At 44.3% G+C, this 60,948-nt stretch overlaps 1 protein-coding gene, 1 non-coding gene and 1 pseudogene across 2 annotated transcripts; 2 read left to right on the plus strand and 1 right to left on the minus strand.

The window, feature by feature from the left end:
- The first annotated feature begins 39,880 nt into the window (after positions 1-39,880).
- On the plus strand, positions 39,881-39,980 carry LOC119628233 (small nucleolar RNA U13). Its single transcript, XR_005244536.1, has one exon. It is a non-coding gene; the product is annotated as a small nucleolar RNA U13 (small nucleolar RNA).
- A 1,578-nt stretch (positions 39,981-41,558) lies between these two features.
- LOC103216372 (survival of motor neuron-related-splicing factor 30 pseudogene) lies at positions 41,559-42,712 on the plus strand (annotated as a pseudogene).
- A 7,196-nt stretch (positions 42,713-49,908) lies between these two features.
- SLC25A28 (solute carrier family 25 member 28) lies at positions 49,909-59,843 on the minus strand. Its single transcript, XM_007963813.3, has 4 exons — positions 59,448-59,843; positions 53,098-53,326; positions 51,959-52,015; positions 49,909-50,753 (listed from the first exon to the last, which is right to left on the minus strand). The coding sequence occupies exons 1-4, from the start codon at positions 59,736-59,738 to the stop codon at positions 50,236-50,238; spliced, it is 1,095 nt and encodes a 364-aa protein (XP_007962004.1). The 5' UTR covers positions 59,739-59,843; the 3' UTR covers positions 49,909-50,235.
- Positions 59,844-60,948: the final 1,105 nt, after the last annotated feature.

Genomic DNA, 60,948 nt, shown 5'->3' on the forward strand with positions numbered 1-60,948 from the left:
AGGGACTTTACAATCATGGCAGAAGGCAAGGAGGAAGCAAGGCACCAGGAAGAAGTGCTGAGTGAAGCAGGGGAAAGAGCCCCTTATAAAACCATCAGAGCTCATGAGAACTCACTGTCATGAGAACAGCACGGAGAAAAACAGCCCCATGATTCAATTACTTCCACCTGGTCTCTCCCTTGACACGTGGGGATTATGGGGATTACGATTCAGGATGAGATTTTGGGTGGGGGGACAGCCGAACCATATCACAGCTACTTCAGACGCTGAGGCAGGAGGATCACTTGAGCCCAGGAATTTAAGGTTGCAGTGAGCCATGATCATGCCACTATACTCCAGCCTAGGCAACAGAGCAAGACCCTGTCTTTAAAAAAATCAATTAAAACGACTGCTTGTTAATATTCTCAATGGCTGGTAAGCAGATGGTATTGGTTAACTAATTTAATGAAGCAGGATTAGGAGTTAGAGGCATCTCTGCTTCTGCAAAGGTTTCAGTGGTAAGGATCTTATCCCATGAGAAACAATGACATTCCTTAAGGTTTATGGGGGGAGCAGGTGCAGGGCGTTGTGAGGCATCTCATAGTGTTCTAATGGTTTTACTTTAAATTATTCATGTTTTGTTTTGTTTTGTTTTTAAAAAAAAAAAACCTTCTGGAAGAATTCACACTACGTTAATAGAGGAGTAGGATTTGTAGCAGAAGGTGAAAGGGGACTTTCATTTTTCACCCTGTGTCTTTCTGGGCTGTTTGTTTATTTTACAATGTGAGGTCCTATATTACTTTTGTAACTTAGAAAAAAAAAGTGTTTGTTTTTTCTAAATGTGACTGTTCCTGTCCATTCAGGACAGCACCAGCAGTTTAAACACAAATACCCACTCAAATTAATATCCTCACATAATATAGATGATGCCACCTTAGAAATTAGCAATGTACAAAGCATGCTCACAGCCATTATCTCGTGCAATCCATGGCGTGGTTTTGTGAGGCAGGAAGTGGTTTACACTTTTACAGCTGAGAAATGCATAAGAAATGTGCATCAGTGTTGTGTAAGCTATATCTTTCTTACCTCCTTATCCTTTGAGTGTTGACTTTGTTTACTTTGCTGTGGTATTTTGAGCACTTATTTTAGTTATATGATAAAATATATTTGCAATCTATTCAGTTGAGGATAAGCATCATTAGCTGCAACTGCCCAGAGTGAAAGAACTATTTGGACTTGAGATGGGCAGACCAAGGCAACCTTGGCCAGGTAGGAGGGAGCTAGGGCTGCTGTGTGTGTTTGCCTCCCAAAGTTATCATAACAGCCTTTCAAAAAGCAAAATATCTCATGTATATATGTTTTAATGGGAACGGGATTTTGTTTAGTCTAATTAGCAGGCAGGCAGAAACCACATAAGATTTTTTTTTTTTTTTTTCTTTTTTGAGACAGAGTCTCTCTCTGTTGTCCAGGCTGCAGTGCACTGGCACAATCTCGGCTCATGGCATCCTCTGCCTCCCAGGTTTAAGCCTTTCTTGTGCCTCAGCCACCCAAATAGCTGGGATTACAGGTGCACACTACCACACCTGGCTAATTTTTGCATTTTTTTTTTTTAAGTAGAGATGGGGTTTCATCATGTTGCCCAGGCTGGTCTGGAACTCCTGACCTCAGGTCATCTACCTGCCTTGGCCTCCCAAAGTGCTGGGATTACAGGATTGAGCCACTGCGCCCAGCCACCACATAAGATTTTTATTGTGCAGAGCTTCCTTTCATAGAAAGCTGAAATGTCAGGTAGTTTTTGGAGAATTATAAGTAGCTGTTGCAGTGTGGGCAGGGTACAACTCATCATTTGATATTCCTGCCAGCAAATGTGTAGCTTTTACTGATGAGGCAAATAGAGATGATTTTGCTTGCTTGCACTGCAATTGCAAATATTTACTTACTTATTTTTTTAATTGTAGTCATTAATGGCACAAGAAAATGAAAACGTGTTTGAGCTCCACAAGTGTCTCCTTTTAAATCAGGACAGCACCTATAAACCAAGGGTCTCTCTAGAACTGGCTAAATAATTTACAGGATCCAGTGCAAGATGAAAGTGAAAGATGCCTTGTTCAAAAGTCATTAAGAATTTCAAGATGGCAACATCAGAGCATTAAGCCCAGAGCAGGGCCCTTTGCAAGTGTGTAGGTTTCACGTCCACCATGCCAGTCCTGCATCTCACTTATATTTAAATGTTCTGTTTATTTGTTTGTTTATCAATTGTTTGATTAGAGTAGGGCATTAACATATTACAAATTTTAAAAGACACAAAAATAAGTCTGTAGCTCTCTTCCCTATAGGTACCACTGTTACTAGTTCGTGCATCTTTTTTCTTATTTTTTGAGACAGGGAATTGCTCTATCACCCAGGTTGGAGTGCAAAGGCACAATCATAGCTCACTGGAGCTTCAACCTCCCAGGCTCCAGTGATCCTCACACCTCAGCCTCCAGAGCACCTTCCTTCAAGACACACACACACAAATGGTATCATACATTACACATTGTTTTGTATTTTGTTTTCTTAACAATATATCTTGGAGATAATTCCCTATCCCAGCAGACAGTGTCTCCTCATTCTTTCCCATGGCTGCATAATACTCCACTCTACTATATAGACATAATACAATTTATTTAACCAGTTCCTTTTGATGGATGTATAGATTGCTTCCAATTACCAAAAATGCTGCAACAAAAGTTATTGTAGATCATTTTTCTACATGCCTGAGTGTTTCCGTGGGATTGTGAAGTCAAAGATTATAATTTGTTTTAAATTGTGATAGATATTGTCAATTACTCTCTAAAGAAATTGTACCAATAAAGAGTTATCAACTTTTTTTATCTTTGCCAATCTAATGGGTGGGACACTGATCTATTGTAGTCTTAATTTTCTTTCTTTCTTCCTTTTTCTTTTCTTTTTCTTTTTTTTTTTCTTTTTCTTTTTTTAGATGGGTTCTAACTCTGTCACCCAGGGTGGAGTACAATGGCATGATCATGGCTCATTGCAGCCTTGACCTCCCAGGCTCAAGTGATCCTTTCACCTCAGTCTCCCAAGTAGCTGGGACTACAGGCACACACCACCATGCCTGGTTAGGTGTTCTACTTTTTGTAGCAACAAGGTCTCACTGTTGCCCAGGCTGGTCTCCAAATCCTTAGCTCAAGCAATCCTCCCATCATGTCCTCCCAAAATGCTGGGATTACAGGCATGAGGCACCACACCCAGCCTTATAGTCTGAATTTTCATTTCTTTTATTATCAGTGGAGCTGGACATCTTTTCAAATGGCTAAGAGTCTCTTCTGTGAATTGACTGTTCACAAAGATGGTTATTTCTTTGTTGTGTTGTTAGACTTTTTATGATTAGTCTTTTTCTTATGATTTGTGTCAATGCTTAATCTATTAAGGAAATTCGTTCTTGGTTTGTGAGCTTTGAAAATATTTCCCCCAGTTTGTTTTATCTTTTTTTTTTTGTTTTGAGATGGAGTCTCACTCTGTTACCCAAGTTGGAATACAGTGGCACGATCTGCGCTCACCACAACCTCCGCCTCTCGGGTTCAAGCAATTATCTGCCTCAGCCTCCGGAGTAGCTGGGATTACAGGCACCTACCACCACACCCAGCTAATTTTTGTATTTTTGGTAGAGATGGGGTTTCCACCATCTTGGCCAGGCTGGTCTTGAACTCCTGACCTCATGATCCACCTGCCTTGGCCTCCCAAAGTGCTGGGATTACAGGTGTGGGCCACTAAGTCCAGCCTGTTTTGTCTTTTTAACTTTGTTGGTTTTGCCATGCAGATTATTTTTTAATGTAGTTGAATTTATCAGGTTTTTTTTTCTTTTTTTTTTATTATTATTATACTTTAAGTTCTAGGGTACATGTGCATAACGTGCAGGTTTGTTACATATGTATACTTGTGCCATGTTGGTGTGCTGCACCCTTCAACTTGTCAGCACCCATCAACTCCTCATTTACATCAGGTATAACTCCCAGTGCCATCCCTCCCCCCTCCCCCCTCCCCATGATAGGCCCCGGTGTGTGATGTTCCCCTTCCCAAGTCCAAGTGATCTCATTGTTCAATTCCCACCTATGAGTGAGAACATGCAGTGTTTGGTTTTCTGTTCTTGCGATAGTTTGCTGAGAATGATGGTTTCCCGCTGCATCCATGTTCCTACAAAGGACACAAACTCATCCTTTTTTATAAATTTATCAGTTTTTTAATGGATTCTGCATTTTGTATCATTCTCAGAAAGATCTTCTCCCATGCTTCCTTCTAGTATTAACCAGCTGTAAATTCTCAGAAATAAACCTTTGCTCCATTTGGAATTTATTTTAGTGTAAAATATAAATAGGCATCCAGCTTTATTTTTATTCCAGCTGACTAAATGTCCCAGTAACATTTATTGAATAATTCACCTTTTATTGAATAATTCACCTTTCCCCCACTTATTTGAAGTTCTGTTTTTATCAAATAGTAAAATTCCTACTTGTATTTGTGTCTATTTCTGAACATTCTATTTTATTTACAAGAATGATTGTGGGCCGGGCGCAGTGGCTCACGCCTGTAATCCTGGCCTCCCATCTCAGAGGCCGAGATGAGCGGATCACGAGGTCAGGAGATCGAGACCATCCTGGCTAACACGGTGAAACCCCATCTCTACTAAAAATACAAAAAATTAGCCCGGTGCGGTGGTGGGCACCTGTAGTCCCAGCTACTCGGGAGGCTGAGGCAGGAGAATGGCGGGAACCTGGAAGGCAGAGCTTGCAGTGAGCTGAGATTGCACCACTGCACTCCAGCCTAGGAGACAGAGCGAGACTCCTTCTCAAAAAAAAAAAAAGAATGATTATGCATGATGTGTAAACAAATAATAATAAAGAATTTTCTAAACCTCTTTTCAGTTTGGGGAGTGGTCATAGATATGGCTTGTCCAGAGTCACCCAATTCAATACAGCAATCATTGAGAGGCCAGTCCTACTATATGTTTGCTTTCATATGTATTTCAAGAAAAAGATTATCACGATGTTTAAAAACATGGATTGGGGTGTCAAACTGACCTGGATTGCACTCTCACCTCTACTCTCCAGGACTGTGTGACCTTGGGTGGGTTACTTGTCTTATCTGATCCTCAGGTTCCTCATTTATAAAACAGAAATAAATCTAGAACCTCTCTCGTTGAGTTGGTTAGGAAGTAAATGAATGTAAAATGCTTGAAACAGTGCCTAACACATAGTAAATTATTATTGTTGTTATTATGATTTACGCCTAGGGTGACCAGTTGATCCCCATTTTCTCAGACTTTCCCTATTTTATCACTGAAAGTCCCAAGTCCTGAGCAAATCAAGATGTTTAGTCACCGTAAACCCTATCGTCATGTGCAATGGTTAAGAATCTGTGTTTGTGGCCTGGCGTGGTGGTTCAAACCTCTAATCCCAGCACTTTGGGAGGCCGAGGAGTCAGATCACCTAAGGTCGAGAGTTCGAGACCAGCCTAACAAACATGGAGAAACCCCATCTCTACTAAAAACACAAAATTAGCTGGGTGTGGTGACGCATGCCTGTAATCCCAGCTACTGGAGAGGCTGAGGCAGAAGAATTACTTGAACCTGGGAGGTGGAGGTTGCAGCGAACCGAGATCACACTGTTGCACTCCAGCCTGGGCAACAAGAGTGAAACTCCGTCTCGGGGGAAAAAAAAGAATCTGTGTTTGTTTTCCTCTATCAAAATCATACTACTCAGTTCCTACATCAATTAACTCAACTTTTACAGAAATATCACAATATGTAAGTTTTTTCATAAATTTAAAATCCATGCTCTTATCTCATTCCAATTGTGTGCCCCTCCCCCCAAAATGGGAGACATTCTTTGGCCATCAGAGCCTAATCTAGGATTTCCTCTGGTTTCCACCTGAGCCAAGATCAAAGAGCCCCATCCCCAAGAAGTGGGGGGGCAGGAGGGGACGTTGGGAGAGGAGGAGTGGGGGTGGGGGTCAAAATAGGGCTAGACAAAAAAACAAGGCAGAGTGACTCCAGGACATTGGAGACTGAAACACTTTGCTTCTAGAGTTAAACACACACATACACACACACACAAAGCAGTCTCCCCAGGACTCACTTGCTGGAATGTAGAAGAGCAATTGTCTTCCTCACTCACTTCCTCACTCATGAATGATTGTAATCATGAATCATTTAGGCACTGTAATAGCCTAGTTGAGGACATATCGCTGGGGAGGTAGTGTGTTAGGCAAGTCTCAAATCCTACCACCGAAGCGGTGCCTACTCTGCCGAGGTATGTAGCAGACTCTGAATCCGCAAGGACAAAAGTGCCAGGTCCTGGCGGTTGGAGAAGTCAAGCCTTGGGCTTATAATTAGGTTTAATTTAATGATGCAACAGAGAGAGGCCTGGTCTGAAACTTAGAAAACAAAGTTCTCATCCCACCCTTTTCATGAACTAACTCTGTAACCCCAAGTCAGCCACTTCTCCCAAGGGACTTCCTGCATAACTTCAGGGAGCGCATGTCACTCACAGAGACATGTAGTGTTAGGGCCACATGTGGAAGCTGCTGGGGGTTGTGGCTGGGGCGCCGGAGAAGCAAGCGAGCCTGTTGGCCAAAAGGGAAGGTGTGAAGGTGCTGGGCAGGTTGCTGGGCAGAGCCAAAGAAAGGTTTCCCAGACCAGGACTGGGCTGTGGCAGTAAAAGCACCGAATCCTAACCCCTAGACCACCACTTGCCACCTTGTAGGTGGTAATACAGGGACCCCATATTGTCTCCAGTCCTCCATTTCTACTTCTCTGTAAAATAAAACACTAAATTTGATGATAGTCTTAATCATTTGGCTAACACTCTTTATAGGTCAATAGTCACCAAACCAGGAGAAATCAGGTCCTGGCATACAAGGCTCACTTAGTCTCAGTTGAAAGAGCACTGTATTCTAATGCTAGTACCAGCTGGGTTTCTTTGACTTCTTCCCTAGAGAATAAAGTGGTAGACAGAAACTAACAAGATGAGGAAGAAAGTCAGAAGACGATGTGGTAAATATCTATGTTTCAGCTTCACCTGCATCCATTCCCTCTTCTTCTGGTGACTATCCTTGATTTTGGTTTGGGAAAGCAAATCCTAGATTAGAGAAAATCTGGCCAGTCATGGGATCCCACCCTCCCCTGGCCAAAGAGTCGTTGAGCGACCCAAGTTCTTTCTGCCAATCAAATGCTCTCTCCCTTGATGGCAGGAATGTAAATTAGTACAACCACCATGGAGAACAGTTTGGAGGTTCCTCAAAAAACTAAAAATAGAGCTACCATGTGATCCAGCAATCCCACCACTTGGTATACACCCAAAACAAAGGAAATCGGTATATCTGCACTCCCAGGTTTCTTGCAGCACTGTTCACAACAGCTAAGATTTGGAAACAACCTAAATGTCCATCGACAGATGAATGGATAAGGCATATGTGGTATTTATACATAATGGAGTACTACTCAGCCATAAAAAAGAATGAGATTCAGTCATTTGCAACAACATGGATAGAACTGGAAATTATTATGTTTTTGTTTTTGTTTTGTTTGAGACAGAGTCTCTCTCGGTCACTGGAGTGAGAGAGCTGGAGTGCAGTGGCTGGATCTCAGCTTGCTGCAACCTCCACCTCCCAAGTTCAAGTGATTTTCCAGCCTCAGCATCCCAAGTAGCTGGAACAACAGGCTTGCGCCACTGCATCTGGCTAATTTTTGTATTTTTAGTAGAGACGAGTTTCAACATGTTGACCAGGCTGGTCTCTTGACCTCAGGTGATCTGCCCACCTCAGCCTCCCAAAGTGCTGGGATTACAGGCATGAGCCACTGCGCCCCCCGAGAAATTATTATGTTAAGTGAAATAAGCCAGACACAGAAAGACAAACATCACATATTCTCACTTATTTGTGGGATCTAAAAATCAAAACAGTTGAACCCATGGAGATAGAAAGTAGAAGGAAGGTTACCAGAGGCTGGGAAGGGTAATGGGGTGCTTGGGGGGAGGTGGGGATGGTTAATAGGTACAAAAAATAGCAAGAAAGAATGAATAAGGCCTATCTGATAGCACAACAGGGTGACTGTAGTCAATAATAATTTATTCGTACATTTTAAAATAACTAAAAGGATATAATTGGATTGTTTGTAACACAAAAGGTAAATGCTTGAGGGGATAGATACCCCATTTTTCATGATGTGATTTTTATGCATTGCGTGCCTGTACCAAAATATCACATGTGGCCGGGCTCCGTGGCTCACGCTAGTAATTCCAGCACTTTGGGAGGCCAAGGCGGGTGGATTACCTGAGGTCAAGAGTTTGAGACCAGCCTGGCCAACATGGTGAAACCCTGTCTGTACTAAAAATACAAAAATTAGCTGAGTGTGGTGGCGCATGCTTATAATCCAGCTACTGGAAGGCAGAGGTTGCAATGAGCCGAGATCACGCCATTGCACTCCAGCCTGGGTGACAGAGTGAGACACTGCCTCAAAACCAAACAAACAAGCAAACAAACAAAAAAATACCCCATAAATATCTATACCTATTATGTACCCACAGAAATTTTAAAAAACATTTAAGATATTTTTTAAAAATCACACACACACACACACACACACACACACACAAATGCTCTCTCCCTTGAGTTTGAATTGAGCCAAGTAATGTGAGGATTGAAAATAGAGAAAATCCATGCCAAAGGAAATACCCTAAAGTGAAGTGGTTGAACTATAGCTGTGGATGAACTCTGGCCCTCTGGCTCTTTTTGTAAATAAAGTTTTATCAGAACACAGTCACAATCATTTGTTTATGTATGGTCTATGACTGCTTTTGTGCTACAATGACAAAACTGAGTAATTATACGAGAGATCGTCTGTCATATAAAACCTAAAATATTTACTATCTGGACCTTTACAGATAAAGTTTATTCCTGCTACTTAGGTCCCAGGAGCTCTCCTGGTTCCTATCTATTTCAAAGCTTGCTTCTTCACATTTTCCTTGGATTCTGTGAGCTACTCCATATTTTTCTGAGAAATTCCAGTTTTGCTTAAGTTAGAGTGAGTTGATTTCTATTGCTTACAATTTTTTCGCACTTAAACGTATTTTTCCATAGTAATTCCATTGTAAATAATGGTTAGTTCCCCAAGCTACCTCAAAAAAGAAAAATACATTCAATTTATGTTTTCAATTTTTAAAATCATTTAGAGAAATAATAAATATTTTATTTTATTATGGTGTCTGGCTGAATGTGACAGGGGAGGACCCAAATATCTGTGGGGCAGCACAGATGTGACAAAGAAATCAACCCACGTTGGCGGGGCGCAGTGGCTCACGCCTGTTATCCCAGCACTTTGGAAGGCTGAGGCGGCTGGATCATGAGGTCAGGAGATCAAGACCATCCTGGCTAACACGGTGAAACCCCGTGTCTGCTAAAAATACAAAAAAATTAGCCAGGCGTGGTGGTGGGCACCTGTAGTCTCAGCTACTTGGGAGGCTGAGGCAGGAGAATGGCATGAACCTGGGAGGCAGAGCTTGCAGTGGGCCCAGATCGCACCACTGCACTCCAGCCTGGGTGACAGAGTGGACTCCATCTTGAAAAAAAAACAAAAACAAAAACGAAATCAACCCACGTTCTGTTCTTTGACCCTAAGCAGGATTTTAAAAAATTGTATCAATGAATCCAACTGGAAACTCACACTGACACCTAGTATGTCCAACCATCCCGCTTTACCCAGGACTGAGGGTTTGCCTAAGACTGATAGTTTTCTGGGACTGAGGAGTTTGTGGAATGCAGGATTTTAAGTTTTAAAATGGGAACAGTCCCAGGCAAATTGGCACAACTTGATCACTACAGGATATTATATGATTGAAGTTAAATATATGTCATTATCAAAAATCAAATAACTGGGCAGGGTGGCTCATGCTTGTAATCCCAGCACTTTGGGAGGCCGAGGTGGGTGGATCACTGAAGGCCAGGAGTTCGAGACCACCCTGGCCAACATGGTGAAACCCCATCTCTACTGAAAATACAAAAAATTAGCCAGGCGTTGTGGCACGCATCTGTAATCCGAGGTACTGAGGAGGCTGAGGGAGGAAAATTGCCTGAACCCGGCAAGCGGAGGTTGCAGTGAGCTGAGATTGCACCACTGCACTCAAGCCTGGGCAACAGAGTGAGACTCGGTCTAAAAAATTAAAAAAAAAAAAAAAAAATCAAATGAAGAGTTTTCTTTAAATCCCCATTGATCTAATTTGGTTTTAGCCACAATATTTTAAGTATTGTAAATACTCAAACAATATTAAAGGAGAGGATGAAATTTTTATGTTTAGCTAAAGGGAACATAAGTTTGCTACATTTAGGGAATCCTGTGTTGTAATGGAAATAGTAAAAAATGAGTCATGGCATCATGAAACACACATTGGAGCTCTGTATCCACATCCTGGCTCTGGGATAACTGTATTTTGTATGTGAACATTACTTCTGAGAAGCATAAGGTGCCACACAAATGCAATATGCTTATAATTATTGGGGGAAGGAAACGAGTACAATTTCAGATTTCTGATGCCTGGGCCAAGAACCAGAGCCTGATTGGTGCCGGTTATTTCAGAAACGAATCCAGGGCCGACGCTTGTGTGAAGGAAGAAGACTGATCCTCTGGATTTGCAGAGTCCTGGAAAATACCTTCGCTGATGAAAAACATCTATTTGGATTAGGCAGCCTCCAATAAGTAGGCGGATTATCCAGCTTCCTTCGTTTAGAACTGACTGGACTTGTTCAACGACTTCATAACTGTCAGGAAGGAAGGAGGGGTGTGCATGTTAAATCTAGTGCAAATATGAAGCATGCTGAGTTGGAAGTTGGCAAGATGAACTTCTTTCTACATATGTGCAGAGAATGACCAGGTGGTAGAAGTGGCTGGGGGCTGGGAAGATGGCTAGAGTTGGGAGAAACCCCAAAATTAACTCTGAATGATCCCATAGTCATGGAAGCTGAAGAAGAATCTAGTGGTTTGGGTAAAAGGAAATTTTTAAAAAATGAAAGGGGAAAAGAGATTTGGAAATAATTTTCTCCCTTCACCTTTCCCAGGATAATAATACATGTAGAAATTCTCTAGAGTGGGACTCTGTTGACCTAGAACCCACTGAACTTGGGTGGAGACAAAAATGACGTCTTCACTAACTTCAAATGAAATGTAGCATTTCCTTCAGTTACCAATGTTTGCAATGGACCACAGTTGTATGAATGAACCTGAGACTTCTCACTAAAAGAAATCACAGGTATTTTCAAATCACATTATTGTGTTGCAGGTATCATAAAATGTCACTACTGCCGTGGCTCGCGACTATAATCCCAGCATTTTGGGAGGCTGAAGTAGGCGGATCACCTGAGGTCAGGAGTTCGAGACCAGCCTGACCAACAAGGTGAAACCCTGTCTCTACTAAAAATACCAAATTAGCTAGGCATGGTGGCGCATGCCTGTAATCCCAGCTGCTCTAGAGGCTGAGGCAGGAGAATCACTTGAACCAGGGAGGCGGAGGTTGCAGTGAGCTGAGATGGCGCATTGCACTCCAGCCTGGGCAACAAGAGCAAAACTCTGCCTCAAAAAAAAAAAAAAAAAGTCACTACTTTGAATTTAAAATAGAAATTAGATCCACTGCTAGAACCTTGTTACTTAATGCACAAAGAAGTATATACATTTTTTGTTATACTACATATTTGTATTTTGATAACTGTATTTCAAGGTAACTAGTTTCTTTTGTAATTCTACGTATTTTATTTTATGCATTTAAAAGTATTACTCTGAGAAGGGGTCTAGGGGCTTCACCAGACTGCTAAGAGGTCTGTCCCTAGAGCTCTGTTCTAGAAACTGGCCTGTGGACTAGCTTAGCTCCCTCCCCTACCCCATGCCTTCCACTCCTTTCGACAAGCCTTTAAGAGAACTCTGTGGAAACACGGACAAATGTTTCAGACACAACGTGATAAAGGAGGATTTAAGCATGGTTTTAACCAGGTACAAATATCTGTTCTAGTTTTTGTCTATGAACAAGAATGGGAAAGTTATTAACAAAAATGAAACACTGTGTTTACTTTTACAGTGTTATTACATTACCCTTTCAGTACCAGTTTCAAAAATCATTTATGATCTCTTTTTACATAGGTCATATGTCTTTTTTCTACTTTCTTCTTTTTTTCTTTTCTTTCTTGCTTTTTTTTTTTTTTTTTTTTTTGAGACAGGGTCTTGCTCTGTTGTCCAGGCTGGAGTTCAGTGGCACAATCACGGCTCACTGCAACCTTAACCTCCTGGGCTCAAGTGATTGATCGTCCCACCTCAGCCTCCCAAAGTGCTGGGATTACAGGCAAGAGCTACCATGCCCAGCCTAATATATCTCTATTGTTGAGGAATTACAAAGTACAAGTGAGTAAAAAGGAAAAATATTCAGTCTTCCATTACCAGTTAAGAAAAAATCATTCTGCATTCTATGCAGCCTTTCAAAAAGTGATATAAAGTCATATATTCTGACATGGAAAGAGTTCTATTATTTGTTAAGTGAAAAAGAAAGAACATCATGCCTGTAATCCCAGCATTTTGGGAGGCTGAGGTGGGAGAATTGCTTGAGCCCAGGAGCTCAAGACCAGCCTGGGCAACATAGAGAGACCCCATCTCTAAAAACATTTTTTAAAAAAAGTTCACAGCCGGGTGCGGTGGCTCACATCTGTAATCCCAGCAGTTTGGGAGGCCGAGGTGGGCAGATCACCTGAGGTCAGGAGTTTGAGACCAGCCTGGTCAATATGGTGAAATCCCGTCTCTACTAAAATACAAAAATTAGCCAGGTGTGGTGGCGGGCGCCTGTAATCCAGCTACTCGGGAGGCCGAGGCAGGAGAATCACTTGAACCCGGGAGGCGGAGATTGCAGTGAGCCGAGATCGCGCCACTGCACTTCAGCCTGGGTGACAGAGCAAGACTCAGTCTTGAAAAAAAAAATTTGCTGCATGTGATGGTGTGCGTCTGTATCCCAGCTACTTGGGAAGATGAACCGGAAAGATGGCTTTGATGGAGGAGGTTGAAGCTGCAGTGAGCCATGATTGTGCCATTGCACTCCAGCCTAGGAGACTGAGTAAGATCTTGTCTCTAAAAAAAGCATAAATAAAATAAAGAAAGAAAAGACAAGAAGAGAAGAGAAAAAAAGAAAAGAAAAAAGCAAGCAAGAACAGTACATGAAATGGAATCTCATTTTGCTTTTATGAAAGTATGTATAGATACATGTGAAAATACCTAGAAGGCCACACATGAAACAGGCATCAGTGTTAACGGTTGGTTAGTTACCATTATTCAATACCAGTTTTGTTAAAGGAAAGGAAATCCTTCAAGGAAAAACACAGTGTTGATGTTAGGATTAGCAGCTTCAGGGTGTCCCAGATATATCCTGTGGCAGCCTATACAGGTGGCTTCGTGTGTCAGGTGGCTGGTGTCTGGGGGAGCCAGCTGGGCACTCCCATGGACCCCTGGGGAACTGGGCTTCAGCTTTGCAGGCTTGGAGGTGCTATTTGGTTTCTAAACCTGGAAGAGATTTGCCTCTGGGGAAATACGGTTAAATTCACAAGAAACAAATGCATAAACCATAATTCAAGTGTTTTGAATTAGGATGATAACACTGCCTGCCTTGCAAATGAAAGGATGAACTCAAAGCTGCGCAGCCCTTGGGAAGCCCTCAGGAAACAGGGGCAGGGGCCATTGTTGTTATCAGCCTTCCCAAAACTTAACCTGCAGGGGAAACTAACTGATTAGTAGCCATGAGTAATCTTGAGGCTTCCCACATGCCGCACACTCTACTATGTGCTTTGAATACATCCTCTCATTTCATCTTCATACTCATGCAGGGCAGGTGTTCTTATCCCCATTTTAAAGATGAGGGGCTGGGGCATAAAGCAATTAAGAACCTTAATTGGGACAGAACCAAGATTTGAACCCTATTTGGCTCATTGGTAACTAGCATTGCCTTTGGGGACAGCTTGATGACCATGAGCTTAAGTGTGGGTTTCATTTGAATGGTCTTCATGGCAGTTCATGCAGCTGTGAATCCCAGAGAACTCCATTTGCCCTGTCCAAATGTGGCTTTGGGTGGGTCACTTAACCTCTCCCTGCCTCCATTTCCTCATCTGTAGAATGAAGGTAATATTAGTGCCTACCTCCTAGGGTCATTTTAAGGAATAAATGCCTTTTTTTTTTTTTTTTTTTGAGACAGGGTCTTGCTCTGTTACCCAGGTTAGAATGCAGTGGTGCTATCGTGGCTCACTGTAGCCTTGAACTCCTGGGCTTAAGCGATTGTCCTGCCTCAGTCTCCCAGGTAACTGAGACCACAGGCATGCAACACTGCAACCAACTAATTTTTTATTTTTAGTAAAGACAAGGTCTCACCATGTTGCCCAGGCTATTCTCAAACTTGAGAGTTCAAGCGATCCTCTCGCCTTAGCCTCCCAAAGTGCTGGGATTACAGGTGTGAGCCACCATGCCAGCCAGGATTAAATGCTTTTAAAATGGTGCCTAGTAGTCAGTATTCAATTAATGTTAGTCATTGATGCTATGATTGTGATTGTGGTTGTTACTGCCTCCAAAGCTCATCTCCAAATTGTAGATCTGGGTGAGGCAGGAAAACAGGGTCTGGAGGCAGGGAACATATGACCAATTCACACTTCAGCTATGACAGGAAATATCCTCTCCATAGGATGTACACTGAGTAAATAACTTTGTAACTTTACTTCATCCTCTTCATGTACATAGGGCATACACCAAGTAACCAATGCAATCCTCTAGAGGGTATTTAAACTCCCAAAAATTCTGTAACAGGGCCGTTGAGCCCCCATGCTTGGCCCGCTCCCACCCTGTGGAGTGTGCTTTCATTTTCAATAAACCCCTTCCTTCCTTCCTCGCTTATTCGTCCCCCACGTCACGCTGAAGACACAATGCCAAACCGCCTCCCTAAGTACACCTTCACGGCTGCCTCATAGGCACTATCCCAGTTCTAAGCACTTTCTTTCACAGAACCCCATACAATATAATCAGTTTAAGTTTCTGCAGTTCCATTCACAATCGACTCGGTCTCCCTGAAGTGAAGCACCAACGGCTCCCCTCCCCCTGGTACCCCCAGGTCACCTTGAATGGATTAGGGGTGTTCTCTTGGGACACTTTAGAGATAGCAACTCTCATAACTAACAACTGGATGCAGCCCCATTTCATTCTCAGAGAGTGACTGCTAGCCCATTATACTGTCCACACATCCTTCCCCCATCCCAGTTTCTCAGATCATCCATTCCCCAGGGAGTTCTGAGTCTCAAATGACAAATAAAGGTGTAAAGTGAGTGTATATGGGGTTTGCCCCATAGATACCCGTATGCCCTTTTAGGCAGTTACCACTCTGAGCGAAGTCACCTGTGCTCTAGGCGGGAGCAGGGGCCAGTGAGACTGAGGAAGTCCTGTCCCTGGACAGCTGGAGCCAGGCTCTTTGACCTCCTGTAGGACCTGCCCTGAAACATGGGGAAAGTTTGTAACGGTAGCTGAGGCTCTGGCTTGTTGGGCTTGAAAGGGTTGGAGAAGCTGCTAGTCTCTTTCCTCAGCTGGACCTTACTGTAGGCCTGGGGAGGTAGAGGCTGTGCTACCCCATTCCTGGCCATTATTCCAAGACAATGGATTTCTTACAGCAGCAGTAATTCTTATTTAAAGAGGTGCTTTGTACAAAAATACTCTCACATAAGCCTTCCCTTTCACCCCCACCCTCTGTACAAAGCACGCTGTCCATCCATTCCCACTGCGCCCGCAGGGGCACACCCGGGCCATGCTCACAATGTTTGCCATATCAAAGTCCTGCTTGTACTGTTATTTCCTTCATATTTTGCTTTAAATGGCTTCCCTTTCTTTCTTTTTTTTTTTTTTTTGTCAGTTAATTTTGACAGGAACGTTGTCAGTAATATCCGTGTAATTACAAATTTAATAAGCTACGTGTTTCTTAAGACACATTACAATAAATACGTATACATTAAACATTTTAAAAATTTCTCCCAAATCACCTAAAATAACTAGTGGTATCCAGACCACACCCTGGGAAGCCCCCGAAAGGCCTGTCAATGTTTGTGGAGGCTCTCCCGGGTCACCATCTTGTCACTGTTGCCTTCTCTCACTAATACCCCTCAGTCCGTGCCCTGAGGGAGAGGGTGGCTGGAAAGAGCTGGCCGGGAACCGGGAGGCCCCACCCAGGGAGTGCTGAGTTCCATGGCTAGCTAGTCTCTTTCACTCAAACTTGGATCTCCTTCCTGTCTCATAGAGAGAGACTCGTTCTTTTACTGATCAGTGGTGAAAACGGGGTGAGAATTCTACTCAGCTCTCCTTCCTAGGGAATGATGAGGCCAGACAAGGACCTGGGAAAAGGCGCATCAGAGGCAGATGGAAGTCAGAGGCAGCTGTGGCGAGAGGATGGCCTTGCCTGACTGAGTAGAGGACAGATTTGCCTCTTTTCACAAAGGACTTGAGGCACAGATGGAGAAACACAAGGGCTGTGTGGGATCCTGGCTCCTTCAATTACTGTCTGTATAACCTGTGGCAAATTCCTTCACCTTCATGAACCTCACTTACCCTCAGCAAAATGGGATTGATGCTATTTAGTCACACTTGTCTTATCTGCTGTCCAGGTTGTAGTAAGGATGAATAAACAAAAGAAAGTATTGCTGCTCTGAAAACTCTAAGGCAGGAACCTCAATTCTGGATGTACTTTAGGATAACCTAGGAGAGCTTATAACAGCAACAACAATAACAACCAATGCTCTAAGACCCAAACCCAGAGATTCTGATTTAATTTGAGGCTGAGAGTGAGTCCTGGGCATCTGTTTTTTTGTTTGTTTATTTGTTTGTTTTTTGAGACTGAGTTTTGCTCTTGTTGCCCAGGCCAGAATGCAATGGTACGATCTCCGCTCACTGAAACCTCCGCCTCCTGGGTTCAAGTGATTCTCCTGCCTCGGCCTCCCAAGTAACAGGGATGACAGGAATGCACCACCATGCCCAGCTAATTTTGTACTTTTAGTAGAGATGGGGTTTCACCATGTTGGTCAGGCTGGTCTCAAACTCCCGACCTCAAGTGATCCACCCACCTCGGCCTCCCAAAGTGCTGGGATTTCAGGCATGAGCCGCTGCACCTAGCCTGGCATCTGTATTTTTAAATGTGCTTCTGTTGATTCTAACATGCTGCCAAGGCTGGGAATCCCTGCTCTAGGGCTGTGCTGTCCAGTATGGCAGCTGCTAGCCACATGTGCCTATTTCAACTTAGATTAATTAGCTGGGCGTGGTGGCTCATGCCTGTAATCCCAACACTTTGGGAGGCCGAGGTGGGCGGATCACCTGAGGTAAGGAGTTCGAGACCAACCTGGCCAACATGGTGAAACCCCATCTCTATTAAAAATACAAATATCAGCCGGGAGTAGTGGCACACGCCTGTAATCCCAGTTACTTGGGAGGCTAAGTAACGAGAATCACTTGAACCTGGGAGGTGGAGGTTGCAGTGAGCTGAGATCGCTCCACTGCACTCCTGCCTGGGTGAAAAGAGTGAGACTCCATCTCAAAAATAAATAAATAAATACATAAATAAACTTTGATTATTTAACTAAAATTAAAAATTCACTTCTTTAGTCACACTAGCTACACTTCAAGTGCTCAATAGCTGCAGACGACTAGTGGTTGCTGTATTGGACAGTGCAGGTATGGAACATTTCCATCATCATGGAGAATTCTATTGCCTCTCAAAGTGTGGTCCGTGGACCAGCAGCACCAGCAACATTGGGAGCTGGTGAGAAATGCAAATCTCAGGCCCAGGCCCAACCCACAGAATCAGAATCTGAATTTTAATAAAATTGAACAAAATCTCTAGGGCCTTCATTATAGTTTGTGAAGCACCGCTGTAAAACATACATTCCATTCATTCATTCAACCAATTATTTATTAAATAACTGGTGTGTGGCAGGTATACACAGGTGATGGAGAGTGATCAGGGAAAAGCACAGCATGGTCTGTCATTCTAGTTGCAGGAAACAGACAGTAAGCAAGATAGCAAACTCATTTCAGAGTGAGAAAGTAAGACAAGGGGATGTGCTAGAGAGGTACTCCAGGCAGGGATGGCTGCTTTAAGCTGGGAAGTGGTGGTGATTAAGTGTCTCTCTGAAGAGGAGATGATTGAGTGGAGCCTGAATGACAAGGAGCTGGCCAAGGGAGGAAGTGGGCGTGGTGTTTTCTGGCAGAGGCAGCAGCAAGTAAAAATGCCCTGAAACTTGGGAGGCCGAGGCAGGCAGATCACGAGGTCAGGAGTTCGAGACCAGCCTGGCCAATATGGTGAAACCCTGTCTCTACTAAAAATACAAAATTAGCCAGGTTTGGTGGCACGTGCCTATAGTCCCAGCTACTCGGGAGACTGAGGCAGGAGAATCACTTAAACTTGGGAGGCGGAGGTTGTAGTGAGCCCAGGGTGCACCACTGTACTCCAACCTAGGGGACAGAGCAAGACTGTGTCTCAAAAATAAAAAAACAAAAAAGGCCCTGAAATGAGGTTGCTGGATTTAGCAAATAAAAATACAGAATGCTCACTTATATTTAAATTTCAGCTAAACCATTAATATTTTTTAGTGCAAGAATATCCCAAATATTGCATGGGATATATTTATACTAAAAAAGATTTGTGGTTTAGTTGACATTCAAATTTAACTGATAAACCTGGGTAACATAGTGAAACCCTGTCTCTACAAAAGATACCAAAAAAATTAGCTGGGAGTGGTAGTGAGCCCTGTAATCTCAGCTACTTGAGGAAGTGGGAAGATTGCTTGAGTCCAGGAGGCTAAGGCTGCAGTGAGCTGTGATGGTGCCACTGCACTCCAGCCTGGGTAACAGAATGAGACCCTGTCTCCAAAAAAAAAAGAAAAAAAGAAAACGAATTTTTTTTTTTTTTTTTTTTTTTTTTTTTGAGACGGAGTCTCGCTCTGTCGCCCAGGCTGGAGTGCAGTGGCCGGATCTCAGCTCACTGCAAGCTCCGCCTCCCGGGTTTACGCCATTCTCCTGCCTCAGCCTCCCGAGTAGCTGGGACTACAGGCGCCCGCCACCTCGCCCGGCTAGATTTTTTGTATTTTTTAGTAGAGACGGGGTTTCACCGTGTTCGCCAGGATGGTCTCGATCTCCTGACCTCGTGATCCGCCCGTTTTGGCCTCCCAAAGTGCTGGGATTACAGGCTTGAGCCACCGCGCCCGGCCTTTTTTTTTTTTTTTTTTTTTTGAGACAGAGTGTCACTCTTATTGCCCAGGCTGGAGTGCAATGGCGCAATCTCGGCTCACTGCAACCTCTGCCTCCCAGGTTCAAGTGATTCTCCTGCCTCACCCTCCCTAGTAGCTGGGATTACAGGCATGCACCACCACGCCCAACTAATTTTGTATTTTCAGTAGAGACGGGGTTTCTCCATGTTTGTCAGGCTGGTCTCGAACTCCCAACCTCAGGTGATCCGCCTGCCTTGGCCTCTCAGAGTGCTGTGATTACAGGCATGAGCCACCGCGCCCGGCCGAAAAGAAAAATTTAACTGTTTGTTCTGTATTTTATTGGGATCCTGCAAAAAGACCAAGTGGAGGAGTGGTGCTGGAGGGACACAAGGAGGAGCAGTGTCATGGGGATAGTCAGGAAACAGGGGTGCCATGAGCGTAAAAGAGAGTGCAGGGCCCAAATCTTGGGCTACAGAAAAACAAGTTAGAAAAATAAAATAGTCTCCAAGGGAATGGACTGGCCGCTGCTGTTTCTTCCCCTTGATGAAATCATGGGCTTTACCTTCCTGCAACCCTATGGTTTCTGGGAAGGGCTTCTTGGAAGATGAACAATTGTCCAGGCTTGTTATGCCTGGGTGGTGCTTGGGGAGAGCGAGGACCACTGGTTGACCTGCTAAACATAGCGTGCGATATATATTGTTTGGTCTGAGCTTTTAAGTGCTCTTTCCCTGTTTGTTTGTTTAATTCCTGCGTTTTTGTATGTGATCTCCTATAAATCTTCCTCTCCTTAAGGACTATGTTTGACAACTTCATTTCCCCCCAACTGGAGACATTTCCCCTGCTAAGGGTCAAAAAGACTAATTATCCTAAACCGAGTATTGGAGACACCCTCAGGCTCACACATGACTGAGAAGTGCATGATCCCAGCCGTATTAATAGAATGCAGCAAGAGCGTATCTGAGAACAGAGGCAGTGACGTCTTCAAAGCTCAACCGTATTCCTGTCAGAAAATAAACTCCTGACCCCTTCAACAATGCCCGTGTGGAACCTCACAGTGGAAGAGGCCACAAAAGGTATTCTGTTCAAACACTTGAGTTTATGCACGAAGAAACTGAGGCTCTGGGAGGATTATGATTTGCCTAAAGACCCAGAATTGATGATGGGACTGGGACCCGAGCTCGGAGTTCCTAACTCCCTGACCAGTGCTCTCTCCACCTTTGTTGGGTTTGGTGGGAGGAGGGTGAAGGAGAGGAATGAGTAGAGGAGTGGGGGACGGGTTACAAAACAGCTGACACTCATAAGCTGCTTTAACACAAAGCACTTTCCTACTGTTTCTCATTTCAGGTGGGTCTAATTTCCATTTTGCAAGTGGGGGACCTGGAGCTCGAGAGCGTAAGTGACTTGTCCAAGGTCACAATGTTCTTTAGTGGCAGAACAAGGAGTCAAGCCCAGATCTTCGGGCTCCTTGGTTGAAAGCCGTCTTCACCATCCCCTGGAAAAGATGGGGGAGGAGAGAGCAGCACGCTGGTTGCCAGTGTATCAGAGCTCCAGGGCAGGCAGGTGGAGAGAAATTTAGCCTGAGAAGTCAGGAGGAGGATCACCTGCCTGGGGCCATGCAGAGCACGTTCCATGCATAACCCCCTTTAATCATTGCCTCAAACTCATGAAAGTGATGAGGAACTGAAGCTGGGAGAGGCTACGCGGTCACCCGGCTAGTTAATAGCAGAGTTGTGGACCTGAATCCAGATCTGTCCAACTTGAGAGCCTCCGAAGGTCTCCACTGGGGCTTTTCAGGTGAGTCAAAGTCTATAGGCCAAAACTGGCCATGAGGGAGGCACACACAACATTGCAAGGAAAGAGACCTGGAAGACTTTCAGGCACAATGACTGATCCTGGAGGTGCAGAGCCTCTTCCTCAACCTCCATCGGCTCTCTCCTCTTCAGTGAATGCAAATATCATCCCCAAAGCATTAGCCAAATCCCCGCTTCTTCTCGGCATTCTGTAGATTTGCTTGGGGGCTGAACTAGGGCTCTCCCTGTGTTGCGGCTAGGTTCCACCCTTAGCACTGCAGTGTTCTGCCCCTTGCTTTCCGGGCCACACCTAACAGGGCCTCCTTCCCCCGGAGCCCTACCCCACCCCTTCCAAAGACCACCAGCACGAGGCAGGAAACAGAGCTGGATTGCCTTGTTTTCATGCAAGAACTTGTCCCTGCCTCCCTCCCTCCCTCCCTCTCTCCCAATTTTTGTTTCCAAAATACTTGTGAGGTGTTTTCCCCACATGAGGGTCCCTGATTGACTATTGGTGGGGAAATTCCTACCAACACTCTTATCTTTTCTAGTCAGCCACCTCGTTTTTCTGATAGAGGCAGCATCATTGATAATATTACCATTTCCTCCAGCACCTGACACATAGTAGGGTCACAGTGACCTTTCTGCCCTGAGTTGACAGCACAAGAGAGGAAGAGGTGGAGTTATTCTGAGGGCCTGCCATGGCTAATGTTCCCCTTGTTCAGATGTCTTTTGTAGCTAATGAATCTTGTAAGGCCAGGTGTCTGGGACATTCCTCAGAAGCCTTCCCATGAGGCAAGTTACTGGATGACCCTCTTGTGCATTGGGGGAATGCTGGCAATTGGCACAGCTGTGTCGGTAGCTTGGGGTTCCTGCATGGTGAGTGGAGCCTGCAGCCCACCAGCCAGGGCCACGTCACTTCTCCTCGCCCTCGGCAAGGCGCTGTGGCGGGTGAAAAACAAATGAAGATGTAAGTCCAAGGGAATATAAAATGTAGTCAGAAAATGTAATCAATATTTACTCCCAGCAGTAAAATGCCAACATGTGGGGAATGTGGATGAGGGGTATATGGGGATTTTTCATACTGTTTTTACAAACTTTCTGTTCTACTGAAATTATTTCAAAATAAAATATTAGGTAGACAGAAAAGCAAAATATGTTTTGTGACCGAGTGAGTGAGAACAGGAGAAACAGAGCAGATAGAGGTGGGAGTAGAGTAGTTAAGAGGGGGCTTAGGGTTGGGAGAGCTGGGCTCACATCCTGCTTTCCCACTTCAGAGCTGTCACACCTTGTGCCAGTTCCTTAACCTCTTTCTTTTTTTTTGAGACGGAATCTCGCTCTGTCGCCCAGGCTGGAGTGCAATGGTGTAATCTCAGCTCACTGCGACCTCCGCCTCTGGGTTCAAGCCATTCTCCTGCCTCAGCCTCCCGAGTAGCTGGGATTACAGGCGCCCACTGCCATGGCTAGCTAATTTGTGTGTGTGTGTGTGTGTGTGTGTGTGTATTTTAGTAGAGACGGGGTTTTGCCATGTTGGCCAGGCTCGTCTTGGACTCCTGACCACAAGAGATCCACCCACCTCAGCCTCCCAAAGTGCTGGGATTACTGGCATGAACCCCTGTGCCTGGCCCCTTAACCTCCTTTACTTCCAGGTTCTTCGTCTGAAAAATGGAAATGATAAAAGGTGTATTAGGAGGTTAATGCAACAATGCATGTATACCTCTTTAGGACAAGCCCTGGTACATAGTAAGGGCTCCCAAATGGTGAGAAGAGAGCAAAAAGAGACACAGAAAGGACAAAGTCCACCCCTTATTCAATCCCTATGACTTCTTTGTCTTTGCCATTTAAGTCCCCATATCCTATACCTCCTATACCAGGGACTCACCATGCTGCCATAACCAGTCCCTGGCTTTGGCCCTGTTGCCCTTATAAAACAGGCAGAGAATAGTCCAGGGCTGCTGCCCATACAATGTTTCCTGACATTCTCAACTGGTTATCTTAAAGGGCCAGCAGGAAGGTGCTTATGAATACTTCTCAGCTTGTGACCTTGGGGCCACAGTCTTTCATTCATTCTTCAACATACCTTCATAGAGTGTGGGCCAGACACAGTACTTGGCATGGAAATACGGCATGGAGCAAAACTAACCTGGCTTGCCCTTGGGTGCTCACCTTCTAGGAACTAGTCTTTCCTGGTGTTTTTTTCCAGATTCCCTCCCTCTGCAACACCCAACCTTGGTCATTCTTCCAGAGCACAGAAACCCCCTCCCTGCAGCATGCCGATGACTTAGGCTCACACAGTCACAGAAGGCAGGGCACATGGCAAGATATTGGCAGTTACTGTGGCCTGATCATTCTTTAGCAGCTGTCCTTGGGTAAAATTTGGCCTTGGAAGGTACTGAGGGTACCCAGTGGTCCAAAGCTAAAACTGCCTTATCTGTAAATTCTTCCACTCCAGTTGGCACCCCACATCCCTTTTCCATGCCCACTGTATTTTCTAAACTAGTGTCTGCCCTAGACTTCCTTCATTGCCTGCAATCCACATTAGTCCAAAACCCCCTTTTCTAAACAGCTCTCCTTTTTTATCCAAATATAGCCTCTGCTCCCATCATCCTGCCTCACCCTCACCCTGCCTTTCTGACCATGGTTATGATACTCGTCCAACTCCACCAAGAGTGCATGCTTCCTAGCATTAGATACCAGTCACAATTAGCATTACCAAACCTACCCAACCTCTCCATGTGGCAAAATTTTTTAAAATTAAGAGACAGGGTGTCACTCTGTCACCCAAGCTGGAGTGCAGTGACTCAGTCAGAGCTCACTGCAGCCTCAAGCTCCTGGGCTCAAGTGATCCTCCTGCCTCAGCCTCCCAAGCAGCTAGAAGTGCAGGTGCATACCACCATGCCTGGCTAATTTCTTTTTTCAATTTTTGGTAGAAATGGAGTCTCGCTGTGTTGCCCAGGCTGATCTCAAACTCCTGGTCTCAAATGATCCTCCTGCCTCAGCCTCCCAAAGCACTGGGATTATAGGCATGAGCCACTACACCTAGCCTGAATATGGCAATTTTTTAATTCATTTGTTTTATAGAAAAACTGGAGTAACAATATAAAGCACAAATTGAGGAATGAAGAATTTCATCTTTCTCACCCTCTTTCATATTCACAACTCTTAATTAACCCCTCACTTGTGAAAACTGTTTGACCTTATTCTCATTAAAAATAAATTACTATTTTTTCCCTTTAGACCCTCACATCAGTATTATTTATTGAGAACTACTTCTGTTTTACAACCTGTAGAGAAAGTCGAATATATTTCTCACAGATAAAACCTACAGTATAGCAAAAAATATAGCTGAACATATATTAAAGGAGGGACCTGAATGAGTTCCACATGGCACAATATCTAAGCGTAAGACAGTCTCAGAAAGGTGAACTTTGTGTGTGTATGTGTGTGTTATCAACAAAAAGACATTTATCAATTATTTTATGTTTTGTATCATGAAAAATAATTTTTCATAAAAATTATGAAAAATAATTTTTCATAAAGTGTAAAAATAAAAAAAAAGGAGTCCAGGCTCTGGACTTACAGCTCTCTCCTTTCCTATGTGTACCAGCCTGTAGAATTGGTATAAAAATTAAAAGAGATAATAGATATAAATGAATTACCTCAATAAATGATAGCAGACTGGTAGACACATACCCCCAAATGTATTCTCTTTTTTCTCTAAGTAATAGAACACTGATTCTTATTTTGGATGTAGAAACTTTCTTGCAGCTAGGTGCAGCTGTGTGATGAGGCCATTGAGTCCTGAGCAAAAATATTGCACGGGACTTCCAGGAAGTCTCCCTAAATGCAGAATACACTCTATCATCCTTCTGCCTCTTATTGGTCTGGACTCTGGAAGTGGTGTCTGGTGCTCCAACTGCTCTTTTGGATCATGAGGAGGGGACCACAGCCTGTGGATGGCACTGCAGACAGTTAAAGAGCTTGGTCCTTGATGAGCAGGAAGCTGCCATTCTAGCCCTGAATTTCCTGAGGATTTCTTTTCATAAAATATAATCTTTTCTCATATTTAAGCCATTATTTTTCAGGTGTTAGTTTCTCAAAGTGAAGCTAATCACAACTAATATGCTATAATTATTATTTTCCTCATTATTTTGTCAGCCCTGGCCCACAATCCTACTGTCTCACAGATCCCCTGTTTTCGCCATTAGAAGCAGTCTAAATGTCATCAATAACAAAGAACCTTGCCTTAGTTCTGATTTCTGTTGCCAGTCCATCCATGCCCTTACTATGGTGCACCCATGTCCTCCTGGCCCTGGTGACATGCATGGCACTCCTCTCTGCTTTCTCTCCTTTGTTTCCCCCTCTCTCTGCATTTCTGATTCCAAGTATTTTTCTGCTTTCCCTGGCTACTGTTTGCAGAATTCTCACACTGACTGGGTGGGACTGAACCACCCTGAAAGCAGAAAATTTGGACTAACTAGAAAGGAAGGAGGAGCTTTCCAGGTGGATGAAAAAAATAAGCAAAAGAGAACACAGATGGGGCATAATGTGGGGACTTAGAGGGAAGTCGCTGAAGGTTTCTGTTGAGGGCAGCAGGAGATGAGATTGAATTGGAAAGCGGGTGAGCCTATTACAGAGGGTCTTTAAGGCCTAGTAGAGGAGTTTGGACTTGAGGAATAGCCACTACGAGTCTCTGAGCAGGGGAGTGACATGAGGCAAGTGATGTTTCCGAAGGAATTCATCTGGCTGCCGGGTGCAAAACAGATTGAAGGCAGGAAGAGCCTAGAGACAGGGAGACCAATATAAATCTTCCACCCAGTAATCAGATGGTCAGACATTGTCAACAGACTTTGAAAGGGGCCTTGTGAAACAGCAAAAGTAAAATGCAATTATTTCAGCTAAGCAGCAGCTGCAGAAGAAGCCTTAAACAAAGTCTTGCCCCAGAACTTTTCACATGAAAGTAGCAAGCTTCCAAATAATGAAAATTGGTTCAATCTTTTTGTAAAACAGTCTGACAACTGTGGATCAAGAGCCTTAAGAATGTTCACACCCTTTGACCCAGTAATTCCACTTGTGGGAATGCTAGGGAAAAAATCCAAACCAGGGAAAAGAAATAAAATGCATGGAGAACTTAATCACAACTTATCAAATAATTTGCAATTATTTGATAATAGCAAATAACCAGAAACAATCTAAATGTTCAGCAAAAGGAGGGTGTGGTGGCTCACACCTGTAATCCCAGGGAGGCCAAGGCGGGCAGATCACCTGAAGTCAGTAGTTCAAGACCAGCCTGGCCAAGATGATGAAACCCCGTCTCTGCTAAAAATGCAAACATTAGCCAGGCATGGTGGTGCGTGCCTATAGTCCCAGCTACTTGGGGGGGCTGAGGCAGGAGAATCACTTGAAGCTGGCAGACAGAGGTTGCAATGAGTCAAGTTCACACCACTGCACTCCAGCCTGGGTGACAGAGCAAGACTCTGTCTCAAAAAGAAAAATGAAAAAAAAAGTTCAGCAAAAGGGAAAAGATTAAACAAACTCTGGATCTCAATTAACTCCATTGCCCAGCCATTAACTCAGAGGGGTAAAAAGACCAGACAGATGACATGAAAGGGGTTTACAACATAATTGGAGGAAAGCAGGATGCAAAATGCATCTGGTGTGTTATCACACAACAAACACCCGTGCAGGAACAAGACCAAAAAGTAATAATCTAAATTATTCCCCATCGTTTCATTAGACTGTAGGAACTTTTCTCCTTTTAAAAATTATTTTGATAGGCCAGGTGCAGTGGTTCATGCCTGTAATCCTGGCACTTTGGGAGGCTGAAGTGGGTAGGATTGCTTGAGCTCAGGAGTTCGAGACTAACCTGGGCAACATGGAAAAACCCTGACTCTAGAAAAAATACAAAAATTAGCTGGGCCTGGTGGCACACACCTATAGTCCCAGCTATTTGGGAGGCTGAGATGTGAGGATCACTTGAAGTTGAGCATTTGAGGCTGCAGTGAGCTGTGATGATCACACCACTTCACTCCAGCCTGGGCAAAAGATTGAGCCTCCATCTAAAAAAAAAAAAAAAAAAATTTCCTCCAGGCCACAGATCAGTTGAGGTCAGGAGTTCAAGACCAGCCCCTGGGCAATATGGTGAAACCCCATCTCTATCCAAAATACAAAAAAATTAGTCAGGCATGGTGGCACACGCCTGTAGTCCCAGCTACTCGGAAGGCAGGAGGATCACTTGAGCCCAGGAGATGGAGGTTGGAGTGAGTCAAGATCACACCACTGTTCTGCTGCCTCGACAACAGAGTAAGACTCTGTCTCAAAAAAAAAATTTTTTTTTTCTCCAATATACTTTTCATTACATGTATACTTGCAATTATAGGGAATGTCAAGGAGAATTCTTACTTTTCATTCTGTTCACTCTGAATTATTTTGCATTTATAAGAATGTATTAAACATGTACTACTTGTATATTTTAAAAAATAAATAATTTTTCAATGACAAAATATACTAATAAGGCCAGGCATAGTGGCTCACACTCGTAATCCCAGCACTATGGGAAGGCAAGGTGAGAGGATCACTGGAGCCAAGGAATTTAAGACTAGCCTGGGCAACAAGACAAAACCCTATCTCTACAAAAAAATTTTTTTTTTTTTTTTTTTTTTTGAGACGGAGTCTTGCTCTATCGCCCAGGCTGGAGTGCAGTGGCCGGATCTCGGCTCACTGCAAGCTCTGCCTCCCGGGTTCACGCCATTCTCCTGCCTCAGCCTCCCGAGTAGCTGGGACTACAGGCGCCCGCCACCTCGCCCGGCTAGTTTTTTGTATTTTTTTAGTAGAGATGGGGTTTCACCGTATTAGCCAGGATGGTCTCGATCTCCTGACCTCGTGATCCGCCCGTCTCAGCCTCCCAAAGTGCTGGGATTACAGGCTTGAGCCACCGCGCCCGGCCTAAAAAATTTTTTAAAAAATAGCCAGTTGTGGTGGCACACGCCTATAGTCCCAGCTACTCAGGAGGCTGAGGCAGGAGGATTGACTGAGCCCAGGAGGCCGAGGCTGTAGTGAGCCATGATTGTACCATTGCACTCCAGCCTGGGCAAGAGAGCAAGACCCTATCTCAAAAAAATACTAATAAATGTAGGAAACCATGAGACATGCTCATGCCATCACCAGCACAGGTACTTACTATTTATCTTCTCTATGATGAGGTTTAAAAAAAAAAGATTTAGGCTTTGGAGCTTGTTGGGAGAGGGCTGAGTTTAATTCCACCTTAGCTGGGTAACCATAGCAAGATTATCTTTGAAGTAGGGAATGATCACATATCCCTTGCATAATTTGGGGGAAATCAAGTGAGAGAATGATGAAAACCTCTTAACAGAGTGTTCTGCACTTAAAAGACACACAGCAAACAGTGGCTGTAAATACAGATAGCTATTATCTTCTCAATTCTGTTTTCTGCCTCTTGTAGTGGATAGCTGTGAGCTTGTGGAACTGACTGTCAGAGGACAGAGGCCACCGAGACTTTTCCCCACTGTGAACCCACCAGGCAATTCCTGGTCCTTGATCTGGCCTAGCGGTGCAGTTCCCTTTGCCAAGACCACACCTTGGCTATGGTGTACAAATGAACTGAGCGTAGAAGACAAAGTCTGTTTTCAAAAGGAAATTTTATTCTCCGCATACCCAACTAGCATGTATTTAAGAATGGTTTTATGTTTTAGACATTTAAGTTTGAACATAAAGTGGCCTTTGTTTTCTTAACTCATTTTGTTTTACCTTCCTTGACCCCAGTTTTTACGCAAGTCCCAGTTTACAACCCTGCTCAAAGCTGTAGAAGTCCCTTTGAAGGACAGTATATGATTCTAAAGGGTCATTGAGATGAGAAAAGAGATGAGGATAGCTAAAAAACCACCTAGAACAAAGCAAATTAATGTGAAGAATGATTTTGGGGTGTGCTAAATGGCACCACCAATGTTCACAACTTCCTGCTTAATAAAACTTTCACACTCAGCTGGATCTTTTGTTTGTTTGTTTTTGACAGAGTCTTGCTCTGTTGCCCAGGCTGGAGTGCAGTGGTGCAGTCTTGGCTCACTGCAAGCTCCACCTCTGAGGTTCGAGTGATTCTCCTGCCTCAGCCTCCTGAGTAGCTGGGATTACAGGCACCTGCCATCACACCCGGCTAATTTTTTGTATTTTTAGTAGAGATGGGGTTTCACCATGTTGGCCAGGCTGGTCTGGAACTCCTGACCTTGTGATCTGCCCGTCTCCGGCTCCCAAAGTGCTGGGATTACAGGCGTGAGCCACCACGCCTGGCTCAGCCAGATTTTCCAAGTTCCTCAAGGAGTACTAAGTGAGAACCCACTGAAAACCTTATTAAAGACCAGAGAGATGACATTTATTGGCTCTCCATGGCCTACTCAGCCTGCAGTCTGTTGAGGATACCTTGTATCAACTCCCTGGTATTCCCAGCATGCTGGGGAATGAGGCTCGGGGAGGGAAGAAAAGTCTTCGTCCTTCCCCACTCTGGATTTTACTTTCGAAGCAAGAACATGCCCATTCTGCAAATAGAAACATGATGTGATGTCTGGACCGCAGATCCAAATGTCAGGGAAGATGAGACTGAGGGTGACCGTCAGATGGGCTAACATGGTGGGGCGGGCCGTGTTCTCTTTCCCTTGGGGCTGCTACTGGCCCCTGTGGCCCCAGCAATGCCTTACTAACTTATGGTTTCAGTTTTTTCAGCCAGAGTGATGTTGTGAATTCAGTCAAAGGTAGGGCCCTGGCGTAGGTGCTGTTGTATTCACAGCACCACAGCTGCTAGATGTTTGGTGATAGTTTGATGAATAAATGAACGCCTGTATGCATGAACAAATGAATAAAATTCCTTTCCAGGTGGATGGGGTGGCTCATGCCTATAATCCCAGCACTTTGGGAGGCTGAGGCAGGCGGATCACTTGAGGTCAGGAGTTCAAAATCAGCCCGACCAACATGGTGAAACCCCATCTCTACAAAAAATACAAGAAAATAGCCAGGTGTGGTAGTGCATGCCTGCAGTCCCAGCTACTCGGGAGGCTGAGGCACAAGAATGGCTTGAACCCAGGAGGCAGAGGTTGCAGTGAGCTGAGATTGCGCCACTACATTCCAGCCTTGGTGACAGAGAAAAACCCTTTCTCCAAAAATAATATATATATTAATATATTATTAATATACAAATATATATAAAAAATAAAATAAAATTCCTTTCGATGAACCCTCACATTCTGACCTTTTTCTCTCTTGACATGTCTTAGCTTCAGCTGGTATATGAAACAATTATGGCTTCTCATTATTATATTTCAAATTATCTTTCCTCATTGCTGACTTTTTTTTTTGAGACAGTCTCACTCTGTTGCCCAGGCTGGAGTGCAATGGCGCAATCTCAGCTCACTGCAACCTCCGTCTCCCAGGTTCAAGCGATTCTCCTGCCTCAGCCTCCCAAGTAGGTGGGATTACAGGCGCCTGCCACCATGCCCAGCTAATTTTTTGTATTTTTAGTAGAAACAGGGTTTCACCATGTTCGCCAGGCTGGTTGTGAACTCCTGACCTCAGGTGATCCACCTGCCTCTGCCTCCCAAAGTGCTGGGATTACAGGTGTGAGCCACCATGCCCAGCCTTGCAGATTTTTAATAGTTATGACTTTAAAAGAAAAAAAACTAGAATATATTTAAATACAAATAAGACATCTGAATTATAACCATGTGGAGCAGAACTGTCCAACGACCTGGAACTGTGCTGACTGTATTGTGGTAAGAAAAAAAGTCTATGTTCTGAAGATAAAGAGAGAAAGAAAGGAAGGAAGGGATGGAGGAAGGAGAAAAGGCAGGTGAGGAGAAAGAAGGATACAGAAAGAAAGAGAGTTTGAGAAATAAACTGAGTTCTGGTTCTGTGTCTCTGACTTGGGCACTCATGGCTTTGTAACCTTGAGCCTCACTTTCCGTGTTGTAAATCAGAGGTTGGACTGAATCTGAAGTTCTCAGGCTTTCTGAGTGAATCAGAATCCCTGGGATGGGGAGCTACTAATTGTGCACATTCCTGAGCCCCACCCCTTTTGGACTTTGACCCTGTGCTGGGGCCCTTGGAATCTTCATGTTTAATAAGCCTCTTTTTATCTTCTCTCTCTTTTTTTTTTTTGATAACCAGATCTTGCTCTGTTGCTCAGGCTAGAGTGCAGTGGCATGCATGATCACAGCTCACTGCAGTCTCGAACTCTGGGGCCCAAGTGATCCTCCCACCTCAGCCTCCTGAGTAGCTGGGACTACAGGCATGTGCTATGGCAATGCCTCGCTATTTTTATGTATTTTTTGTATTTTATGTTGCCCAGGCTAGTCTGGAACTCCTCAGCTCAAGTGATGCACTTGCCTCGGCCTCCCAAAGTACTGGGACTGCAGGCATGAGCCTCTGTGCCCAGCCAACAAGCTTCTTCTCGACCCAGCTGCAGAAGAAGCCAGAACTCACTCTGAGAAAACAGGAACAGATGGCCTAGAGAGGCCGTGGCTCTGACTCCTCAGGGATGAGACTTTTGATCTGGGAGTTATACCATTTTCCCCAACTCTTGAAATAAGTGTAAACCACGTCGCGGGCCACTTTAGCTCTGGTTTAGATGGGAATGACCCGTGACTAAGTGCTGGAGGCAAGGGGAAGTGTATGTTAGCATCTTAGAAACTAGCACACTCTCTCAGGGTAGCCTTTGCCTTAGCTTGTTAGAACTTGCTAAATGGGATGGGATTAATCCCTGGCTGCTCCTACCTATATGGAGGTGGATACAACAGTATTTCCTACCATCTGTGGGTGATTGGTGCTTTTTCTAGATACATTCCCATGCATGATCTCATCTGAGCCTCAAGGGATGGGCTATTACCTCATTTCACAGATGGGGAAACTGAGATGTGGAGGCTTCTCGCCAGAGTATTTGCAGCTCTTTATTGGCAAACAGGAAAAGAGTGCCGATCTCCTTTTTCCCAGTGTGCCATGTTGCAGATAACTACATATCTCTTTTCTTTTTTTTTTTTTTTTTGAGATGGAGTCTTGCTCTGTCACCCAGGCTGGAGTGCAGTGACGCAATCTCAGCCCACTGCAAGCTCCACCTCCCGGGTTCATGCCATTCTCCTGCCTCAGCCTCCCGAGTAGGGGGGACTACAGGCACCCGCCACCAGGCCTGGCTAATTTTTTGTATGTTTAGTAGAGATGGGGTTTCACCATGTTAGCCAGGATAGTTTTGATCTCCTGACCTCACGATCCGCCCACCTCGGCCTCCCAAAGTGCTGGGATTACAGTGTAAGCCACCGCGCCCCGCCTATATTTCTTAAACTGAAGGACAGAGGAGTTATTAACAATAAGTTTCCAAAACTTCTTACTTTTCCAGAGCAATGATAAAGTTCAAGTGTAGACTGAGGTTACTACTCTAATGATATTAATAATAAAAATTATCGGAAGCCCTACAGGTACAATCCATGTAATCCAGCCTTATGGTAAGGGGGCACATGCATATATAATATATATTTACATACATGTGCTTTGGATAAATGATGAAAGAGGCTATACAGGTGCCGGGTGTGGTGGCTCACGCCTGTAATCCCAGCACTTTGGGAGGCCGAGACAGGCTGATCACGAGGTCAGGAGTTCGAGACCAGCCTAACCGACATGGTTAAACCCCATCTCTAAAAAAAAAAATAAAAATATTCGCTGGGCACAGTGGTGCATGCCTGTAGTCCCAGCTACTCGGGAGGCTGAGGCAGGAGAATCATTTGAATACGGGAAGCGGAGGTTGCAGTGAGTTGCGATTGTGCCACTGCACTCCAGACTCCAGCCTGGGTGACAAAGCAAGGCTCTGTCTCAAAAAAAAAAAAAAAAAAGGAATAATGATACATAGAAATTATAACTAATATAATCAAAATGTAAAAAGCTAAAGAAGAAAATAAAAATCTGTAGTTTCACTACTTATAATCACTGTTATTATTTTGTATATTCTCTTTTTTTTTCTTCTTTTTTTGAGATGGAGTCTCACTCTGTCGCCCAGGCTGGAGTGCAGTGGCACAATGTCGGCTCACTGCAACCTTCACTTCCCGGATTCAAGTGATTCTCCTGCCTCAGCCTCCCAAGTAGCTGGGACTGCAGGCATTCACCACTATGCCTGGCTAATCTTTGTATTTTTAGTAGAAACAGTGTTTCAACATGTTGGCCAGGCTGGTCTCAAACCCCTGGCCTCAAGTAATTCACCCACCTCGGCCTCCCAAAGTGCTGGGATTACAGGTGTGAGCCACCACACCCAACCTGGATTTGACTCTTAAACCAGCTGAGTAGATGTTATTTTATTATCCCCATTTAACAAAGGAAGTAACCCCTAAGTCACACCATACCTTTTATAAGAGGTGGACTTTGACACAAGCCCACATCTCCCAACTGCTTTGATATTTATTTCCATTCTGAGAGCCCATGTTTGTTTGCTTGTTTGAGTGAATGAGTGAGCTCTGAGCCTTCCCTCAACACACTCACACACCCCTGCAGTCCTGTACTCTTGTCCCCTTCCTTACTATTTCCTCTGTGTGGCCTCTGCCAAGCACAACCCTGAACACTTACGTGGGAAGGAACCCAGGAGGGGGTCTTTACCCAGTACTCCATCTTTGCAGTGCTGGGAGCAGCCTGCTGCCCCCACAGGGTGTGCATCTGCGATTTCTTTCACTCTGCATTAGTCTATAAGACAGGCATTCTGGCACGCTCTTCCAGGAATCCCCATGAAAGGCCTGAAGGGGTAGGGGGAAGCAGGTATTCATTGCAAAGCATGAGGCTGAGCTGCTCTTGCCACCTGGAGGGTAATCTGGGTTCAGCCCACTGCACTGCAACTGGACACCAGGCAGCAACTGGCAGGGAGGTCCTCGAAGAGCTGGTGACACTGATGCTGTGTCGTGCATCAGAGGACATGACCCTGCCCTGCCCAGAGATTATAAATGGCTCTCCCGGGTATTGTTGGGTTTCTTTCCTTTCTACAATGAACTAAGTCTCTGGACCACAGAACTATGGAGTATTTGAGTCATGGGAGGAGAGGAATACAGTGTTGGGCAAAGAGACCGGTGGGAAAAAGGGGGACCCGGGCATGTACCCGGGCTGATGGGTGTGCACTGTGGGACCTGGACCTGCCACATGACTCTAGGCCTGCTTCCTTCCTTACCAAATGGCCATGAGCTTCACAATTTTAATGACACCTACCTTGCAGCATTGTTTTAAGGCTTAAGTTGATTTACTTGCTCAACAAATTACTTATTAAGTGCCTATTGTGTTTCAGATCTTGTTCTCGGTACTGGGGATAAAGCAGTGACCAAGAGAGAAAAAGAGCCCCAGTGCTCATTTGGGAGAGATGGATGATAGAAAAAAACTTCAGACAGTGGTAAGTGCAATAAGAGAAATAAAGCGGAGTGAAAGGGATAGTAGGGTAGGGGAGGCTATTTTAGATAAGGAATTTGGGGAAAATCTCTCTGGGGAGGTGAGACTGAAACCAAGACCAGGAAGAAGTGAGCGAATGAGCCAGGCCAAGCTCAGTAGCTCATGCCTGTAATCCCAGCACTTTGGGAGACCAAGGCAGGAAGATCACTTAAGTCTAGGAGCTTGAGACCAGCCTGGGCAACATAAGGAGACCTCAATTCTACAAAACATTTTTTAAAAAAGTAGCTGGGCATGATGTTTGCACCTGTAGTCCCAGCTACTTGGGAGGCTGAGGTAGGAGGATCACTTGAGCCAGGGCAGTCGAGGCTGCAGTGACCTGTGATTTCATCATTGTGCTCCAGCCTAGGTGACAAAGCAACACCCTTTCTCAAAAAATATGTATAGGCTGGCCACGGTGGCTCACACCTATAATCCCAGCACTTTGGGAGGCCAAGGAAGGTGGATCATGAGGTCAGGAGTTTGAGATCAGCCTAACCAACATGCTGAAACCCACCTCTACTAAAAATACAAAAATTAGCCAGGCGTGGTGGCACACACCTGTAATCTCAGCTACTCGGGAGGCTGAGGCAGGAGAATTGCTTGAACCCAACAGGTGGAGGCTGCAGTGAGCCCAGATCAGGCCACTACACTCCAGCCTGTGTGACAGAGTGAGACGCTGTCTAAAAAAAAAAAAAAAAAAAAAAAAAAAAAAAAAAAAAAAAAAGTATAAATAGACCAGGTGCAGTGGCTCTTGCCTGTAATCTCAGCACTTTGGGAGGCGGGTGGATCACTCAAGGTCAGGAGTTCGAGACCGGCCTGCCTAACATGGCGAAACCCTGTCTCTACAAAGAATGCAAAAATTAGCCAGACATGGTGGTGCGCACCCGTAGTCCCAGCTACTCAGGGGGCTGAGGCATGAGAACTGCTTGAACTCGGGAGGTGGAGGTTGCAGTGAGCCAAGATTGTGCCACTGCACTCTAGCCTGGGCAACAGAGTGAGACCTTGTCTCAAAAAATATATCTGTCTAAAAATAAAATACATAAAAGATAAAGAGAGTGAGCCAGGTGGTATCTGGGGAAAATCGTTCCTTATGTTCCTCACAGAGGGAACAGCAAGTGCAGCAGGATGGGATCACACGACACAAGGGATGTGACAGCCCTGGGCTGTCATGTAAGCACAAGGACCCTCCAAGCTGGCCACTCCTCGCTGGCCTCCTGACGCTCTGACCGCTAGCAAAGAAGTGACCAATCACAGAAACCTTACTATTACACTTTACATTTCCAAAGGTCCTGGGTCCCGTCCCACGAGCACCGCTCCAGGAACAGGCAGAAAGAGAATGGAAACAACTTTCCTCGTGCCTCTATTAGAGCACTTATGTCTCATGATCTCTTTACAAATCAGTCTCACCCCTGGCACATGGGCTTCTGCAGGCGGGACTGCTTCTCACTTCTTAGGGACCCTGCGGGGCACTGGCAAGCCACACTCCCTTTGGAATTCTGGGTTGGAACGCTGGTTCTGTCATGTTCTTGCTGGGTGAGTTCAGTCCTGTTTTTTGCCTTTCTGAGTCTCAGCTTCCTCATCTGTAAGATGGGGGCATTTTTATAGCTAACTCCCAGGGCTGTTTTGAGAATCAATGGGGCCCAGCATATTGTAAGTGCAAAAGTGTAGGTTATTTATTGTCATTGCTCACATTCTGAATGCCTGACAGTAAGTGCTCAAAAAATTTGGTAGAATAGAACTCAAGAGTAAGAAAATCCTCCAGGAAGAATTTCATGTTTAGAGCTGCTGCTATTTCGAGGGGATGTGCTTACCCTGCAAGGACCCAGGGAAGGATGTAGTCATCCGTGTGAGAACACCTGTGAGACATGACATTGACCCAAGTCCCTAATCTGATTCCTTGCTCCAGAGCCTGTTTTGATGTCCTGTTCTTAGGTAGAAGCCTTGTCAAGCCATTAATGTGATATGAACAGATACAGTGTCTGATCTTTGCTGGAAGCTAAGAAGCAGCGTTCATTTCCCCCGTATCCTTGGCTGCCTTCCGGCTCCCACTAGCCTCCTCTGGAGCCGTGTATGGGCCTTGCACTCACCCCACCCCAGCACTGTGTTGTAGCCACCTCTGAGATTTGTGGAAAGCAGTCTTAGAATAAAGTGAGCTGGGCAGAAGATAAAGCAGGAATATCAGGATTTAGCCTTAAGTTCTCACGTCCTGGAGGTGAGACCTGCAAGAACCATCTTGGCCACGTAATGTGTGGGCTAGAAAAATGGAAAGCAGCAGCTCATCATCCTGGATAAGGGAAGGTTTGAGGAAAAGGGAAAGAAGCCCTTGGTGCTTGGATTCTGACAGTAGGCTGATGGCTGGAGGCGGCTGGGCAGTGGAAGCAGATTCCCAGCGGCTGGCAGGAGTATGTGGCAGACAGGGCTGAGGAAGACATCTCCCCGGGGATAGCCTCCTTGCTTGCTCAATTCCAAGTGACCATCAGCATTTTGTTTGCTTTCCTGAGACCCAGCCCTGGCATGAAGAAATAATGTGACCTTCAGACCCTCAACAAGCTGAATTACTAACCTTTGGTAAATCAATGCCAGGAATTGAGAGTGTTTAGCTCAAGTGAGCAGCAGACCTAGGCCAAAATGGCGTTACAAAAACATGGAGGTCACTGTTAACACTGTGCATGTGAAGTCAAAGTGGAAGTAAGCTATTAAGATCTTAGTATGAGTCCAAAAGGGCCTGCTGACAGTCCTTGGCTATATGACTGTGAGCAAGTGCCTTAACCTTTCTCAACATCACTTTTCTCATCTATAAAACAGGAATAAGAATTCCTGCCACATCTGACTCATAGGGTTCTCATGAGACTCACATTTGAGCAAATTTAGAACACACAGTATCAAGTGATAGTGCATGGCTTCCTTTATGTTTCCCGCGTGGGTGGTGGTGAGGCTCACCTGAGCAGCTACTCACAAAGATCAGCGCATAATAGATGTGCAAGAATTACAATTCAGTTGTTGCTTATAAAAATGCTACATGTGAAAATGCAATATAAGTGCACAGAATATTATAAAGTGTAAATTCTTACTTTCATCTTTCATTCATCTGTTAGCAGACAGAATTAATACGTGGTCCCACAGTCACCTGTCCAGCCAGGTAAATTTTTCCATCCCTGGTCCTAGGGGACGTCAGTAACTCCTTGCCATCCTCCTTACTCCTCAAGCCAGCCCCACACACGGTCTCTTCCTCAAACACTGTTTTTACCACATTGTTCCTCCTGAAGAACAATGCATCTTACAGGCACAGGACTCCAGCCCCCTCCAAATGGTTCTTTGAAGCAAAACCTCCCTTGTCTGCTCTCAGGGTCAAGCCGCCTCTTCTCCATACCTCTGCTTCTTCCTTGAGCCATCACTGCCAGATGGAATGCCCTTGTCTCATCTCTCTTTTTTCAGGCTCAACTCTTCTTCAAAGTTCATACCCCTGCTTCCTCTCGGAGCTTCCTCTGATTTACCCCACCCCACAGATCACTCAGCTAGTGTGGGCTTGGTATGTGTTGTACAATTTGGCTTTTGCTCGCACTTGATTTTCTAAACATTCTTTCAGCCCTGTGGCAGGGACTGCATCTTCTTCTGTCTTTGCCTGTGCTTAGTGGAACGTACTATCTAAAGGATGCAATCCAGGGAGAATAGTCCTTGACCAAGAGTCCCTCACCTTATTGTTTGCCTTCCTAGGCCCCTCTCTAGCAGCAGAAGCTCCCTGAGGAGCAGTGCCACCCTTCAATGAAACATCTTGTTTTAGATGTCAGTGGGGATCCCTACCTCCCACCATACCCAGGGAAAGCTTTCAGTTAGTGCCTGCAGGGGACTAATTCTTCATGACTCCTGGCTTTTCTATTCAGGTATAATTGCTCTTGTTCTCCAATTTGGCAGGGGCCTTGCAGCCAAAAGAAACCTATGCAGGGAGTAAATCAGAGCATTGGGTCAGTATCTCTGCAACGAACTGGGGTTTTTCTTCTAGTTTGTTTGTTTGTTTCTTTCTTTCTTTCTTCTTTCTTTCCTTCCTTCCTTCCTTCCTTCCTTCCTTCCTTCCTTCCTTCCTTCCTTCCTTCCTTCCTTCTTTCTCTCTCTCTCTCTCTCTCTCTCTCTCTCTCTCTCTCTCTCTCTCTCTCTCTCTCTCTCTCAGGCAGAGTCTTACTCTGTCGCCCAGCCTGGAGTGCAGTGGCATGATCTCAGCTCACTGCAACCTCTGCCTCCCAGGTTCAAGAGATTCTCCAGCCTCAGCCTCCCAAGTAGCTGGGATTACAGGTGCATGCCACCACACCTGGCTAATTTTTGTAGTTTTAGTAGGGACCGAGTTTTACTACATTGGTCAGGCTGGTCTCAAACTCCCAACCTCAGGGGCTCCGCCCGCCTCGGCCTCCCAAAGTGCTGGGATTACAGGTGTGAGCCACTGCACGCCCAGCCTAGTTTATTTTTCTTTTCTTTCCTTTTCTTTTTTTTTCTTTTTTTTTTTTGAGACGGAGTCTTGCTCTGTGCCCTAGCTGGAGTGTGGTGGCGTGATCTCGGCTCACTGCAACTCCCCCTCTGAGGTTCAAGCAATTCTCCGCCTCAGCCTCCTCAGCAGCTGGAATTACAGGCACCCACCACCACGCCCAGCTAATTTTTTTACATTTTTAGTAGAGACAGGTCTTGGCTAAGCTTGTCTTGAGCTCCTGACATTGTGATCCACCTGCCTCGGCCTCCCAAAATGCTGGGATTACAGGCATGAGACACCGTGCCCAGCCTAGTTTATTTTTCTATGTACACCTATAGACAGATGCCCAGGCTGTGTCCCCACCATGGTGTGATTCTAGGCATGCCCTGGGAGGCCCAGAATCTAAGATGCCTGAGCTGATGTCACTGGTGGGGAAATGCTTAGAAAGAAAGAGCAATCCTGAGTGGGCTTCAAGGTACAGATTTGCTCCCACATTTCTCTTTTATTTTCCTTTGGTGTCTGTTCCCTCTGCGTTTATGTTTATGCTCAGCAGTGGAGATATAAGATAAAGAAGATCCTGTCTGTCCTGAGAGACTCACAGTCTGGCAGAACTTCCTACCCCACTAGTAGGAAGCCTCTTAGAGGTCCCTGGATTCCTGCTCTTCTCTATTGCTCTCCTAAATTGTGAGGTTAAAGACCATTTTAAGAATCTTATGAAGTTATGGATTCTCTCCCCTTCCTCCAAATGCAGACATATTCAATATTTTGCATAAAACTCCCGGGGGTTTACAGACCCGGTGAAGCCCATCCACAAAATTCACAAGCTCCATTAAAAAAAAAAAAAAAAAAAAAAAGCCAACAAGGATGAGAAGGGGGAAGAAACTTAAAATGGAATACAAATAGAAACCAATGCATCCTTTTGTAGCTCATCATCTTGATGACTGGGTTTTCACACACATGTGAGATGTGCCTCCTGCAAACCTTAAGACATCAGCACGTTACCTGACATGAAAAAAAGAAATGAACTTAGCTCTATTTTAATTAACTCTATTGCAAACAAATAATATTAAGATGCTGAAGGGAGGATAAAACCAAACAAACAAGCCCAACAAATATTTAATTCTAGTTAGAAGGATTTTTTTCTGTAGTGATATGGGTTAGCGGTTCTGAAATACCTTTTGTGTGCTGTAGAGTTGGGCAAATGAGTAAATGTACTGAGAATATTGGAAGCTAGTTCTTGCTGTTGGAGAGAGTTATAAATATGGAGAAAGGGAGGACTAAAATGAATTTTGTGGTGTCGAGTTGGAACTAGAGGTATCTATATGAATCCATGATTTTGTGTGTGTGTGTGCATGTGTATACAGATGTAGAAATTAAGATATGTATATTTCTTAGCTCTGTGGGCTAAAGGGCTTAGAAGTGGACACTATGGTAGCATTGAGTACACCTGGCACTCGAATCTTGGTTTCTAAATACCATTTTGTACTGAAAAAAAAAAACAAAACTAGGGCTCCTTGGAGAAATGGCTAATTCTAGGGCTGAGAGGGAGAAAGTACAAGATAAGCTTAGAATATCATATTGTGCCAGAAAGCAAGGAAGTGCTTTTTAAAAAATGGAGATATGAAAAAAGAACACAGGAATCAGAAGGGACCCCCATTGGCCAAATCTGGGACTATTTGAACATCAGAATAAATAATGGTAATTCTTTATTATCATTACAGTGGTATTATATGACAATATTACAGTGGTAATATCACTATAGAATAGCCGTAGAATAAAATAATCTATGAGTTCATACAAATATAAATAAATGAAGGAGAAAGGATAGCTCTCTCATAGTAGAAATGATGAAGTCAGAATATCATCTTTGTGCAACCATGATTTAGACAAGAATTATCAATGGATGCTAACACTAGTGGGTAGAAGTTTGATAAAGAAGAGTATATGTACAAAGATTCCGAGCACCTCCATGAAAATAACTTGTTGATTACAAAGGGAAAATTAGTAACTCCACGGTGAGTTAATCTGATGAACACAACCATAACCATTTAACCACAGTTAACAATACCAATAAAGAGATGCATTGACCTCACTGCCTTGAAAAGGACTCCATATCATTTCTATGGTACACCTGCCAAAACTGTATAACCTTAACCTAATTATGAGGCAGCATCAAACAAACCAAACTGAAGGGCATACTACCTAACAACTGGCCTGTAATCTAAAAACAAAAATATCAAATTCATGAAAGGTAAGGGAAGGCTGAGAACCTGATCTAAATGAAAGAAAACTTAAGAGATATGAACAGTAAATGCAAAGTGTGATCATTAATTAGATGCTGGATCAGAAAAAAAAACAGCTATGAAGGACATTATTGGAGCAATTGGTGAAATTTAAATATAAACTATAGCTCAGATAAGCATTTCGTATCAATGTTACAAATTCCCTGATTTCCATACACATGTTGGGGTTACGTAAGAGAAAATCCTGCCTTTTCAGACCGAGTCGCCTTTTTGTTGTTGCGGAGATTTTCCTGCCACTGCTGCTGCTGCAGCCGCCACTACCACTGGGCTCATTTGCCCTGACCCCTTCCCACCGCCCCGCCCCCAGCCCCACACAAGATGTCAGAGGATTTAGCAAAGCAGCTGGCAAGCTACAAAGCTCAGCTCCAGCAAGTTGAAGCTGCATTATCTGGAAATGGAGAAAATGAAGATTTGCTAAAACTGAAGAAAGATTTACAAGAAGTTATAGAACTAACCAAAGACCTTCTGTCAACTCAACCTTCTGAGATGCTTGCAAGTTCAGACAGTTTTGCTTCTACTCAACCTACTCATTCATGGAAAGTAGGAGACAAGTGTATGGCAATCCGGAGTGAAGATGGATAGTGTTATGAAGCGGAGATTAAAGAGATAGATGAAGAAAATGGCACTGCTGCAATCACTTTTGCTGGTTATGGCAATGCTGAAGTGACTTCACTGTTGAACCTCAAGCCTGTAGAAGAAGGAAGGAAGGCAAAGGAGGACAGTGGTAACAAACCCATGTCAAAAAAAAGAAATGATTGCCCAGCAGCATGAATATAAAAAGAAGAAGGCTTTCAAAAAAGCTCAGAGAATAAAAGATCTTGAGCAGGGAAAAGAGGACCAGAAAGTGAAATGGCAACAATTCAACAACAGAGCCTATTCCAAAAGCAAAAAAGGCCAGGTAAAGAGGAGTATTTTTGCTTCACCTGAGAGTGTGACTGGCAAAGTTGGGGTAGGAACTTGTGGAATTGCCGATAAACCTATGACACAATATCAAGATACCTCTACATATAATGTCAGCCATTTGATGCCTCAATAATCAGAAAAACTGTTGGATTTCATCTCTGCAGGGCTTTACCTTTACCTTTTTATCCTCATATTTTTCTAAAGGTAAATTATTTGTTAGATGAGTAAGCAAGATACCATTGTCGTCATTGGTTGACTTCACTAGAATGAAACGTGAAGAAATTGCATTTGATAACTGCTATTTGTTTAACTTTTCTCGCTATCAGTACCACGGTTCCCTCAAAGTTTGTTGAATAAAGCAACTTTTGTAGATGCTGTTTCATACAGCATTTAGATGAATTATTCATCTTCCTAATATCAGGCGCCTACTTAACCTATGGTATGTACTTTTTGTAAGCTGTAACTTGACATTTTCAGATGCTTTGAACTTGACACATACTCTAGCAATTCATTGGAACACCAAGACAAAAACACCAACCTGCTAAACAGATCCTTTCATTTTTCTTATTTTCAACTTTAAAACTTGGCTGTTGTTCAGTTAAGCCTAAAGATAAGTTAACTTGTATATGGCAAAGTTTGTTTTGAGGTTTTTCCTGAAAAACTTGTTTCGTAGGCCTATCAGGCCATCTCTAAAATTGATCTGTTTTATTTTTATGTACTCTTAGTTCTATGTAAGAAACCTTAGAATGAGCTCCCTTTTCTAAGGTGTTTTTGTGTTTTGTATGTTTGCTTTTTTCCTGTTTTTTGTTTTTTTCATTTACGGCAGTGGTACCATGTTTTGGATGTGTAATGTTTATATGGGAGAACAAAAAGCTGCTGTATAGCCCTGTATACAGTGTAGATACTATTTTTGTAAAAACACAAGGCTAAATTAATGAACAAGAGTACTGTTTCATCATTAAAAAATTCTTGTATTTCTTGTGCATTAATCTGACCATAATTTCCCTGTATATTATGTTCATTTAGTTGTTTGTAATTTTTGTTAATTAGATCAAGTTGCCTGCATTTGTTGGTGTAAATGAACATCACAATTATCCTGAGTTGAGTTTAAGCCAGATACATGCATAGAAAAGGGTCTTCCTATTAATGGAAGAAGGTAATTTTTAGGATGTGTATTATTTCAGTTTTGTATATTTAACTTTTATTAAATAAAGTGTTTTTAAAATAAAAAAAATCCTTGGTCTTAGGAAATACTGACATATTTATGGATAAAGGGGGCATAAATAGTTCAGAAAAAAATATATGTATGCACATATATGGATTGATAGACGATAGATCCAATGGGGCAAAATTATAGCAATTAGTGAATCTGGTAAAGAATATACTGTTTCTGCAACTTTTCTGTAAAAGTGTGAAATTATATAAAAATTAAAAAGTAGATAAAAACAGTATTTGCTGTAAGCTGGAACTCTTTTTTTTGGAGGCAGAGTCTTGCTGTGTCATGTATGCTGGAGTGCAGTGGTGCAACCTTGGCTTACTGCAACCTCCCAGGGTCAAGAGATTCTCATGCCTCAGCCTCCTGAGTAGCTGGGACTACAGGCATGTGCCACCACACCTGGCTAATGTTTGTATTTTAGTGGAGAAGGGGTTTTACTATGTTGGCCAGGCTGGTCTCAAACTTCTGACCTCAGGTGATCCGCCCACCTCAGTCTCACAAAGCGCTGGGATTACAGGCATAATCCTACCGCGCCCAGCTAAGCTGGAACTCTTACACATTGCTGGAGGGGATACAAATTGCTACGACCTCTTTGGAACTTCAGTAGTATCTTCTAAGGCTAAACACATATATCCCTGTCACCCAGCAAGTTTGCTTTCATATTTAACCAATGGAAAAGGGTGCTTCTTTTCACTAAAGGACAAGTACAAGAATGTTTATAGTAGTAAAAACTGGAAATAGTGAAACACTGGAAGCAACCTGCGATGGTTAATTTTGTGTATACTTGGCTAGGCAATGGTGCCTAGTTGGTTGGCCAAATATTAGTCTGGATGTTATTGTGAAATATTTTGTAGATGTGATTAACCTTTACAATCAACTAACTTTAGGTAAGAGGAATTATCCATAATGGCCTCATCCAATCTGTTGAAGGCCTTAAAAGCAAAAACTGAGGTTTCCCAGAGAAGAAGGAATTCTGCCTTAAGACTGTGACATAGAAACTCTGCCTGAGTTTCCAGCCTGCTGCTCTACAGAGCAGTAGGACTTTTGTACTTGCCAGTCCCCACATGTAGTCAATTCCTTAAAAATAAATAAATAAATAAATAAATAAATAAATAAATAAATAAACCCTCCTCTCTCTCTCTCATACATATATATAATTGGTTATATATAACATATATAATTGGCTCTGTTTCTCTGGAGAACCATGACTAATATACAACCCAAATATGTTTTGGTTGTATGAGAGAGGTAGTCAATGAAAGAATGGATACATAAAATGCATCCATATTATTCAAACTACATAGATTATTCAAACTACCCAGCAATGGAAAAGAACAAATTGCTATACCCACAAACATAGATGAATCTTACAGACATAATGTTGAGCCAGACACAAAAGAATATATACTGTATGAATTAATTTTTACAAAGTTCAGGAACAAGCAAGACTATTCTGTAATGACAGAAATCAGAATATTGGTTACCTTTGAGGGATGATAGTAACTAGGAGGGCACACAAAGCAGTCTTCTGGGGTTTTGGAACTGCTATGTGTCAGCGTGGTAGTTACGCAGGAGCAAATATATGTCAAATTTCATCCAGCTGTGTGTTTTATGTATTTTTTTTTTAAAGAGGTTAAAAAAGAGTACTTATTTTAAATGCTCACTTTCTCCGTCCCCTCTATGGCTAAGCTGTAACCTCTGTACCGTGTATTTCTACATCCATATTGCAGATCCTGAAAATCTACTCAGGCCTTAAATACATGTTCATAACTCCATTTCTTATTCCTATCCAAAAAACTTGTTTTCCTTTTAGAATTTGCAAGCCATCTAAGAATCTTCCTTCTCTGTAACCCCGAGTACATCTGATGGCCAAGTGCAGTTGATCAACTTCCTAAATATCCCTCCACTGTCTCTTCCACTCTTTCCCATCACTGCCTTTGTTTAGGCACCATAATTTCTGCTTGAGTTGCATCATCACCTCGGTGACAACAACACCTAAATTAGTGTTTAAATAACTGAGGACTGTAGCTTTGCCATGCTGACACATAAAACTGACCATCACATAGGCCTAGCATCTACTCCAGTGCCCCCATCTGCTCAATCTATGTTTGTGCAATGAAATGGCTCATTTCTAACCCCAGTACCATCGTGTTCCAGACAAGTCTTGGTGTCTGACCATGGGAAGCAAGTAGTTATCATGCATCCATTATGAGTACTGCAGTGCAGAAAGAGGGTGATTCCAGAAATCTATGATTCTGGGTTTTAATCTAGAGAGACAGAACACAGTCAGATGAGTACAAGACAACCTACAGGTAAGTTCCCACATGAATGTCTAAACCATCATCAGGTGCTTTTCATCTTCTTGTAATAATTTTTCTCAGGTTCATCTTTGTTTAAACGATGACAGTAGCCCCTCTGCTGGAGTCCCTGTCTCTCGCTCAGGCTCTCCCTGCTCCAGGTTCTCCTGTATCTGGGCTGCTGGTTGAATTGTCCTCAGATATTACTTTAGTCATGTCCCTCCCTGCTCAAGAACCACAAGAGCTCCTCATTAGCTGCCAAGTCAACTCTAAACTCCTCTGCCTAGCTTTCAGGACCTCCATGCTCTGACCCCTCCCAGGGTGATATGACAGCTGTCTTAACATTTTTGAAGGGCTGTCAGAGAGAAGGATTAGTCTGATTTGTGCTGCCCCAGCAAGCAGAAGTATTATCATAGGTGGAAATTACAAGAAAGATTTAAGTGCCTCGAAGTGTAAACATTTTCCTTTCTACTTAGTGTGTGAATGTGGGTGGCAGAGGTGGTGGTGGCAGTGGTGGCAATGTATGGAATACTGTGTGTGACTCTGACAGAACTTGTTCTCCACTTACCAGTCTAAGGTTCCACGAAATAACAAAATACTGCACATCCAGTATTTTGATGTATATGTTGTTTTTTTATGTATAATTTTTTTTGTAATTTTCAAGAATGAGATCTCACTGTAGCCAATTTCTTTCACATAACAGAATACAGTGTCTATCTTTCCACATCATTAATTTTCTTCCATCACCTCAGTGTAAATGGCCATGCCACATTTCATTGTATGAATGTTTGATAATATCAGTATCTTATTCAGTAAGTCCCCTGTGGCACTTTATTTTTATTTTTATTTTTTGAGACAGAGTCTTGATCTGTCACCAAGGCTGGAGTGCAGTGGCACCATCTTGGCCTACTACAACCTCTGCCTCCTAGGTTCGAGCGATTCCTGTGCTTCAGCCTCCCGAGTAGCTGGGACTACAGGTGCATGCCACCACCCTCAGCTAATTTTTGTATATTTAGTAGAGATGGGGTTTCACTATGTTGGCCAGACTGGTCTCGAACTCCTGGGCTTAAGTGATCTGCCTGCCTCAGCCTCCCAAAGTGCTGGGATTACAGGCTTGAGCCACCATGCCCGGCCCCCTTGGCACCTTTATAATAATTTATTATCAGAAACATTGCTATGGGTAGGTAGACTCTGAATGATCAAAATGAGAGTAGATAGATTGGTGGAGAGAGAAAGTTCAGAGCGCTGAGACAGCCTGGCACCACCTCCTGACAGGCACTGAAGAGATATGGCCTGACGACCAGGATACAGGTTAGAGGATAGTGGGGCTGAGATTGTCCCTGAGAACATCTAGGGCTAGGAGGCTTCTTAGAGGTCATCTTGCTTTGCATCCCTCCGGGAGCTTGACTTCACTGTATAGAATCCCTGGCAGGACTGACCAGCCCCAGCTCCTGTATTTGAGAGCTTGCTGCTGTGCAAGGCTGTCCGTATCATTGCTGCAAAGCTCTGTTAGAAGGTCAAGTTCTCTGGGTAATGGAATTCGAAGTATTTTCTTTAATGCTTCTTAAATTTTATAAAATTAGCATGATTCAACTTTTATTGGCTTTTACAAAAGTATTTTTTAATTCTGTTCATCAAAGCCACCTTCTTCTCTGTTTACTCTGACCTACACTTATCTTTCCTGTCTCTAAATTTCATTGTTAATTTCTGTATAATCCAGTACATGTCTATATACTGTCTTGTGTTATTACAAGTTTGTTTCACTCATGTTGGTCTCAGCTGTCCAGTGAAGAACATTTTCCTCTGGCCAAATTGTGACTTATTTTCTCATTTTCCCTGACACATAGCACTGTGCAGGAATTGGCCACTTATGATGGCTGGGTACTGGATTCTCCAGGTGTCACATAAATTATCTGGCATTCCACAGAGGCTCTGGACCTGGGGATGCCCCCAAACACCCACAGTTCTCCTGGACCTGCTGAGCCCCTTGGAAATGACCCAGGTATCCAGTCACTGGCATTGCTAATGTTCAACCTGTCACATTATTCTGCCTCTATCTCCTCTTTGACCTTTAGTGACTGGGCCAAGAGACCTGCAGAACCTAATGTCCTGTCCAGATTCCAGATTAAATGTCCTCCAGTAGCTACAGCACAATCAGAGGCTAGAAGATCACTTTTGTATTCTTTTCTCATTATTTGTGAACAGCATTAGAGCAGAGGTGGTCTCTAGCGGCTACCAATCTTTAAGAAATTACCCCGCGTTCTATTCTTGAAAAATGAGCCTTATTGCCATCGTGTCTACTGTGTGCCAGATACCATGCCAGACAGCTCTGTAAAGCTGACTGCAGGGACTAGGTCCTGACAGCCATCCCTTTGCTCTCTTGCTCAGTCCATACTGGGAGGCAGCTACTCAATTACATTTTTACTAGCAAACCCTCTGAAATGACCTCTACAATGATATCATCACACTCTTTTTACTCAGAAACCACTGCTTAGCACTATTAACATCTCTCCTCTCCATGCTAAATCAGAGGGGCAGGATAGCCTACTTAAATAAAGCTTAGAACAGGAGACCCTGCTGGTTTCTTGACAGTTTTTTTCAAGTGCATTCAGACATGATTCTCCATAGATATTGAAGGGCTGTCAGGTGGGAGGAGGACAAGATCTACTTTGTGACCGAATCCTATTGCTACTACAATCCTAACATGGCTCCCGGCTCCATGCCACAGTCCTGCTTCAGACCACCATGCACTTGCCTGGATTACCGCAGCAGCCTCCTAACCAGTCGGCCTGCCTGTCCAGTCTTGCTCCTCTAATCCTTTCTCCAGAGAGCCTAAGTGATCTGTTTAAATTGTAAATCTGATCACACCACACCTCTGCTTAAAACTCCATAATGCTTTTGTATGGCCTTCAGGATAAACCTAAATTCCGCAGCATTGCTTTGAAGACCCAGTCTCGGTTTGGCTCTCAGGCTGCATGTCTTGCCCAGACTGTTTCAGTCCTACCAAACCACTTGCACACTGAATCCCAAATACTTTTTAATTTTCTTACCTCTAGGTCTTTGCCTAGAACATAACCCCTCCCCTGTTCACCAAGTTAGCTCATTTGCCTTCCAGGTGTTACCTCAGATGTCACTTCCTCCAAAAGTCTACCCTGGTCACCCAAGGCTATGCTGGGTATCCTTCTGTCTTCTGAGTATTCTATCTTCTCTCCTGTCATTTTATCTTGTGATTGCCTGTTTCCATGTATCTTCCCCTCCAGACAATAAGCTCCTTGAGGGCTGGGATTGTTTTATCTATCATTGTATTTCCAACACCAGTGCTTGGCACAGAGACACTCAATAGTTAATGAATGAATGACAGATGAGCTAACAAGAATAGGTGGAAGACTCAGAGGGGTACATTTCTATGTACTGAAGAACTTGCTAATAACTAGTGATACTAAAAAAAAAAAGAACACACTGACCTACCAAGCACAGGGAAAGCCCCATCTCTGAAAAGTCTCCAAGCAGAGACCAGCTGGTCATCAGGGAGCTTCCTCAGTAGATGGCAGTAGATGTGAGATGCCCTCCACTCATTTCCCATCTGTAGGAAGCCATGCTTAGATTCACTTGTGAGGTCAAAAGACTTGGGCTGGGGTCCCAGTTCTGCACTGACTATGAGGCTTTGGACCAGTCATAGCCTCTGAGCTTTCTTGCTTGTGAAATAGAAATGACACCTGCACTGCCTACTTCAGAGATTTTTGAGGTTCGAATGAGATCTCACATGCTCAAGTACTCTGTGAAAGCCTTAAAATACAATGAAATGTATTATTTACCATGTAATCTTCAGGACTTGCAGCCTCACTGAATAATTTGAGTTTCACAACTAAAATGGAAACCAAGTGCCACATGTAAAGCACTGCTGCAGGGAGAGCTGCGAATTAGAGCAGAGACCTGCCTCTTCTGCGCTGCACTACCGCCCTAGGGAAGATAGTGGACATCCGGAGCATCTGGTTGGTTGGAGTCTGTCAAGGGCTTGTTGTTCTAGCCATCAGAGAGATTGCTTGGGGCCTACTACTAATGTCTTAAATTGTCATGAAAATCAGCAGAAAACAAAAACTACAGACATACTCAATAAACCTTTCCTTTGGGTCCCTTGATTTATGCTTAAAGGAAAGTCAAGAACAATTAACAGCATTTCACTTCCCCTTTAGCAAGACAAACCCAATGAAACCATTAACCATTTAATTTAAAGGCTTTTTATTAGGAACCAGGGGAATGAGCTGCTTATCCCTCTATAACAGTCTAGAGCAGGTCGTCAGGCCCAGGATGGAGAGAGGTTATCAAAGGTGCTGTGGTGTGCTTTGCTGCACGTGCTTAGGGCCTGGAAGGAAAGGTGGTGGCAACAGAGGTTGGCAGGAACTGGTGTTAGTCGAAACACCAAAATCCTGGGGGACAGCCCCTCTACCTTCCTTCTAACTCCACTTGAGGCGGGAGCATTCCAGGAGACAGAGAATGTGAGCAGGATGCAGCAGTGTCATCTGAACCCCTGGCTTCGTTCAGTGCTACTTCACTTGCCGGCCCTCCACTCTTCTTGCCGTTTAGTGATTAGGTATTTGAAGAACTCATACACAGACCACGCTATGGCTGTGGAGGGGATCTGGTAAATTACTCTAGCTTGCACCCCTCGGAAGTAGGCGGTCACCCCACCTACTTGATATACCGTCCTGAAGGCACTAGCCATGCCTGTGATATGTCCTGTAATGTGTGAGTTCAAAGCCAAGGACTCCTGGGTGTTGAGCAGTGTTTTGCAAACGTCCAGTGGGGTTGTGGCTGCGGCAGCTACAGCTCCTGCGCAAGCTCCAGAGAGGACGTGGGAGCTTGGGTTGTACCGTCTCTGGGGGTTAAAGTGCTCCTGCAGGAATTCATAGGTCATGAAGTGAATGGCTTGGAAGGGAACGTTCATGGTCAGCTGGGTGGTGTAGCTGCGGTAGAAGGCCCCGGCCCCTTCATTTTGCCACACTGCCCGTACACAGTCTGTCACCCGGTGGTATGGTGAGTTGTACATCTGCATCCTCTGCTTGACCACTAGTAGTGCCATCATCAAGGAAGGAAATGGTGACAGCGGTCAACCAGTGATGGAGAGTATCCAGATTCAGAGTCCCAAGTCAGCAGATCAGCCAATGGAATAGAGAGAGAAAAAAGTATGAGTGAGCTGCTGGCTAACCTGAGAAGTCAGCTTCCCTTTTTTGAGGGGAGGGAGTAGGCAGCGGGTTGGTAACAAGTCAAAAAACAATAAACCCACTTCCATCAGGACTTCTGTAAAGCCAGCAAATTCACACACAGGACATATGTATGGTTTGGGAGCTCCAGAGAGTCTTCTTGAACTAAGTACCTATCTCTAATCTTACCCTCTTACAACTCCCAACAAGAAATGACTCCATGACAGCGAACATTGTCATGAACACAGGCCCCTAACAATCCCAATCCTCAGGTACAAAGAGCACCTAACTTTTAAAATGTGAGATGGTGATCCTCCTAGAGGGGAGGAGAGAGAAGTGCTACCAAAGAAAAGATTCTTAGCCAAAAAGAGTTGGCTTTAGTTTTCAAACACCTCCCACTCCCTCAAGTAGATAACATGGTGTGAGCTCTGTGGAGCTTCAGCTTAGCTTTGGCTCTGTCCACCCCATGGCCTTGCCCAGACAGAAAATGAACGTGGCAACGATGCTATCCCCTCGTATTTGTTCATCCTCATGTGGAGAATGTTTTTGGAGAATTTTCCTCCAACTGAAAAGCCAAGACCCCAGTAGAAATGCAGGGACTGAGTTCTACAATTTAACCTTTCATTCCTATCCCAACTAGCTTCATTCTGATAAGAAAGGCGATATATTTAAGTGTCAATTCCTGCAAATCATAAGAGGGCCAAAAAAAAAAAAAAAAAAAAAAAAAAAAAAAAAAAAAAATCCATCTTCACCTCTTTGAAGAAAAATGAACCTGCTAAACTTTCAGGACAGATCAAATCTACTACAAAGGAGACTCCCAGGAAAGCCCCGAAACAGGCCACATGGAGCCATATCTTTTTCTAGGGAAGCCTCAAGGATTAGTGAAATCCCAGTGAATCTGCTTCCTGTCCAAGAGGGTGCCTCCTAACTACCAAAAACATGGAGGGAGCACCCTCTAGTGGTAAAACAAGGTAAGAGAATTTCCCACCAAAACTGATGTGCTCTTTCTTCTGCAAACTGGAAAGAAACACAGGTGCAGCTGCCCAGAGTGATAGGTTGAGGAATCATTACCTTCTGCAGGGTTCATGGCTGCATCATGAAGTAATGTTGCCACACACCCGGCCGCACCTGCAAACAAGAAAACAACTGCCACATGTAAGGCCAAGAGAGCGTGACCAACTCATTGAAGTCTCCCACTGAAGGGGAGTGGCTGTGGTACACCACAAGGTAACGTTAGGAGGTAGTCCAAAAGATGGGGACCCACTGCTCCTAAACTCCTGTTTAAGAAGGGAAGTATCTGTTCCCACCAACTTTGTAAGGTCACCAATGCATTCCACATCCATGATAGGAAGGCCAGCTCAGGTCTTATCAATATCGTTCTGAGAATAAATGCAGCGCCCCAGACAGGAAGTAGATACACTGCTGCCTAGGGATGCCAGCACATCACCTGCCACCAGTGGAGGGAGATACGGGGGCCAGGTGGTCAGATCTCATAGAATCTCACCACAGAATCCCACCTCTGTCCTGCTGCAGAACCCATTTGCAGATCCTAACATTTGTCTATAAAGATCTTTCGTTCAGGTCCTGAACTACTCTACCCCTCACCCTCTCCACACTCAACTTGTTTCCAGCCAGTCCTGAAGCCCTAGGCTGCTATCCTTTCTCTTACTTCCATACAACCTTCTGGTTTCTTCATGCAGTTCCTTGGCCCCACCCCCCATTCACTTTGTCATGAGGCTTTGTCATGTTCTCAACAACACAAACTGCCTCTGGTGAGTTAGGATCCTGAAAAGGTGAGGCGAAAAGCAGGGGCTTCATTAGTATCTTCCTTGGGTGGCTGGCTGGGTCGCCTCCAATCCTGCCCTGAGGAGCAGGACACCATACAACTATGAAACATACACTGGGGTAGTTCAGTGTGTCTCCACGTTACCAGGGCATTAGAAGTTGATGCCAGGGAGATGAGAGGAACAAGTCAAGCTGGTAGGTAAGGGAGGATACTGTAACCCTTTGTTGAGATGCCCCAAAGGAAAAGGCAGGGTTGAAGCGGCCCGTTGTCTGAGAACATCAGGTTTGGAAGTCCCTCCCTTATAATCTGGCCTATCCCAGCCCAAAGCTTCAGCTCCAAACCATGCTGAGACTGGAAAGCACTGACAGCAGCAAAGCCCAAAGAGTTGGGAAAGTGGGGGAACCAGCACAGGAAGGCTCAATACCATTGGCAATATGGCTATTGCCCCCAGGGTGGATTACATCACTCAATGTCTTTTTTAACTTTTCGTAGCAGGCAAAATAAAGGGCGTGGGCAGGCCCTGCGCCTGTTGCTGTGACGTTCAGCCCCCTCATGGGCCTCCATAGGCCCTCCGTTCTTATAATCCTCCAGAGGGCTTCCAACACATTGCGATAGCGGGCAGCTGGGTCAGGCTGTAGACTCTGCATCCGGGTCTGAAATTACAGCAAGGAGAAGCGCAATGTCAGCAATGCCAACTTCTCGCCCTACCTCAACACACTGGGCAGACCTTCTACATGGAGCTGTGCCCATCTGTGAGAGGGATATCTGACATTCAGCTTATTTCCAATCTATAGCTGATCTTTCTTTTAAGCCTTGGACCTTTCTTTTTCTAGTTATCTATGACCTTGAGAGTGGAACACCATTATTTTCCTTGAAAAAATAATACCACCATTTGCTAAGTGTCCTGGTACTCCAAAATCATTCAGAGCCCCAGCAACAAATATCAAGCTTTCAGAAGTTGCTTTTGTGCCTTAATACACTCAAGCTGACAGTTCTTCACAAATGGATTCTAAATTCAAGTATTTACTGTCTATGACATACTTTATGCTTTATACCTAAAGACTGCCCCTGGCTCTGCTTCATGACCACACACTGAGGGGCGGCTAATATTTTGATACTTTTTCAGACTATCTGGCAATGGCGGCTGGGTCTACACCGAGTCTTGGCAGAAGTAGCATTCTTAATAGATGATTTTATTTCTTGGGAAAGAAAGTTTACCCTGAAACTGCAAAGGTGGGAGTGTCTAGCTAGAAACCAATCTAGTCTCCAATCCTGAAGGGCCCTTCCAGATTTCTAATCTAAATTGATTGAATCCCAAAATTGGCATTAGCAAATAAAATCAGTCTCAGTGAAACATAATCCTTGGAATCTCTCTAAAGGATTCAATGATTGGAATAAAAGTGTAGGGTAGACACTTTGTATGATGTTCCTTGACAAAGTTTTGTTGAAATTTGGGAAATTAATCTTATTTGAAACACCTCCCTAAATTAGACCTTTTCTGAAGAGTGTGTCTCCCCAGGAAAATTTCTCTGACCCATCTACTGACCCATTTCAAGGTAAACTAACATGGAAACTAATAGTTAATATAAAATCAATGTCTAAAAAGAAAAACCAATGTCTGGTGCCTGACACACAATAAGCACTTCTGATTTGTCTGTTGAATGAATGAATCTTTTGTCACATAACTGTATCAGCTACAATCACTGGTGAGCCAATGGGAGCAAGTGATGCCCAAGTACAGTTTAAATTTCTGCATCAATCTAATCACTAGATTCTATTTGGAATTAAAAGCTTGAACCTTCGGCCAGGCACAGTGGCTCACACCTGTAATCCCAGCACTTTGAGAGGCTGAGGCAAGCGGATCACCTGAGGTCAGGAGTTCGAGACTAGCCTCGCCAACATGGTGAAACCCCGTCTCTACTAAAAATACAAAAAAATTAGCCGAGCATGGTGGTATGCACCTATAATCCCAGCTACTCAGGAGGCAGGAGAATCGCTTGAACCTGCAAGGTGGAGGTTGTAGTGGGCCTTCGCTGGTTTGAGCCACTGCACTGCAGCCAGGGTAACAAGAGCAAAACTCCATCTCAAAAAAAAAAAAGAAAAAAAAGCTTCAACCTTCCTCTTGGCCAATTGGAATCCAAGAGTAATACCTTTCCTCAAGATCATGGGAGGAAAGAAACTAACCAGATGAACAGGTCCCGGTTAGCTGCAAGCAATCCACATTCCTCTGGTTATTTTCTCCTGCCTGCTACCAACAAAAAACCGGAAGCTTAAAAGGTTAGTTACTGGATGGTCAATCAGAAATACTCTATACAGTATCACTTATCACAATTTGACACATTCTTTCCTACTTCCCCCCACAAAACCTCATGTATTTCCAATAAAGGGTTTGTTTACTGATCTTTCACATCACACAAGGCATATAAAATCCATCAGAAGAGTTGTTCATAGAGACTATGGGTCAAATGCTGGCTAGAGCTACTAATAAGCAAAGATAAATTGAGCCTCTTGGCTTATCGTGTTTCCATGCATTTATTCAAAGCTGATCTTGTACAGGGAGAATGTTCAGAAATTGCATTGCTCTGCCGCAGTCAGTGTATTTGGCTACCAATTCTGAAAGGTTTGGCTTCAGAGGCCTGGAACTCCTCAGCCCCAAGAGAAAACCAGATTGTGGGAAGCTACTTTGAACATTCTATACACACATCTAAGTCTAACTCAACAATTCTAACTCGATAAAAATACACCCTTATGGAGAGGACCTGGGCATAAGCTATGCCAAGTATATAAATATGGCTCCCCAAGTTTGTGGGCCAATAAATCTGCCTTTTACAGAAAGATGAAATATCTAAGTAAGAATTTCTGAAAAATCTCAATATGAAAAACCTCGACCTGGCTTGGAGAAAAGTCAAACAACCCAGTAGAGAGGTAAGTGGTTTGGTAAAAGACAAGCCACATTTGAGTCAAAAAGCCTGAGTCTGAGCCTCAGCTTTGCTAGTTGTATGATCTTGGGTATGTCACTTAACCTCTCTAAGCTTCAAAATTGTCATCTATAACAACAGGCCAAGAATGACTGGCTCATAGGGCTGTTGTGGGGATTAAAAGAGATAAGGTATGTAAAAGCCATTGGTAATTTATAAGGTGCTAGAAATATAAAGATCTTTATTGTATTCAAAATGATTCTAAGATATATTTGTCCATATCTAAGAATTTACAGATCATGGTAGCATTGCCTCCTGTATAAGTCATTTCACAAATATACATGGGCAACTAACTGTCCTTAGCCACTAATAAATTGGGGTTAATTTTGTATTTTTTGTTTTCCTTTTAAAGTTTCTCTGTGGCTATAATGATTTACATGTCCCACTATTAATCTGAAGGTCATTTGTTCAGGGACAAGCTTTACTGTGAAATTCTGTGCCTTGCCTGGTTCTTGTAATCTGCTTTTGGGAAGCTATATGGAAGGCTTGAGAGTCTGATACACTGAGTTCAAATCACAACTGTGCCACTTAAACTCTGTGACCTTGGACCTTATATAACTGTTCCCTAAGCCTCCTTTCAACTGTAAAATAATGAAAATGGTTTCTACTTCATCAAGTTGCTTCACAGATTAAATGAATAAATGTATGTAAGGTACTTCAGATAGTGCTTGGCACACAAGATCACTGAACACTTATTATTAGATGCAAGAAAATCAAATAAGCTAATGTTTCCATTTCCTAACCTTTCACAGGTGAATATGTACAGATACCATTTACATTTGGAAACCGGAGATTTATCTCCCTCTGCTCTTCCCCTCTTTATTATATAAGTGGATATTTGCTTCACCACTTCAGAGCCAACAACAGCAGCTTGATGATAGGTGGGTACTTAGCCAGATGATTTTGAGAAGGGTTCTGACCGTTTTGGGTTGCAGAATCTGTCCCCGTAGATAAAGTCTGGCGCTTGCCTCTGAGGCCCAGAAAAGGAAACTGGGATTTATCTGGGCTCCCAAGCCTCTCCATTATGGCCTTGGAAATAGCTGGTTGAATAACGATGGTCTAGCAAGGCTACACTGACTTCTCATGGTCCCTCTCAAGGATATTAAAAGTCAACTTGACCCTGATAAGTAGCTGAGGATGGACAGGCTTGCATGCTAAGAAGCAATGTCAGCTTTCATTTGCAAACACTATGGTTGCCCTTTAGGCTCCAACAACATGGATACCTGCCTCCAGTCTTAAAGACTGGGCTGCTTTTCCTCCCCACCATCCACTTATTAAAAGAAGAAGGATAACTGCCGGAACAAGCAAACTGGGAAGCCCTTTCTGAAGGAAGGGATTTGAATTTTACTTTCATGCCTGCACAAAAGCATTTAACATACTCACTGACACTAAATCATACTGGCCTCACCTAGTTTTTCCCTCTAAGTCATTTAAATCCCAGCATTAAGTGCAAGTCAAAATGAGCCTTCTAAAATAAGCTTTCGTTATTGTTGACAACTCCTGAGCATTTTTTTTCTCAAATCATTATTTCCTTAATGGAGTGCTTTCAAGATATAACTGCAATGTTGTATGACTAATTTTTTAAAAACCAAAATGCCAAAGCTTATGTAAATGAGTAAGAACTGTTCTTCAAAATAGTTACCTTGGAAAGCTACAATTGACTTATTCCAGCAATGCTGTGGTTATGCAAAACCTTTCTGGAACTTCTCTTTCAGAGGTGTTTCCTCAATGGGTTTATAGGCCTCAGAAGTAAAGCAGTCTCCTTGCTTTCAAGTCCCACCTTATTTTGACGCCAAGCAGTATTACCCATTTTGACCTCCCACTTTGTTCACCATATTTGATTCTGAATAGTCTTTGTTCCTGCAAAATCAATTCCATCTTATCACAGGGCAAAGATTTGCCTCCCTTAAGGACATGCACCCAAATATTCTAGAAGCATTTTTAACAGGGATTTATAAAATGTTTATAGCAACAATAGCACTATGTAAATATATGGAGTAAGGAGATAACCTCCCATTATGTTATAATGGAACAGTGGTTAAATTGGTAAGTTACAGTAATATTCTCTAAGATAAATTATTACACTGTATTTTTCAAGCCATTAAATAATTTTCATGGTTTTCTTTTATCTGTTTTCCATTCAATACTCATCCAGAAAAACAGCATCCTAAACCCTGCACTCCACTCATACTGCACTCACTCCCTAGTCTAAGTCTAGGGAGCTAGATTATATTAACTTTTGGATATACGGCATTATTAACTCACAAGTCATTCAACCTAGAGTCTATACATATAATGTATGCATCTTTTTTATTTGTACTTACTCGTTTTACATTTCAATGTCGTTACTTCTCATGGATTTTACTGTTTATTTCTATTTCTCCCAATTGACAAGGGCATTTAACATTCTAATGTCCATTTTAGTCAAGTACATTTACCCCATTTTCAATGGATATGGCCCTTGTTAGGAGTTACCTTGTGCTAAAATACTCCTGCCAGTTTACTGTCATTCACAAAGCTTAATGAGCACTCCCCCCATTTCCTTATCCACATTACTAATGAAAACATGAAACAGTACTGGAATCAGCGGGAGGTAAAAGGGATCTACTTTGCATTTCCCAAGTTGATTCTCTCCTCCTTTTGAATACTTAACACTTTCCTGATTTGACGAGAAAATATAAATCAAAAAGCTGCCAGGTTACTGTTTGACTATTACCCTTAACATGTAAAGGAGGTATCGGTCTCTGTCATATCAACAGTCCCCTCTAGTTTACCTCTCCCTCAATTCAGTCCTCCCCTTTAGTGGCTGCTACCTTTACTAATGCAAGAATAAGAACTGTAAAGAACAATAATCTGTTTCTTTCTTCACCCAGCTTTCTTCAGAAGGACCTGACTTCTGTACACATTAATCATCCTGCTTGGTTGTGAATGCAATTATACTTTCACAAGAATCGTGTCCTCTTGTTGATCTCATTCCATTGTCTTCATACTTACATCTACTTTCTAATACCGTCACACTTCCTTTCTAGGCAACTTCTCCCTTTTTGTCAACTTCAGGTGGCCAAAGAAATTGCTATCAGTTTCATCTCTCTTGTTTGGAGGCTGATGTGCTCCCTGCACATACAGTCCTAATCCCAGCTCAATTTTCATGTTCAGGAAATAGGTGGGGTATCATGCTTGCTTCACAGAGAAACTGAAACCTTTTCCTGAATACGATCTTTCCCATATTACTTCCAGTCTGGAACTCTGCATTCTCACTGCACAATGATTTCCAATCACTCATGTGTTAAGATTTAACGTGTAAGTCCTTTATCTAGCTGAAAGATTCCAGATTCGGGTTCCTGCCCCGTCAGTAAAGGAAGATACAGTAAGGAGTTTGTAAAAGCACTAGCCCAGAAAACATCTCAAGCCGTTAGATCCATTTCAGGGTCTGGGTCACGCCAGCTGGCTTCACCTTAATCGAGTTAGTAGCACTTACCTGAGCTTCGGGATACCCCATCCCACCCTATTCCTGTTTAGTCCCAGGTGGGGTCCAGGGCTTTGGCTGACAGATTTTCGATCCTGAGTCCCGATTCAGATTTCACTGACGGTTAGAAATCGGTCCTGGTTCCTGACTGGGATCAATTCCCAGCTGGGACCTTGCTTGAATGGAGTGTCGGTTCGAATCATGTGGTAGTGGCAGGAGCCAGGAAGGAACCCATGTCGGCTCCGGCTCTCAGCCGGGATCCTGGCTGCGGACAAGACCCAGGGGTCGGGTCAGCCCCAGGTCTGGTTCGAAGCCCAGTGCAGGTCTCACCTTGACGCAGTCGATGGGGTACATCACGCAGTGCTCCAGGATCCCTGCCACGGCGCCTGCCACCATGTGCGTGGTGACAGTGGCTCCAGCCGGCAGCGCCTCGTAGTCCGGGCCGGAGTCCGGATCTTGACGTACCGGCGGCCTGCAGGCCCCGGCCTCCCCGCCGCCGGCCCCCCGGCCCACGCCCCGCTGCAGCCACCCGTCCAGCAGCGCCGACTCCCCGGGGCTCCGCCCGGGCCCTGCCGCCGGCCCCCCCGCCACACCGCCAGCACCCCGCCCCTCCAACTCCATCCACCCGGGCCAGCTGCGGCGCCCACCCCCGCCGCCGCTGCCACCAGTGCCGCCGCCGCCCCCCGGCCCCGTAGTGTCCGCCTCAGGCGCGGCCCAGAGAGCCCGGGGCCTCCGGCTCCCGCTTGGCCCCGCGGACACGCCCCCCAACCAACCATTGGTGCAGACCCCGAGTTAGACCCACCCCTTTCCTGACGTGAGAAATATCAGTCGGTAGTATTAGCGAAGTCGCCTGTCATTCCTCCGCCCTGAGGCGTTGCTAGCGCCTAAATCCCACCCCTTCCCCTTTGATCTTGGAAGCTTCTTGTTTATTGGCCACTGATTGGCCGACATGTGCGATCAACCCGCCTCTGACTTTTTAGAAGGGCGGGAGAAACTTAAGGCTGAACTTTGATAGGCTCAACCACTCTTGATACTTTGACCGCGGCCATTGGCCCGCACCACGTCGGTCCCCGATTGGCTATAGAAAGACCGAAGCGCCCAGGGACTCTAGGGGCCGACTTCGGGCCCCTCACTGGCGCCCGCAGAGCTGCGGTCCCAGTGCGCGGGATCGCGTCGCGGGCGGGGCGGTGACAGGCCTTCAACGTCAAACTGCTGACGGGCACCGTTACGACCAGCGCTCGAGTGCGCTCCTCAAATTCTGAGACGCGTGGCTGGAGAGCGGGCGGCCCTGGCCCCGGAGAGCCGTGTTCCCGCGGGATCTCGTCGCGGGCATGAGGCAGAGCCGGCCTGGACCGGTCATCCTCTGGCTGGCGCGACCCGCAGCCTGTCCGGGAAGCCGTTGCGACATGCGGGCCGGGAACCGCCTCACAGCCAGGGGGGGACCGCGGCGGCCCTCTAGACTCTTGTCGGGTCTGGAGTGGGCCCTGGGGCCGGACCCGGTGCTTCTCAGGCCCCAGCGCCCGGCACTGAGCCTCGCATCCACGGTCGCACAGTAAACCCAGCAAGTGTTGAATGAATGAGGTCCCCCGGGCCCCGGCTGTCACTGGGCTCTGCGCCAGGCCAAGAGCCGAAGGCGGGGAAGGAAGATGTCGAAATGGGCGGGATGATTCAGAGATGACGGCCCGTGGCGAGGCGGGGCTGGAGGCCGCATCCCAAAGGCAGCAGGAAAGTGCGGCGGCTGTGGGGAAGCTCGGACGCACTGCCCGGCCCAGTCTGAAGCATCAGCATCTTGTTCCTGAGCCGGCGCGCTGATGGGCCCCCCGCCTGGCGA

This window comes from Chlorocebus sabaeus, chromosome 9 (assembly GCF_047675955.1).
Source record: "Chlorocebus sabaeus isolate Y175 chromosome 9, mChlSab1.0.hap1, whole genome shotgun sequence".
Taxonomy (NCBI): Eukaryota; Metazoa; Chordata; class Mammalia; order Primates; family Cercopithecidae; genus Chlorocebus; species Chlorocebus sabaeus.

Bases quoted from the DNA above. Each gene is read 5' to 3' on its own strand.
- SLC25A28 (XM_007963813.3), bottom strand. From the start codon at position 59,738: ATGGAGTTGGAGGGGCGGGGTGCTGGCGGTGTGGCGGGGGGGCCGGCG. The intron at 53,327-59,447 runs GTGAGACCTGCA...CTGTAATTTCAG, and splicing joins ACCCCATCGACTGCGTCAAG to ACCCGGATGCAGAGTCTACA. The intron at 52,016-53,097 runs GTATTGAGCCTT...TCTTGTTTGCAG, and splicing joins CAATAGCCATATTGCCAATG to GTGCGGCCGGGTGTGTGGCA.